The following is a 69,624-nucleotide window of genomic DNA, read 5'->3' on the forward strand; positions in this document are numbered from 1 at the left end:
TAGCGAGCTAACTCCCTGCTAACTTCTAACTCCGTTAAATGTCATAAATTCCGTTTTCATGGATGCCTGGATGTTAAACTCAATTGTTACACCTGGTAGAGCAGAACGCTGATCATTTTATTAAAGATGAAAGACTTTAGACAGTTTTTCAACTCTCAGTAATGCCATAGTGATCGTTTGATATATGGACCTGCAGCGGAGTTTAGACCCAGACACGGCTAGTGACGTCAGACTGAACAACCGGATAATCCTATAATTTATAATCCTTATCTTTATAATCTCTTCTGCTATTTGCACATTCTTTACTGTAAATTCCTAAGTTAATTTGTAAATTTTTGTAGTAAACTGTAAATTGTAAATATTGTAAAACTTTTCTGTCATTTAATGGTCGGGCATTGTACAGCTACAAGCATTTCACCCCCATGTCATACTGTGTATGGTTTTGTGTGTGTGTGACAAATAAAATTTGAATTTGAATTTGAACAACCATGTTCTCAATGAACCCAAAAAACTCATTAATATCCAAGCTGAATGTTTGTGGAAGTAGTTTTTAGTTTTAGCTATTTTAGGGGGATATCTGTGTGTGCAGGTGACTATTACTGTGCATAATTATTAGGCAACTTAACAAAAAACAAATATATACCCATTTCAATTATTTATTTTTACCAGTGACACCAATATAACATCTCCACATTCACAAATATACATTTCTGACATTCAAAAACAAAACAAAAACAAATCAGCGACCAATATAGCCACCTTTCTTTGCAAGGACACTCAAAAGCCTGCCATCCATGGATTCTGTCAGTGTTTTGATCGGTTCACCATCAACATTGCGTGCAGCAGCAACCACAGCCTCCCAGACACTGTTCAGACAGGTGTACTGTTTTCCCTCCTTGTAAATCGCACATTTGATGATGGACCACAGGTTCTCAATGGGGTTCAGATCAGGTGAACAAGGTGGCCATGTCATTAGTTTTTCTTCTTTTATACCCTTTCTTGCCAGCCACGCTGTGGAGTACTTGGACGCGTGTGATGGAGCATTGTCCTCCATGAAAATCATGTTTTTCTTGAAGGATGCAGACTTCTTCCTGTACCACTGCTTGAAGAAGGTGTCTTCCAGAAACTGGCAGTAGGACTGGGAGTTGAGCTTGACTCCATCCTCAACCCGAAAAGGCCCCACAAGCTCATCTTTGATGATACCAGCTCAAGCCAGTACTCCACCTTGCTGGCGTCTGAGTCGGACTGGAGCTCTCTGCCCTTTACCAATCCAGCCACGGGCCCATCCATCTGGCCCATCAAGACTCACTCTCATTTCATCAGTCCATAAAACCTTAGAAAAACCAGTCTTGAGATATTTCTTGGCTCAGTCTTGATGTTTCAGCTTGTGTGTCTTGTTCAGTGGTGGTCGTCTTTCAGCCTTTCTTACCTTGGCCATGTCTCTGAGTATTGCACACCTTGTGCTTTTGGGCACTCCAGTGATGTTGCAGCTCTGAAATATGGCCAAACTGGTGGCAAGTGGCATCTTGGAAGCTGCACGCTTGACTTTTCTCAGTTCATGGGCAGTTATTTTGCGCCTTGGTTTTTCCACACGCTTCTTGCGACCCTGTTGACTATTTTGAATGAAATGCTTGATTGTTCGATGATCACGCTTCAGAAGCTTTGCAATTTTGAGACTGCTGCATCCCTCTGCAAGATATCTCACTATTTTTGACTTTTCTGAGCCTGTCAAGTCCTTCTTTTGACCCATTTTGCCAAAGGAAAGGACGTTGCCTAATAATTATGCACACCTGATATAGGGTGTTGATGTCATTAGACCACACCCCTTCTCATTACAGAGATGCACATCACCTAATATGCTTAATTGGTAGTAGGCTTTCGAGCCTATACAGCTTGGAGTAAGACAACATGCATGAAGAGGATGATGTGGACAAAATACTCATTTGCCTAATAATTCTGCACTTCCTGTATAAGGTACTTTTGACACGATGTTTTAGAAAGTATTGTACCTTTGGAGCTCTGATTGTGTTTGAAAAATGTTATTAGAAAGAAATACTTTACATTTACATACTTTACTTAATAAAATGCTTCCCCTATAAATTTTCTGACAAAACTAACTGTACACGGAAAATTTCATTTTCAAATACTTGTATGTGAAACTGTTGGGGGCAATGGGCATGAAAATTGGGCTCTTAAACTTAACATCACTGCTTTAGCCCACTTATTGACTTTTGGTCAGTACATTCCAAAGCTAAAACAAACAATTTATGTTAGTCAGCCTTTTACAGCTGAGGGCTAATAAAAAATAAAATAATGTCAAGAGACATTTTAAATCAACCAGAATAATTTGAATTAACATGCAAGAAAGATTTGTTAAAGGTTTACACTTTAATCTCAGATGAAACCCCAGACTTTTTTCCCTTTAGGCTCACCTAAAGATGCAACCATTTAAGCACAAGGATGGTAAGTGCTAAAGGCTTAGTTTTTCTGTCCTCGAAATCTTCTACAGCCCACAGACAATGAAGACACATTGAATTAAGGGGATGGAATTCTGCACTGTGATGGTAAAAGAAGAAGGCATCATTGATGTGTTGGTTGTCTCGAGGATGCAGTAATCCTGTGTGATCTGAGTGATGTCCCGTGTGCCGTTGCCATGCTGATGGATCTTATTTTTGCCCTCAACATAGACTATCCAGAGGAGCTTAGGTACACATTTGAAGTCATTCAGAAGATTCTTATCAACACTGATTGTTGTAATTCTTAAATTCCAATTTTACTGTTTGCCTTTCCACAGCAAATGCCTTTACGTATTTGTTCATGGTTTAAGAAACGTACTTCTGTGAAAAACAGTATAATGGTGGACTCTGCAAGTGCTCATCTCATGCAAGTTCATAGGGTTTTGTTTGCATATGAGCACACTGAAAGCTATGCTTCAGAAGCATGCACTCATTTTCAAAGCAATTGGTTCTCTGGAATTTATTGAGGTTGTAAATGAAGTCACATACCAGAGTTTGAGGTGTTTTATGGTTTATATTCACACACTGATCTGCAGTACAGTGTTTATGCTGTGAACTTTAATGCAGCAGTTTTTTTAGCTCATGCCATGGTAAAGGTTCTGTTGTCCAGCTGTCCACAGTTCACAAGAATCGTTATTCCTCCCGGAGTATTGGTCAGAATTTAATTAAACATGCACAAAGCCATTACCTAATGAGTAAATAAATGGATGGATTGTGAACCCAAAAAGGAACATTAATGATTTTTCTGATATCTGTTTCTAACATGAGTAAGATGGAGCAATAAATGAAATAATTGTTGAGTCCTTGTAACAAACTTGATGCGTGAAATAATGAGATAAACTTGAATCTGTTTTATTTATTCATTTTTTATAATGTATGAATAACTAAAAATCAATTTAAACACAAATTTAAATGTAAGATTTGCGGTAAACCTAACAGGTTTGCTGAAGTTGATGTTGAAGGCTTAAAGATCTTAAGTTCATACACAAAAAAAACATCTTGGTCCAGTAACCTTTATAGATCAAATAAAACTGATTTACAAGTTCACACTAGACGTTTGGGTAATTAACAGACCTTAATCAACTAAACTAAGTTAAGAGTTTAATCAACAGATTGTTCTAATTAACCTGAAACTGATTCTCAAAGTTAAAAACTGTAAAAGCATTTGAATTAACTAATAAATCTAAGTTAATTAAACTGAGATAAGCGTAAGTGTAAGAGTTATTTTACAGTGTGGAAAAGAGGAGCCAAGAAAAACCATTTCAGGTGACTCCTTCATGAAGCTCATCACGTGAGTTCCAAGAGTGTGTAAAGCCATATTCAAAGTAAAGGCTGGTTATTTGGAAGAATCTAAAATATAAAACAGGTTTTGAGTTATTCAACACTTTTGTTTACTACATAATCCCCATGTGTGTTCATTCATAGTTTTGATGCCTTTGGTGAGAAACTACAATGTAAACAGTCATGAAAATAAAGAAAAAACATTAAATGAGAAGGTGTGTCCAAACATTTGACGGGTAGTGCAAGCACCAGTCCAGCTACTAGTTTCACTTTAATATAGTCAAAAACACAGATTTTTTTTTTAACTCAGAGATGCTGCAGTAAAATACTTTTTCCCTAAACTTTAAGTGTTTGCCAAGTTGGATCATTTCCAAAAAAAGTGTGCCACAGGAACAAACACACAAATTCTGGTGCTTGTTTCCACTTTTGAAACACTGTTTCATTGTTGACTTGATCTTCCCTGTTCCTTTAACAGTCCGGATAAAGTCTCAGCAAGTTTTTCCACACACAGCGGTCACAACTGTACTCTCATTTGTTGCACTGAGTTTCATAGTTTGAGGCTCATGTTTTGTTTGTATTTGAATGCTCATAAAAGGTGTTGACAAACGTTTTGTTTGTCAACACAGAAATATTGAACTTTATGAGGTTAAGATGACATAACACACTCACTTCACTTCCATGATCGCTCCCCAAATGCTCAAGAAATCAAAATAGAACTACCATCTCCAAAGGTTGATTCTGTTCATCTGGACGCAGCGTTTTCAGTGGGAGAAACGTTTCGTCATTCATCCAAGTGACTTCTTCAGTCTCAGCTTACTGCAGGTTTCCCCAATCTTATAAACGCCACATTTGCATAATGACTGAAACCAGCCCACTGAAGGAACAATGGGCTGGGAGGTCACCTGCAGTCAGCTGAGACTGAAGAAGTCACTTGGATGAGTGACGAAACATTTCTCCCACTGAAAACGCTACATGCATCCAGACGTTAAAACTACCATCCACAGAAGCATTTAAAAAAAAAAAAAAAAAAAGTTTTTTTTTTTTTAAATAAATCACACTAAACAATAATTTTTTTGTTTATTTCTTTCAAGTTACAAGGGAAGCACATATATTCATTTTTTGCCTTTTAAAATTTTGGGATATCTTGAACTGTATCATGGAAACAGGGCATAGGAAACTAAAAAAAAAAGTTTTTTAAAAACCAAACCAAAAAAACAAAAAACAAAAAATAAAAATACACATTCAAACAAATTTAGGCATCAAATATATGCGTTCCAGTAAAATACATAACACAACAAGGAATCCAGAGGCTGACAAACAACAAGTGGTTTGTTTTCTGTTGCAAATGAAAACCAACTGTGACATCATGTCATCTTAAGACCAACACCCTCATATATTTGGTTATCGAGCCGAATTAGAGCAATTCTCACCTTTCTTTTTAAAATCACCATATCAAGAAGAAGTCTGACATGCAGTTTTTACCACCTTAATTAAGGTATCACCCTCTTGCAAGACACCACGAAAGAGAAACGGATCTTTTTTCTTTCTTTCTTTCTTTTTGTTTTTAAATTCATTGAATTTTTGACTCAAAAAACGAGAAATGGCTCCTTTTGATGGTGATATGACTCTAATTATGTTTTCTTTCACAGGGAAAAAACAAAACAGCAAACTGATCTGTAATGCAATGAGCACAGGTTGCAAACAAGTGTCAGACTTCAGATCAGGGTGCCATCACAGCTCTGGTAACACCTCCGCCACACGAATGCTGGCAGGCACATAAAGCTTTTCATAAAGCAGGAAAAACGCTGAAAGTGTCCTCTCAAGAAGAAGAAGAAGATTCTGAAGAGTGTTGTGTCCAAATTGAAGTTTAAACTAATCTGAGATTCACCACTTGAGAGTTTGACCATTTGAGGAACTTTTATCTACTCAGCTTCACTCTTTATCCATAACCCAGTTTAAGCTGGGGGGGGCATGACACTACAGCCTGTAAGATTCATTAGATTTTGGTCCCACCATTTTTCGGAAAAACAGGCCACCAAGAGCATAAAAAAGTGAATTGGAAACAGAGCGCTTCTGTCTGGCAGCAGAAATCGCTTTTGATTGAGATGTTTATGTAAGAGGGAAAAAAAAAAGGAGGGGGGGGTGCAGAGGAGCAGGGCTGCAACACGCCTCTAAAGACTTGCAATTCTCCCCGTCTTCATCAGGACAAGAAGTCTTTTTAAACTAGTGTGTAAGTATTAAACCATACATTATGATAGGATTCACCAACCGCGAAAAACTAACTATCCCTACGCAAGTCAAACACCTATTATAGTTCAACACAAGCAATAGGCAAAGTTAAGAAGTCCGACGATTCACCGAGAAAACCCGGATAACGCGTGACTCACAGAGGCGTCCCCTTCGTGTCTATAGCGATACAGCTCCACAAAGCCCTACACAAACTTTAACTGTGTCATGCCACAATATACAAAGATACTCAGAGAATGACAAACGCTTTCCTAAAACGGAGAGGAAGAGGAGGAGGAAGAGGAGAAGGAGACGGGTGCTGAACAAAAGAAGTGGCGGGATTATTGAACCTCCTCTTCTGGTTTCTCCTGAGCATCAGAGGGGGAGCCGGGGCGCCAAAACAACACAGATTATCAATGGATTACATTCATGCATGCACACACACGCATACACACATCTAGACACACGCACATGCTGTGGTGTTTTGTGTGGCTCATGGTTGATGTGCCGCTTGCTTGTTAAGTGTGTGACGTGCCTGCAGGTTACACAGTCGGCACGGGTCTGTACACATGACCGCACGCTTGTGGCCTTCTGCTCCTTCAAAGTGATGCTTTTAATGGCAACTCCTCATCGTGGCAGTGTCAAAAACAAACAAAACAAAAACAGGATTCCTCTCTCCTTAGAAGCAGAGACTGCTCTGAATCATGGATGTCCTCCTGGCAGTCTTCTGTCAGCGTGGAAAAAATGCCTCATGAAAAGAAAAAAAAAAGAAAAACTTGAGCGTTTTAGAACGAAAGGTGGCGAGGTGAGGCCTGTGGTACACAGTCTAGTTTTGTGCTGATGGCTCTCCTCCTCTGCCGGCCTCACAGCTCAGTTTCGGTGGTCGGAGCAATGTATAAACGTCGGCTCGAGCCACAAAAGATCAACCCGGTCTAAACTGGGGCTTGGGACGAAGGAGGAGGAGGAGGAGAAGAAGAACAGGAGGAGGAAGATGAAGGAGGAAGGAAGGGCAGGTGGCAATGACTTCCTAAGTAAGAGTGAATATTCTGCAATATCATACTGCAAATCCTCGTGTAGCAATAAAAATCCTTGTGTTGCTGTAAAAAAATTGTCTTGTTTAAATATGAATATAGTACTGAGTTTCTGCTCTTTTTAGGAAATGACAGTCTGCTGTGAGGTGAAGGCGGCTCCACCTTCACTACAACTCCATATCCTGAGCCTCGTCCTCCGAAAAGTCTGACATGGAGCTCTCAGAAGATGAGTCGCCTCCTCCTTCCTCCTGCTCCTTTAGCGCCTCCTCCGTGGCGTACTTCTGGATGTACTCTGAAAGAGACGCACAAGTCGAGCAGACTTGATGATGACAAACGTGGCACAAACCCATTCCGTGCACATTTTCAAGCTAAGCATTGATAAAATATGATTTTAAATACAAAATTTTGGAAAATCTGGTGCAGGTTGACGTACAAATCTGACATTTTGGGTATAAAATTCGTAGTTTGATGTTACAGCGCTGTATGAACATTTGTGTTTTCAATCATGTGTGCGCAAACTACCTTTGATTTTGTGTTTATAATCCTCTGGCCGGTGCAGGTACATGGCGGCTGCATCCCCATTCAGAGGATCGATGGGGTTGGGGTAGGCGAGCAGCTGAGGGAGGAACGACTCAAAGATGTTGGTGAGGTCTGGTGGATGTGAGGTGAAAAATTACAGTCAGTCCAGAAAATAACAAAGCTGCAGAGAAACGCCAACAACATGCACGAGCACTCCTCACTAGTGCTCGTCTATGCTTCTGTGTTTAACCTCCCTGGAAATGCAACTACACGTCACATCAGTGCAGTGCAACTATTCTGATTGGCCTGTTCAAGACCACTGACTCCCAGGAGCAAAAGATAACATAAAAAATGCTTTGGACCAAGTATAAAACAAGAGGAAATTACTACAAGGTAATTAGCACATGTAGAGTATTAAATGCTGATAATTACATACTTACATAAGTTGGGCTGTACGTGCTACAAAGAATCACAGGAAATCTAAAGCAGACTTTATTTGAAGCAGTCCGTCCATTATGTGTGCACCTATAAAAACGCCCACTAGGGGTCTCCCTTGCAAAGAAAAGTTCACTTCACAGAGCTGTTTTGTTTCCTCTCTGGTTATAAGCAACCTTCACTTCAAAGTGTGAGTGGATGATGACGAAGGAACTGCTCAGCCTTTAATGACCTTTATAGCAGCATTCAGCTCACTGTACATACAGCACTGCACAGGGTGAGGCGTTTTTCTCATTTACTAATCTACTAAACCAACCACATATAAGTTATATGGATATTAAATTACAGTGTTTCCTACAAAAAAGTCTTTACCTAGAATATTTTGCAATTTATTTTTTCATTTGTCCAAAGTGGCCACTACTGGACAATACACTGGCTCTTATTTTGAAAGTTCAGTTGCTGTTAACCAGGTAGTTCTGGAGCTTCCCGTGTAACATTTCCCTGTAGGCAGACTGGTCAGGTTGTTGTTACAGCACTGAATGTAAACCAGCTCTTTCTCCGTTTCCACTTGATCGGACAAACTCCAACTGCAGGCAGTGACGGCAGCCTCTGTTCTGCTCTGTAGAAGTGCTGTGAGTTCTCCAACCAGAACCTGCCACAGGTGGAGAACCTCAGGCTTTTTACTCCAAGGATTCAGAGCAGAACAGGAGCTACTGTCACCAGCTTGTGCAATTTAAAGAAAAGGTCAAAAGGTCACATCACAGCACCCTATATTACAACTCTATCATCATCATCAGGAAGTATTTTTAGAGCAGCCAAGGAAACTTTAGGACAGACTGAAGATGTAACACCAATTACTGGCTAATTTAATATCTTATTATGTCATTGTGATAGCCTCTTTCACGCCGTCAGGCTAAAACTACACTCAGATACATAATTAAGCAAGCACTGTTCTCAGTGAGAACATCCATTAAATATACATGCTGAAAGCCAGTATAATCAGTATTAAGGAGGCACAAAGACGTCACTGTAATGCTACAATGATAATGCTTCAACTGGGGCTACTGACTGTAACCTTCCATTTGTGTAGATGTTGAGTCAGTTACAGCTTAAGATTATTATCTATGTGGAGTTGTCGTCACAGTGGTGTTACAGCACCCACGGAAAACACTCAAACGCATATAGAGGTGTTTTCACACATACAGCACTTCTAGAAAACAAACACAGCTGTGGATCACAAGCAGACTGAAAAACAGAAATGTACCTTGTGTCCATGAATGAAACAGTTGACCTAAACTTTGAGTTTATTTACACTCTCACATAAAAGACAACTCCACTCCAGCTGAGTGTGTGTAAAGACCTCTTAGTCTCGAGACCTGACCCATCTACTGGTGCTCAATGCATGACCTCAATAGCAGCAGCGGTTATCACTGAAGTGTAAGCCGATTAAACCGAGACGCTCTGCCTGAAACCGCGCTGCAGAGGTGCAGCACAGGCCGCTCGGTCATTGTTTTTATTGGCACCAGTCAGAGTATGTGTGTACCTACCATAGAGAGCTGTCCACGTCTGGTTAATGACATCTAAACATACAGTTCCTGACCTAAAAATAAAAAAAAGACAAAACAGTGAATAAACTACACACAAATCGTTAGATAGAACCAATGATTTTATGTAGGAGTGTTTGTGTGCTGAAACAATTTCCTATCACATAACCGTCAGGCCGTGCATTTAATCTTCCCCATATTCACCGGATAAATGATCATTGATGTTTGAATCTGTCCTACTTACGCTTCATCAATGTTGGGATGAAAGATTTTGTTCATGAATCCTGAAAGAAAAAGAAAAAAAATGCAGATTTTTTCCCCACGTTTTTAAGTTGTCTACTGTTTTTTTTTTTTTTACAGTGTAAGGTGAGTTCAAATGTTTTATACCTATTGAAGGTGATTTGAAGGGGTACTTATCAGGCAGGTCCACCCGGACCTTCCACACGCCTCCTTCATACGGCGCTAAAATAAAAACATATTAATTATCCACATGTCACATGAAGCTTTTAATATATGTTTAATATAAGTGAAATGACAAAAAGCTGGTTAACGCTGGGTCTTACTTCCAGGTGGTCCGTGAAACTTGACCACAAACTCATTGAGTCCACTAAGGATGGTAACCTCGTGCTTGCTCTCGATGCTGACGTCGGGTTAAGGAAAATGCTACAAACAAAAACAAACAAACAAAAAACAACAGCGAACAAGCTGGAAAAGTCACACATGATCACATATGGTTGTTTTCTGTTTATTTTTCCCAGCTGGGCTGCTGTGTCTGCCTCTTTCCATGTGAATTTGTCTGGGCAGAGGTCACGCGTGGGTTCAATAACATTAGCCGTAATAATGAGATCAATAATGCAGCGGCCTCTGTCAGACAAGCAGCCTGCTTCTAAAGTGAAAACAGGCTCACGGTGAGACAGGATGGAAAGATACTAGCAAGGGCAGAAAGTTTTCTACTGCACACATCCTTTCAGCGCAGAGAAAGGCACAAACACGAACCTGTGACACGTTCTGCTTAGTTAATAATCACAGCATGTGGTGAGAGCGAGAGACTGAGTCAGCTGTCTTGACAGCGGTGCAGAAAGGTGGAGTGGGTTTAATCTCAGTGACTGTGTGAATGTGACACAATGACGGAAAAACAGAAAGGAAGAAACCACAAAAGTAACAGTTGCGCCCTGTTTCATCACCTCATCGTAAATCCTCCTGTCCTCACCATTCCAACAATCTGAACAAGGCAATGTTCACATGCTAATTTAGTTACATTTCTCAAGCACAAATAGAGCTACACGGCCTGAATGCATAATAGCCAGAAGCAAAGAGACTAAACATCCAGCAGAGCAGACGGTGGTTTAGAAAAAAAAAACGGGAAAAAAAAAAAAAAACCACTGACCAAGACAGGGAAGCTCTAAATGTGATCCGAGGGAACAGCTCCTATAAATAAAACCTGTTGTAGATGTACGCTTGTGCAGCAAAGCAGAGCAACTCTTGTGCTTTTTTAGCCCCTACAGGGTTATCCATAGAAACCTCACCAAGATTTATTACACAAGGCAATTCCTATATTTGGACAGAAGCTTGCAGAGCACCTTATCAGCTCCTTTTGACACAAAGATATGAAGGATTTATTTATTCTTTTAATTGTTTTCTTCATCACACCAAGCACATCTTTCCCACCTTCACTGGCACAATTAAACCTGACACCAGCCATACAGAATCACCTCACCTACAGCACATGTGGAAGTACATTTCGAATGATATAATCTGTCACAGTGATTCAGTCTTACATATTCGATTTAAAGACACAGCGTGAAACTATGAAAGGCATCTACTGTTACACGCTGCTGCTGCGGCGCTCTCTGTTTGGGAACTGGTGAAACGAGATCCACAGCAGCAACACCTGATGGGTCCCAACATGTTTTTCCTCAGTGACTCCTATTATCCAATACTGAATTTCTCATCTCACTCAGCTAATAAAACACAGGAATCTTATTTTGTACCAACCCCCCCCCCCCCCGCCGCCTCTTTTTATAGATGTGACTCTTTGGCACAATTCAGTGTCTGTGGTTAAAATTTACCAGGCTGCAATCCACATACAAAATACCTCATTCTTACTTCCTAATACCAGGTTACATTGGTGTTATGAAACATTAAACCCACTGTACACCTTATATGTGGCTCCTGCTAAGTTAAAAAAAACTTCACTGTTATCAGGAAAATATTAAAATAACGATAGTATGAATGTGGCAAAGCTTCAAGGAACGAAAGGAAGTGCTGACTTAATTAAAATTAATCAAGGCATTGACATTAATAAGAACTTATTCGATCCTCTAAATATGTACGTTGAAAACTTTTTGGACCACAAGGAAAAAATGAAGCATATAAAATGGTTTTGTTTATCCATTAGACAAAAACCACATGTAATACACACTTCTGCTAAATAAAGTAACAAAGACTTATTGCCTTAACTATCTGTGGATCAGTTGAGCTTACATGCACAGGTCATCCCTCAAAAGGCATTGTTGACCCATAAAACAAAAAAACCTTGTTAAATTTCAACTTTATGGCGACCTCATTTCTTTAAATGGAAAAGTAGATGTTTTCGGTTTGTTTGGTTTTTTAATGAACGCTGTTCAATACTGAGTCATGTACTTCCCGAGGTGTGTGTCTGTGGAGGTGATAGATGAGTGTGAGTGAGTGCAGCCCTGTCCCTGCTCCCAGCCCCCACCCCCCTTTGCCCCCCCAACACACACAGAGCATGCTTGTTGATCCTCGATCAGCTGTGTGAAAGAAGCCCCGCCCTCTACCATGTTCCGGATGGTAACAAGGTGGCCAATGAGAGCGCAGCATGTAGCTGCAGGACAAAAACAAAACAATTGAGCCTCACGCTGTCAGAAAAACCTTTCAAGCAGAAACTTCAGCAGGTCACTGCAAGCAATTACTAAACCACACAAGCATTTATACGAATATAAGAAACGCAGGTATAAGTCGATAAATGAAAACTGCGGAGGGGGGAGAGGGGGAGTAATTATGTAAAAATAAAGATCACGATCACTTTGGTTTGTATTCCTTTTTTTCCCCCCTCATTCAGACTGAAATTAAACTAGTTTTGCTTCACATCCTGCTGGAGAATCTGTGCCAAATACGCCATCCGTGACTACTGTGTGTACCATTTGTGATTTGTTTGTCTTCAGTTAGAAGGATTGTTTTCATTTGGACAACAAATTAAATAAATAAATAATAAATAAGCAAAAATTATTAAAGTATTGTTTTATGTTCTCTGATGTTAAAGAGCGAAAGGTCGTTAGCTGTCGGCTCTGCATTTTTCAAAGATCGTCTCCACATCGACCTTAATTGTTCTTTCTTTGGTGATAGCATGCTACACAGCTAGCTTCCTCGGCGTCAACGCTACCATATCACAAATAAAGGAACGTGTCCTTCCACATATTTGTTTCCAAAACGTACAAAACCCTTCGCCATGACTTCCCAGTGTGCTGTCAGTCCTGTGGGAATCACATTTTAGAAGCCAGTGGGCTAACTATAGACGCTATCAGGCTAACGCTAACAGTGTCCAAAGCTAACACAAGAGTTAGCAGCCAGCGTTGTATTGCGACAGTTTCCGCTGCTAATTCTCTATCGATACAAACAGGACGATAATGCTAACGTAGCAGCGAGCTAACGCTTCACAACAGGCGGTGGAGTTCACTCAAAAAACGTTAAATAAGCGTCCTGTTCGCCATTCTGCTAACCGAGCTAACGTCCAGACTCGGTGGAGACACAGAGCTGTCTGTTAACGTTAAAGTCTTCATACTTTTTTTCAGAATCTCTCAATCTCACACAGCTGCCAGCCACCTCATATATATTATATATATACACACACACACACACACACACACTTACAGAGCACCCATCGAGAGCAAATTATGTAATTAAGCACTACCACAAAGCTAACAGCTGATCATTAAGATAAAAGAAAAAAAAACACCAGCTTGTGTTTATATACTGTAAAGGATACAGTTTCACCACGTCGGTATCCATTCGCCTCTTTCCCGGACTTGGAGACGACATTTTTGTATTCCTTTCAGAAGTGAGCTAAAAATACTGCGGCTACTCAGCTACCTCAACCTCTCAGCTTGAAAATACCAAGAGAAGCTCCCCGGTCTCTATCAGCAGCCTTTCCACAATGTCCATACACGATATCCCAGCTGCAACATCGCCCACTTTTTTCCTCTCCCTCTATCAGCGGCTCCTTGCCTGACCAGCTTGTGTCCTGTCCTGAAGACTCTCTGCCAGTGACATCAACCTCCAGCGACTAGAGCGAGCAGAGGAGGGGCTGAGCTATAGAAATACAGCCGAAGGACAGGGCCATACTGTCAGCATTCCGCCTCTCAACCACTTTAACTTACTGCGGTGGAGCATTTCTGCAAAGACAGGAGATCAGGAGGAGATAAGGTTTAAGGAGAGACATTAACTTCTGGGTCATTTTAACGAGTCTGCTCGCATAAAACTCAAAAAGAAAGTGCGTGCTGTTCTATCGTGTGTAGATCTATGTTAAAATCTCATTATTGAGGGGCTGCAATAAGTACATTAGGCCGAAGTTGTTTGTTTCTTGAAGCGCTGAATGAATCATTTAAAGGAGTAGATATAGGTTAATTCAAGGTGCTTATTGCACACACATTGCTATGACATCCAGCAGGTTTTAAACAGTTAGTAAGAAGTCAGCTAATGACTGACGCAATCCAACACAGCCGTCCTGTAATGCACCTTGGTGTTTAATGGATTTTCTATTTGTTTTGAAATCAATATTCCTTTATTGATATGTACAGTTAAATGGATTGCAGACTTCTAACAAGAAGACAAATACACAAACTACAAAAGAGGCTCAAGAACACGAAACACTAATGATTTATTAATAAGAAAAAGACTTACAATATAACAGGTAAAGAAGCCAAATCCGATTTGTAATGCAGTCTTCCTCAGAGCCGTGCTTGTGTTAGTATTGTTCTTCCTTTGCTCAGGTTTTTACCCTTTTCCAGCATTCTCTTCACTAAAATCCATCCAGCGTTTCCAGGGAAGTGAAGTAAGGCAAGAGGTAGACTTGTTTTAGGCTTGACGGTTGTCCTAAAAGCTATGAAAAAGTATTTTCTCCATTCTAGATTTCTTAGTTTTTTTTGTTGCATTGTTGTATTGTATTTTTTGTTGTATTTCATCAAACAAAATCTAACATCAGACACAGATAACCCCCATAAATACAAAATTTAGTTTTTCAAATGATGATTTTATTTATTAAGGGGGGAAAAGTGATCAAACCTACCTGGCTTCTGAAAAAAAATTGCTCTCCCTCTGTTCAATCATGGCTTAACTGTGATTAAAACTTTTATTCAGAAAAGCTGATTTTACTTTCTGACTTCACATGATCTAAAGAAAAATTTGAAAAACAAATTGACTATCTATGAGTCTGGAAAGAGTTACAAACACATTTCTAAGGCTTTGGGACTCCAGTGAACCACAGAAAGAGTCATTATCCACGTATGGAGTGACTGGCTTACCAAAATTACTCCAGGAGCCATCGACGACTCATCCAACAGATCAAAAAAATAACCCAGAACAACATCTAAGGTTGGTAAAGATAAATGTCCATGATTCAACAATAAGAAAGAGACTGGGCGTGCATGAGAGAGCACAGAGGCAAAAACCACTGCTGACCAAAAAAAGAACACAAAGGCTCATCACACATCCTGAAAATATCCCCAAGACTTTTGGGAAAATAATCTGCGGACTGTGACAAAAGTTGAACTTTTTGGAGGGTTTAAGTCCTGTTATATTTGGTGTAAAACTAACACAGCATTTCATAAAAAGGTCATCACATCATTAGTCAAAAATGTTGGTGGTAATGTGATGTTCCGGGGCTGCTTTGCTGCTTCGGGATGACTAGCTGTTGGAATCATGATTTCTGCTCTCCACCAGAAAAGTTTATGCCCTGAAGGTCAAGGACATTTGGGTTATGTAGCAGGACAACCACCAGAAACACACCACCAACTGCACCTCTGAATGGCTGCAAAAACACAAAAACAAACAAACAAACAAAAAGGTTTTGGAGTAGTTTCAGCAAAGTCTGGTTTTAAGTCTGATTGAGATGCCTTAGCATGACCTTAAACAGGATGTTTATGCTGAAAAACCTAATGTACCCGGATTAAAACAATTAGGCAAAGAAGATTGGGACAAAATCCCTCCACGATCATGTGAAAGACCCATTGGCAGTTATCACAAAAACTCCTCTGCCAAGGATGGTACAAACAGTTATTAGGTTTAGGTGGCACTTTTCTTGCATTAAACTGTCTGCTCTTGGACTAAACTTGCACAGTTGACTGTCTGCAAATTCAGCCCATCTTTAGATTTATTCAGTCTCTTACTAGACTCATAAGCACCCACAACTACTTTTGCCATATTTCACCTCACAAAATATGGCAGCACCATTTGTTTTTGTTTCAGAATCTGACTTTATTCTGTTGCACTCTCACGAACGTTCATTGCACATGAAACCTTTCAAGCAGTGCTAAACAAAGATCAGCTTGTCCATAATTTCTTGTTTTAAAGATTGGCATGTACGACATTTTGTGCGAAGGCCAGCACACTCGCTGTAAACACAGATGGTCAAAGGTGAGGTTTAAAAAGGTGCAGACATCTAGCGCAGACATAAAAGAGATAAAAATGTGTCTTTATGCACCAGTGAGACGTATTTGCACAGCGACATCTGCACTCAGAAATCTATCCATAGATGCCTTTGAATATCAAGTTGATCACTGATTCATTCTGGTTTTGTATTAACTCATTGTTTCCATTATTGGTAACACCTCACCACAAATGTGTTGTGCCAGCTGTGCTTTAATATAGTGATGTGAGAAAGGTTGCTAAGGTTTAATATATTTTTTAAAAAGTAATCTCCTCCATACCAGGTTATAAGGTTATTTAAATGCAACCTCAACTGAACAACAGCACATCCTCCTAAAATCATTTATTTCCTCTGTAGTGGACTTTTGGTTTTGGTTTATATGTTTTGACTTATTTCAGCTACCCTACCAAAGGTTAAACTGAAAGATAATTTTATCCCTCTCTAGGATCTCCAGGATATGACACATTATTTGTTTAACAAAACTTTATTTAGGCTTGTTTTCCAGCAAGAAAACCAGAGGTTGCTGTCGTTGAGCTGACCACGAACTCCTCTGGATACCACAGCAGCAGCAAATCTGCAACAGAATGACTGAAAAAGAAAAGGCAGGCTTTGGCAGGAGCTTCAGGGAGCTGTGCACAAATGAAAGAAGCTGTAAAGAAGAGTGGGCGAAAATTCTTCCACAACGATGCAAGGGTCTGATAAAGACACGCAGACGTCATGTTTTCTGATGTGCTTATAAATCTTTCATCTAAGTTAGACTATACTTTCATTGTTACTATATTTTTATATTTCTTAGCATCTGCATACAGAACTACAGATCATTGAAGTCTGTTGTATATCATGTGAAACAGAGAAGTAAGCCATTGAAATCATGCTCTGATAGAAGCTTATTAAACTTCATCTATGATTGATACATATGACATATTCATGTGTAACACAATAAAGCAGCACTTTGTCTAGCCTGACTTATTCAGAAGACTAGCAGACACTCTGACAACATCATCCAGTTGGATAGTTCAGTTATCTTTAATCTTTACATGGAGGAACATAGAAATGTCATCAATGTGGTGCATCTTCCAGTAAGTCTAATCAGTTTTCAAGCTGGTTGATCTCACGTCCTGACCTCTGTAAGTCAATAAGTAGATCACAGCAAGCAACAAAAAGCTGCCGACTCATCTCCTGTTTGATCTCATTAACACAGCAGTGGCTCATTGTTCAGGAATTTCTTACTGTCTGTGACATTTCACAGACTCCCTTCATTGTCTACCTGCCGCCAGTCTGTTCAAGGGTTATTTGGACAGTCTGTGTTACATTATGAGACCAACAGTGGCTGAGAATCTTTCTGCCTCTAGGTGAGCTCTGAATGTACTCTTTGGGATAATATTTTAGCTTCAGATGAGAAAAAACGTGTCTGTAAACGAGTGAACATTGTAAAACACCAGCAGAAGGATTGTTTGATTAATTGTTGCATTGGGAGTAGCTGTCCCATAAAAAGAGATCAGGTGTAAAAACCTTTGTCTCAAAAGGTTCTTGCATTTTAACAGGGTTTGGGCACGCCTGCTGTATTTGCGCTTGTACCTTAAACAAAAGAGGGTGTTGATCTTTTCCAGATCATTACTCACTGTGAGAATTAGCAATTATTACAATTCTAAGTCTGTTTATTTACACATGGTCCATGTAAACAAGCTACAGTTGTTATGTGACGGCTGTGTGCAGGCAGGAAAAGGACCCAAAGTGCAGACTCCGGAGACAGAAAGTAACTCAAAACAGCTTTAATGCTGAACTCAAAAGGGTAACAAAACTAAGAATACAGAATACACCTACACAGCCAGCACACACAGCAAGATAAGGGTAGATAAGCATAGATCACAACAAATGAAAAACTGAAACACAGGGCTTAAATACATAGAGGGAGCAATCAGGGAATGGACAACAGGAGGGAAACACAGCTGGGGCAAATCAGAACTGACGAGACAAGGAAGCGTAAACTGAACACACTGAGATAAGACAGAGACCTTCAAAGTAAAACAGGAAACACATAATACAGACTGAACAAAAGACACAGACTCACATGCAGACACTACAACAGAGGGAACAGAGACGTGGGACCAGGGCAGACACAGACACTGACTGGACACGGGGATATAGCGGACAGGGGAGACAGCAACTAAGGATTACACAGAGACAAACCATAAGACATGACTCTAACAAAAACCCAAAGACTAGAAATGATAAATAATATAATAAACTCAAAAACCCTGGGTCAACGACCCAGGCATCCTAACAACAGTGGCTAGTCATGCGTTTGTTTTGCTCCTTCTGCAACTCCCAGTGAGCTTCAAATCCAGATTATAACATGTCTGCATTGCAGCTCCCAAAGATGTGGGCGAAAGGTTGACTCATGGTACAGCTGATCAAAAGGAGTTACTCCAACCACGTGTTTGGCTCAAATATCCCTTATTTAAGTTGTGTGTTAATTATCCTTTGTAGCTTGGAAGACATAAACAAAGTTTGTCACTTTTTAATTTCTTAATACACTTAGATCCATGTGTTGACAAACAAATAATGCAATCAATATATGATTGACATGAAGAATTTCAGCTTTTATTCAAGGCCTTTAACAAAAGCATTGAAGTAACTGTTTAGGTGTTGCATCTGTTTTAGCTCCTTATATTGATACATTATTTTTTAAATTCATGAATAGAAACACAGTGGGTTTACAGGAAAGTGAAAACTGATTCAAATTGTTGGACTGATAAAACTAAAATTGACTTGATGGAAAGAGAAAAGTATGGAGAAGGAGGGAAATAGCTCATGATCTGAAACAACCACAGAATCTGTTAGTGATGGAGACAGTAAGACAGTGTTTATTGATAACATGACTGCTGATAAATGTAGCGGGATTGTGAAGTGTACAGGGCTACGCTTTCTGCTCAGATTCAGCCAAATGCTGCAAAACCGATCAGACCAAGCTTCACGGTGCAAATGGATAATGACCTAGAGTATGCTGCAAAAGCAAAGCAAGAGTTTCTTCGAGATATAAACGTTCTTCAATCTCAAAGTCAGTCACATGATCTCAACTCAATGGAGCGTGCTTTTCAGTTACTGAAAGACCCACAGACAACAGGATTTGAAGGTGGCTGCTGTAAAGGCCTATCAGAGCATCCCAAAGGACGACTTTTTGCGATGTCCAAAAATGATTTCCGACACAGGAGTTTCATCTAACTAAAAACTGTATTTCTAAAATCCAAAATATGTTAGTTTCTCCAATGACGTATGAACCTCTGAATATCTGGGGATTTACATAAAAAAATTACACTACTGTGAAAAAAAGTCTGTATTTCACTTGATAGTCGTTTATTAATCCCTCAAGTTTAAAATCACAGTTGTTTTTAATGGCTAGTATGTGCATTAAGTATATAATATAAGGTAAACATGCAAATCTACAAACATCAAATCAAATCACTTTTATTGTCACATCACATGTGCAGGTACATTGGTACAGCACATGTGAGTGAAATTCTTGTGTGCGAGCTTCACAAGCAACAGAGTTGTGCAAAATACAATAATGTAAACAAGCAAAATACAAGAATGGCTACATCTGAAACTAATAAATATATGTACAATATATAATAGTATATGCATTTCTGGATGTGTATACTAAATATTTTTCTACGTGTGTGTGTGTGTGTGTGTGTGTGTGTACACATATTTTACAAATTAAATAGAGTAAACAATAAATAAAATATATAAAAATATACAGAGTTGAGACATGTGCAAAACAGTGGCATTACTGTACAGTATGGAGTGCATAATGTTAAAGTTCCAGTAGTGAAGCTGAGGTGTCTATGACGTGTTCAGCAGTCTGATGGCCTGGTGGAAGAAGCTGTATCTCTGACATATACATGTCATTATCCATATATCTCTGATAATAATAATAATAATGGATACTTTATTGATCCCCATGGGGAAATTACTTGTTTTTCTCTGCATTTGACCCATTCACTCAGTGAAGCAGTGGGCAGCCCACTAAGCAGGCGCCCGGGGAGCAGTGTGTAGGGACGGTACCTTGCTCAGGGGTACCTCAGGGTAGCCGTTAAGTGGATTCGAACCGCCGACCTTCCGATCATGGGGCGACCATGATAAGCCATATTCATTCAAAACAAAGGGTATTGACGTTCACGTCAGTTGTTACCGACTCTTTTATTTATTTGTTATTGCTAGATTATTGCGGCGAGGCCCTTTAACAAAACTATAAACATTTCCATGTGACTCTTGAACGCCACTTGAGCGTCCTATTCTCCTCTGATTGGTTAGTTCAGACCACGTGGCTATGACGTCTCGGACAGCAGCAGCTGTGGACAGTTGGAGGAGTTAGCATATTTCTTTATTTTGCTCTGAAGCCAGAGCTGGTGGTTTCATGTCGCGCCGTTTGTTTGTACTGAGGCGGATTCCTGTCCGGGTCTGGGTGTGAGCCTCTTCGGTCGGCGTGTCCCAGGTTAATCATGTCTTCGCCTGAGCACGGTGAAACTTTCAGTCAGCTCAATAAGTTTGAGAAACTGTCGTGGAGGCCCTCCATCCGCGACTCAGGTTTGTAAACACAGGCGACTGCTCTGCAGCTGGATCCAATCAGCAAGCCTTCCTGAGAAGTTAATGTAAATACTTGGTAATGCTGCTCAGAGCTCGCTGCCTCTTTGGGCAGAGCTGGCTGCTCATTTGCATTAGCTGGGCTTTGTCTGTGAGCTAGCCATACTAGCTTTGTGTGCATTCTGCATCGCTACAGCAGCTACACAGGCCAAATGTTGCTAACGTTGCTACGGAAGCCAGCAGAAATCAGCCACTGAATATTTCAGTGTTATTGTTGCTTATGTTCCCATTTAAATGGAAATGAAAGACAAAGGCACAGCAATGGTTTTCATATTCTGTAAGCTCTCCCATACATGAAGTGGATTCTCGGTTACACAAAGCATACTTAAGAATAGAAAATGAGAGCGGTTACACCTGTAATCCTGATTTCTCTGAGTGTAGCAGTGCACAGAGTATCTTGATTCACCGAGGAAGTACAATAGCTGTGGCTTAAAAACAAAATAAAAAAAAACTATGGGAGTATACGATGACTGTATTCATATACTTCTACGGTTTTTACTGGGATCGTCCCAGAAACATCAGCCTCGGTTTGCTGGAAGTGTGACGCTTGGCTGAATATACGTGACTGTGGTTGTTCAACATTTGTAAAGCCTGCAGTGTGGTTGAAGTAAAATAAACAGGTGTGACGGCGGTGGAGCTATCAAATGATCGTCCAGGAGCTCCAGAAAATCTTTTCCATGACAGAAGGATCGTGGACAACACCAGCTGCTCACAGCAATCTGTGAGATCCTGTAATTGGTCTGTAGTGAAAAGGGGAAAGAAATGTCCCTTTGGAAGTTAAAATGAAACGGTAGATGCTAATTAGTTCAACCCCTGACAAGAACATGAGAGAATTGGTTTATGAATCTGTCTTTTTCTCTGTATATCTTGCAGCCACTAAGAAGCGAGCACGGTGGTTTCAGGCCCGGCGCATCTTCTCCCCTTCCTGCCCAAACCTGCGGATCCCCAACAGGTTTCTGAGAGAAGGTACTAAACCTGCACAGACACCACACTGGACGGTCTAAACTCATAAACAGTAGAATTCAAAGTGCAGGAGCTGCAGTTAATGTCCTGTAAAGCAAAGCTAGAAGTGTTATATTGCTCCTAATAGAACTATTCAGAGGGGAGAAAGAAGTCTGCGTGATGATTTACATGGTGGTGTGTGGCGATGAGACTGATGGTGTCTGTCTACAACTCCTCCTCCCCCCACAGGACACTGCATTCCTCCTGCCCGCAGTGGACACCGCTGTGTAGCAGACAGCACCAACCTGTATGTGTTTGGAGGCTACAACCCAGACTTTGATGAGGCAGGCGGCTCAGAGAACGAAGACTACCCTCTGTTCAGGGAGCTCTGGCGGTATCATTTTGCCACAGCATCCTGGCAGCAGGTCCACACAGAGGGGTACATGCCCACGGAGCTGGCTTCTATGTCAGGTAAGGACTGATGCTGCTTTTATTTTTATTCCCTTGGTATAAGGGACAAGCTGGAGGTGGCGGCTGGGGAGAGGGAGGTCTGGGCCTCTTTGCTTAGGCTGCTGCCCCTGCGACCCGGATGAAGCGGATGAAGATGGATGGATGGATGGTATTCAAATGATGTGATGTGGTTCTGCTGGATTGATGAAAATATTTTTTGACTTATTCCAGTATTTTTATCAGCATATTCTAAAGGCTGTATGCACACCCCTGCCTTCATTTATGCAATACACACTGAGCACATGTGGTTAGTCTAGCTGTTATTGAAAAGCAGCTCTAAATTCACCCCTGCACACTTTTTTTTTTTTTTTCTTGAACTCACACAAATAAATTAGGACGCATCACATTTGAGGCTAGAAGCTGGCCTGCATTTCTCAGCAAGTTGTGAGACTTTTGGTTGCAATTTACAGCTCAGTTAATTTAGGTGTGAATTCTGGCATTTTATAGCAATGTCTTTTTTTTAGCAATAAAAATAAAATATTCTGCTCTAAATGATATTTCTCAAGTTCATACTTTTATCTGATAACTAAAGTTTTATCGTTGTTTAGTCAACAAACAGATGCAAAGTCCTGCAAAAACTCAACTCTTTGGTTTGTAATTCATTATTTGTGTAGTCACAGTTGACTGTTGTGTAGACTTTAGGGGGACCTTTTGGCATAAATGTATTCAGATTTATTTTTAGAATTAGTCCATATAAGAGGGAGGTCCACCTCCACACTACATTGTGTTGTCATGTTTCCACAGCATAGGCAGAAGTGTGCAGTGAAGGCCATTTAGTTGGTTGAAATCTGTAGCCTCACCACTAGGTGGCACTAGCAGAGAAAGCAAAGCTAGCAGAGGTGTCTCTTCTGGGATAAAAAAAAAACCAAAAAACTACAGTATTCAGAGGACAGAAGTCTGCATGATGATTCACTGTGTTGCATCAAGATGAGACTGCCTGAGAACCACTGAGCCTGGTTTGTGTGCGCCAGTGTGTCTCACTAACGGACGTGAGCCAAAAATGACCTGACGGCGGCTGCCGTGCCCTGCACTTTAATGTCTTTCTGGTTTTGTGTCAGTGATTTCCAATGTTTATGCATTTTCTCTCTCGGTGTGTTGGTGTGTGTGTTGGTGTGTGTGTTGCTTCTATTGGTAAATAAACTGTAGTGTAGTCTCAGGATTTATGAAGGTTATGTATTAAATAAGGAAATGACCCGTTTTGCAAGTATCTTTGTGACTTGGCTTTTTTGTACCTACATTATAATCAGTCCTTTGTATCGACTTTAATGTTTTTATACAACTGCTATGTTATTTGTCTCTCGCCCTCCTGGCAAGATCACTCTTAAAAAATATACATTTTTAATATCATAGAAACGTTTTGGCTGGATACATAAAAGATATATAAAAGTCACTTTGCCAAAAACTGATTGCAGCTTCTTCGTGACAGGAATATTCTTTTCTGGCTCAACATGACTTTACATCATTCATGCGAGATGAGATCTAGAAAACACTTTGACTCAGATTTCCTATAGGTTTTATAACAGAAGACTCCTGTACAAAACATTCAGGGTTTTGTTGTTTCTTTTTATTCCCAAACTTCACTCCTAATCAACAAAACTGAGTTTGATGCTGTTATCTTTCCCCAGCTGTCCTACATGGGAACAACCTGCTTGTGTTCGGTGGCACCGGGATTCCATTCGGTGAAAACAACGGCAACGACGTCCACGTTTGCAACGTTCAGTACAAACGATGGAACCTGCTCAGCTGCAGAGGGAAGAAGCCCAACAAGATCTATGGACAGGTAACTGTTTTTGTGTATGAGGTCCTTTTGAATGTTCTGTCCCATCCCATCTGTTACAACCATTTATCCTCCTTTTCCAGGCCATGGTCATCATAAATGGCTACCTTTATGTGTTTGGAGGGACGACGGGCTACCTTTACAGCACCGACCTGCACAGGCTGGACCTGACCACCAGGGAGTGGACCCACATCAAACCCAATAACGCGCCCTCAGACCTACCTGAGGAGAGGTCAGTCACCTTAGGTCATTCATACACAGCTAAAAGCAGCAGGCACACTTTGTTAAACACACAGTGAATTCTCTACATGTGGCTCCAGATTTTCTGAAAATGAATCAATAATTTTGCAGATATAGACATGAGCTAGCTCATGACGGGCAGAGAATATATATTTTTGGAGGCGGGACTTCCTGGACATCATATCCACTAGACAAGGTGAGAGTAACTGGCACTTAAACACCATTGCATGCAAACTTGTTGTCGTCCTGTCTTTAAATTAAGGTTATTTGTGTTCATCAGATTCATGCTTATAATTTGGAGACAAACTACTGGGAGGATATCATGACAAAACCCCAAGAAAAAATAGGTTTGACTCATGTTCAACTTTTATTTACAGCGGTAAAGCGTTTTGACTGCCACAAGTCAAATTCATTTCATTTTCTTCTCACAGGATATCCTGCCGCCCGTCGATGTCACAGCTGTGTACAGGTCAAAGAGGGTGAGTGTTTCACACGACATCATCAAACGGGCTTTCTCTGAAATGTTTCTGCTTCATGCCTCTTTTTATGTGCAGAGGTTTTTATATGTGGGGGTTATAACGGAGAGCGCATCCTGTCAGACCTCTGGAAGCTCAACCTGCAGACTTTTCAGTGGACAAAGCTTCCTGCGATCATGCCGGAGCCGGCTTACTTTCACTGTGCTGCGGTCACTCCGGTCAGTACCATCGCACACTGAGAGAACAAAAACTAAATCGTCATAGAGTAGACTCAGATTTCATTCTCTGGTGTTCCTTTTCCTTTAGGCCGGCTGCATGTACGTCCACGGCGGAGTCGTCAACATGTCTGGGAATCGAAGGACTGGCTCTCTGTATAAAGTGTGGCTGGTGGTTCCCAGCCTGCTGGAAATGACCTGGGAGAAACTGCTGAAAACTTTCCCTCACTTATCCCAGCTGTCCACCCTCCAGCTGCTCAGCCTGGGACTGACGCACACGTTAATCCAGCGGCTCAAATAAAGACTGAATGCAGCGGTATGTGATGGCGTAGCACGGACTCTAAGATGTCTGACGATTTAGGGTGAAAGGACAAAGTAAGCCTGATGATGTCAGATAGTTATGAAAATACTTTGATTGCCTTTTTACATTAGTCTGATGTAAATGTGTGGGTTGTTTTAAAAAAGTGCAATTTTTTTTTTTTTTTAAGTTTCCCAGTGTGTCATATGTGCACGCATCCATCAGAAACTGTGTAGAAAATAGAAATTACTGTATGCTGTTTGTTTTTCACTTCTGCCTTCTTCAGGTTTTTCTTCGTTTTTTGGTCGTGGAAACTTGTGGAGCCTGAGAGATATTTTATAAACTCCAAAGACCACTTGTTAAAAGGCCAAATGAATGTTGGTACAGTAGTGAAGTTTTAGCTTTTATTTAGAGGCAAAGACTTTTTTGTCTGTTCTTTCTTTTCCCAATCCTGAAGTGGAACAGGTTGTGCAGCACTACCCTCAATCAGTCCTGCTGTTCCCTCTTCAAACCCAGCAGAGGCACCAGTTTGTAGGCCCTGACATTTAAATAGAAAGTTTCGAGATTCTCAGTAAAAAGCAGACTTGTATTTCTGATTGCTTTTCACAGTTTAAGTAACACATTTCAGCCTCAAAGACTCACTGATTAGGGTGCTGATTTGGAGCTGCGATTAAAACTCGACCGTTCAAATTGAAAAATGTTCCTCTTGCCGGTCACAATTAGGCCTTCTGATCAGATGAAAACATGTGACACGGCATCACTGTGAAATATCTTATGCCTCTTCAATTTTTATTCCTCTTTTTTTTGGGGGGGGGGAGGGGAAAAAATGAAAAACCTGCTTTGAACGCCCGTAGCTCCAGAGTATCTATTTATTTAGTGCCTTTTGAATTTCAAAAAGTGGGGTGTACAAATTGGTCTGCAAGAGTCAAGTTTATTTCACTCAGTGTGTAGCCCTTGTTTTTTTTTGTTTTTTTTTGTTTTGTTATTTGCCCACTAGGTTTTAGTCGGTGCTCTTCACAAGCTATGTATGCTTAACTAGTCTGTTATTTTAAACCCACGAAGCCATTTTTACTATTTAAATCACTGTGCTGCTGTTTTTATTCTATTAGAAATCTTTGAACTGCACCCTACTTGTAGCTGTACTTCCCCAGAAACCCCAACCCAACATTTCTGTCACGTTCAGTTTTTTCCACTTTAAAGCCAAGAATCCATTTCAACTTTTTGTACTGCAACATGCATTGTTGATATTATTATTATTATTATTATTATTATTATTATTATTATTATTATTATTATTATTATTATTATTATTACTACTACTACATTGTTGTTGTTTTTTAGAGATGCTGTGCTTTGGTACTTGGCAAGGAACATTAACAAACTAGTAACAAGGTGTGGAAGGTGTACTCAGGATGTGAAATACTGTGATCAGTCTGATGAGCCGTGCAGACACTCATCATTGAAACATCAGCAGGTTCAGTGTGAAACCAGATCTAGGCACACCAGCAGCTTTGTTTTTTGTTTTAGTTACTGTGGACTGTAAATCTTTGATACTGTTGTGGTTCTCCTAGTTGCTTTCATGCAATTTATTATTATTATTTTATTTTTTAAAAACACATTTTGCCTTGCATTGAGCATTTGAATTCACGTTAACTGCAACTGTGCTGGTTCGATTTCGAGCTGCGTTAATCTGACGGCTATTCTACTACGATCCCTTTTGTACACTGCGCCACACCTCAGTTCCTTTAATCATGTCATGGCCTTATTCATTTCTATTTTGAAGCATTCTGCTTCACTGCGTGCTCAAACTTAGTAACGACGTTGCTTCAGATTGACATGTTCAATATTTGCATCATTTTTTTGATGTTAATGAAAGCTCAATGATCTGTTGCATGTCGGTATGGTGTGCATGTCACTTTAAACTCTTGGGAGAAAAGTTGAATGTCTTTATAAAAGGCAAATATGGCTGCAATATGTTTTGTAATTTCTGTGTACAAACAATTAAAAACGCAGGCAGCTGGTTTTTCAAAACATTGTATTGACTGACTTTTTTTTTTTTTTTTTTTTTTCCCCCCCATAGCCTGTTCATAGAGAACAAATCTTTGCTGGCACAGCCTGCCATGCCTGGTTTCCAGTTAGTCTTTTGAAAAATTCAGTACACGAGCGTTCAGGTCTAAGGTGTTGCGTATCAGTGTGTACCTTAAAACATCATCTGAAACATTACAATTGGGTAATACAACCTAAAATGAACAAACGGCAGAATAATACAGTCATTTATTTAACAAAAACAAATAAAAAAAAAAAAAAAATGTAGAAGCAGTTTGTTGAAAAGCTAGGTACCATCTTACTGCCTCTATAAGAGGCTAAGTACAAGCCAGATGCTGCTAATCAAATGTACTTGATGGTGGGAAGGAAGAACTCCTTTTGGTAAGTCTGTTTTATTTATAAGCATATTTTAAAAACAACACAGGTTGACTAAAGTGCTGTACAATAGAACTCAGTCACAATTAAATGCTAGGGATTAATGTGTGGTAAGACCCCCTAGGGGTCTCCAAGGGATGGTGGTTTGACAGCCACGGGACTTGGGACACGTGCAGTCATTGAGTCGACCATGAACTCTGAATATTAAAGTATTTTAGAGTCGAATACAAGGCCATCTAACTGATGAGTCGTGGCCAAATTGGGTAATGCAACACAATGATCTGAAGCACAGCAGCAAATTGAAGTATAGCAATGACATTTCAAACTCCAGACTTGCATCCAACTGAAATCCTGTCCCGGGACTGAGAGCTGTGCATGAAAAAACGGGGTGTGTGGTAGTTGTTCACACACTGCTTCTGTTTTGGCGTAGCTTTGGTTAAATAATGACACTGTGTAATATCTCATGCTGTTGTCGTTCATCTGAGGCTGTGTTTGAATCATAAAATCTGTTAAGCACTGTGTGATGTAAAAGAGGGTAAACTTTCTAACATAATTCACACGACTCATTTAAAAATGTCACATCACACACACAATTTTACTGCAGTTAAAATATACAGACTTCATCACAATTGTTGCTTTAAAGTATGATCAGTGCAGAAACTCCTGTTGTACAGTAAAAATAGTTGATCTCTCATTGCTGTTAATTATGTCAGTTTATAAAATATACTTTTTTTTTTTTTTTAACAGCACTAGTCACAAAAGTACCATCCTGAGCTTACAATTTTTAGTTTTGTCTCAAGTATGATTACAATAAAAGAAATAAAATAGATTAAAAAAATGAAAGGTTCCATTTGGGATTTCCCCCATCGACATTTATGCATAATTTGACGAGATAAGAAACTGCCAAAAAAAAAAATCGGCAATTTGTGCAAAAAATCCCCATCCAACGTTCAACAGCCGGCTGGAGATGGAGCAAAGTAGTACTGAGCCAGGAGGATGAGGTAGACGACCACCAGAGCTGTACCTGGGAGAAAAAAAACACCAAACCACACTGGATCAAAACACCCTAAAATAAGATTCAGGTCTTTCAGCTGCCATTAGTATCAGATCCCAGATATGCCTAAGGAGTAAACAAGAGCAACTAGAGAGCAAAACTCCTTCCAAAGGGCAAGGGCTATATCCATGATGTTTTTATTACAATATGCTAATGTCAGCCTGTTGTTCCGTTATTGTAGGGATTTTGTAGGGAGTCGTATCGAATTTCATATGACTTGATGTGGTTACTTTAAATTTTTTTGGCAATGATCAACTTTCAAGGTCAAAAGCTTAGCCAACTAGGGTACTCCTGTCCCCCAAGGCCTAGTATATTGTTTTGAAGTTTTAAGACCATCCATAAAAAAACTGGGCAGTATAAAGTTTTTATTTTTACATTTTACACATTTTTACATGCTCCCGCCCTTCAGGGGAAAAACAGCTCACTCTGGTTTTTTTGTTTTTGGTTAAAGTTTTAGATTTCAAAACACCCATTAGTAATGCAAAAATACAGTGCATGGACCCCTTTTATAGTCTTATGTGATGTATTTCACAAAGGGGGAGCACATTGTAAAAATTCTGTTTCTTAAATGCACATACAGTGGGATGCAAAAGTTTGGGCAACCTCATTAACAGTCTTTATTTTCCTGTATAAATCGTTGGTTGTTACAATAAAAAATGTCAGTTAAATATATCATGTAGGAGACACACACAGTGATATTTGAGAAGTGAAATGAAGTTTATTGGATTTGCAGAAAGTGTGCAATAATTGTTTAAACAAAATCCGGCAGGTGCATAAATTTGGCCACTGTTGTCATTTTATTGATTCCAAAACCTTTAGAACTAATTATTGGAACTCAAATTGGCTTGGTAAGCTCAGTGTCCCCTGACCTACATACAAAGGTGAATCTAATAATGAGAAACAGTATTTAAGGGGGTCAATTGTAAGTTTCCCTCCTCTTTTAATTTTCTCTGAAGAGTAGCAACATGGGGTCTCAAAACAACTCTGAAATGACCTGAAGACAAAGATTGTTCACCATCATGGTTTAGGGGAAGGATACAGAAAGATGTCTCAGAGATTTAAGCCGTCTGTTTCACAGTTAGGAACATATTGAGAAAATGGAAGACCACAGGCTCAGTTGAAGTTAAGGCTCGAAGTGGCAGACCAAGAAAAATCTCGGATAGACCGAAGCGACGAATGGTGAGAACAGTCAGAGTCAACCCACAGACCAGCACCAAAGAGCTACAACATCATCTTGCAGCAGATGGAGTCACTGTGCATCGTTCAACTATTCGGCGCACTTTACACAAGGAGATACTGTATGCGAGAGTGATGCAGAAGAAGCCGTTTCTCTGCCCACAGCACAAACAGAGCCGCTTGAGGTATGCTAAAGCACATTTGGACAAGCCAGCTTCATTCTGGAATAAGGTGCTGTGGACTGATGAAACTAAAATTGAGTTATTTGTGCATAACAAGGGGCGTTATGCATGGAGGAACATGGATTCCACTCAGTATCAGCAGATTCTGGAGAGCAATGTCCAGGAATCAGTGACAAAGCTGAAGCTGCGCCGGGGCTGGATCTTTCAACAAGACAACGACCTGAAACACTCCTCAAAATCCACTAAGGCATTCATGCAGAGGAACAAGTACAACGTTCTGTAGTAGCCATCTCAGTCCCCAGACCTGAATATTATTGAAAATCTGTGGTGTGAGTTAAAGAGAGCTGTCCATGCTCGGAAACCATCAAACCTGAATGAACTAGAGATGTTTTGTAAAGAGGAATGGTCCGAAATACCTTCAACCACAATCCAGACTCTCATTGGAATCTACAGGAAGCGTTTAGAGGCTGTAATTTCTCCAAAAGGAGGATCTACTAAATATTGATTTCATTTCTTTTTTTGTGGTGCCCAAATTTATGCGCCTGCCTGATTTGAACAATTATTGCACACAATCCAATAAACCTCATTTCACTTCTGAAATATCACTGTGTGTGTCTCCTATATGTTATATTTAACTGACATTTTTTATTGTAACAACCAAAGATTTATACAGGAAAATAATGACTATTAACAAGGTTGCCTAAACTTTTGCATCCCACTGTATATGATACAAGAGCCAGCTATCCACAATTTCAGCTCCAAAATCTTTTAAACTTACTAACTTTAACTTACCCTGAAAATAATCACACTTGCCATCCATGAAGATGTAGTTGACCAAGATCACACTGAAGATGCTGGCCCACAGGTGCTGGTCACTGAAAATCAACACAAATCCCACATCCTGGGAAAGGCAGAGATAGATTGTGTCTATTATAAAACACTGTAAAGCAGCAGAATGACTTGTATTTATATATGAATAAATGAAGGATTAAAATGAAGGCTTACATAGAAAGCATTAAATAGGACCAGTATTGGTATTTGTAGCATGCAGACCTGCACAGCGATACAGCTTCCCACCTCGAGGCTGGAATAAAAAAAGAAAAGTAGATACAAATGATGCTCTTCAAACTGTTCCTGTAGCTTATTGATGAGACGGGATGTACCTGAGACTGATGTTGTTCTGGAGTGCAAACTGGATCCCGTTAACAATCTCGGGGATCTCAGGAACCATAGCCAGAACGGTCACCCCGATGAAATACTGCCGGGAGAGAAGAAAACATTAAAGCTATAACATACAAACAGCCTGAGCGTGCTCAGATCCGTGTACTTACCTGAGAGATGTTTGGTTGGCTTAGTATGGGCTGAATGTGCTCGGTGGCAAGATCGGCACAAGCAGACGTGAGCACCGTAGCCAAGATGAGGATGACCAGAGACCTCCAGCGTGACCAGTGGACCACCGTCCCGTGGTGGCCACTCACTGGTGAGATTATAGTATTGTAAGTAAGCATCAAACACAGCTCACTTTTCTCTAAAATAGCAAAATGTAACATGAAATTTTTGGCTGACCTGTTAAGTGTGACTCGTTAGAGTGATTCATACCCTGTACTTCTCCTACGTGGATGTTGTAAATGTGGGAGTGCGTCTTCAGAGTGAAGAGCAGACCGATGATGTAGGCAACGGGCAGGAGGGCACACACGGTGTACACCAAAGGCCTAAAAACAAACATTGCACAATTAATGAGCAGCAAGTGCAGCAAAATGATGATGAATGAGGCCTTAATGTGTGGTTTTTAGACACAGTTTCTACAGCTTCAGATTGAATTACTCCTCTCCAGGAAGATTTGTTTCATTAGACTGGTGCAGCAGTTAGCTTTGCTACCTCACAGTGGAAGGGTCCATGGTTTGAATCTCCTGGTGGGGTCAGGACTGTCTGTGTGGAGATTGCGTGTTCTCCTCGCGTCCTGCAGAGGTGAACTGTTTATTCTAATTTGACTTTAGGTTTAGATGGGAGCCTGAACGGTTTTGCGGTTTAGGTCCCTTGACAGAGTGGGCACATATCCATGGTGAACCCTGCCTCTAATCTTGGATCTGCTGGGATAGAGGTCAAGAAAATGGATGGCTAGGAAAAGAGAAAAGCCCTAAAAGTAATTTAGGGAATATTTAGATTTAGCAACATCAGATAGTCACTTTCAAATTACAATGTCAAAGTAATTCCCAATTATATCCATCTATACTTTTAACTGCTGGAGCCAATCCCAGTAACATTGGGAAAGAGAGACAGACACCGTCCACACCTTTGCCAATTCAGAATAACCACTCGGACTAACATGCATGTCTTTGAACTGTGAGACACAGACACAGGGATGATGCTCAGAAGCCCCGCAGCTGGCCAGCAGGTCCGAACCAGGAGCTTTCTTGTTGTGATGTAACGGTGCTCACCACTGCACCACCCAACAATGATCACTTTAATAAAAAGTTACGTTGGTACGTTAAATTGGAGAATCCGCTTAGAACACCTCACCGGCCACTTTGATAGGTACACCCGTTTAATTGCTTATTAATTCAAATATGTAATTAGCAACACTATGGTTGTTCCCATGGTCCAATGAGTCTCAATTTCTGCAACAACATTCGGGTGTTTCAGCTGCTAACCTTTCTTTACATCGCTTCCATTTTCCCTGCGCTCAAAGCAGACGTCATTGCTTTAGTCCAATCATTTTGCTGCTCGCCTTCTCCAGCCTGCATCCTTTTTTGTCATTCTGTTTTTTTGGGTCTCATTCCTACAGGCCACTTCCTCACCATATCCAGCTCAATATCTAAGCCTTCATCTTCATCTTCACCTATCCTCCAGGTGTCCTCTCATAATTCCTCACTGCTGGGCTTTGTTCTGCTATGATGGGACATCGGAGTCTAATTGCCAAATGGCTTAAATTAATTCTGTATCTCAAAAATCTTTTTCAGTTCTTACAAATGATTTCTCCCTATTGAACTGAAGGAAAAAGGGGGTCCAAGCAAGTTCTTGAAAATTAACTGTGCAGTTCTAAAACAAATTTTTATTAGTAGATAAATTTGAAAAATAACTTACTGGACATGGTTGTGAAACAGTGTACCATTGCTCTGTTGAAAACAACAACAACAACAATAAAAACATTGTACATGTGCAGTACAGTGCATACGGACAGGGTGTCCTCCTGGCTAATGATACCTACCAGGTCATAGTGGCAGTTGTGGCAGACAAACGGCCCGCTGCTGTTGCTTGTGCTGTTTGCCCCGGTAGAGTTGGTACAGGAGTCACACACCAAGTTCCCATAAGCCTTAGAGAAGAGCGTGGGTGCGAACACACCTGCCAATAACATTCAGAGGAGGGAAGTGAGTGTTTAACACTGTTTGTAATGTTTTTAAACTATAAGATGTTTCTGGGGAGAATAAAAACAAACTGTTCGTGCTGCTTTCAGCTGACTTGATTCATGAAGACAATCCTCTTAGACTTAGCTTGTATTCGGTGTTTTAAGGGCACCAGTTCGATGGTATTTGCATTTGATTATTTAATATCCAGAGATTATAATGGCCGACATCTGCTGCGGGTGTTACTTACTAACAAAAACAATGAAATAAAACTATCGCAGGCATAAACATTTGTTTTCTGATTGTGGCACATACATGCTATTCACATATTTTCATGTGGCAGTCTGAACTGCTTCTGCAGCCTTCTGCGTGTGCTGATTTTCAAATACGTGCCTCCTATAGAGATGAAAAGCAGCGCGCAGCTCACTCCGGCAGAACGGCTGTTGAACCTTTGCTCACTGTGACGGAGACCTCCAATTATCATGCAAATGCCCTGAAAAGCAAACAAAACATGACGTCTCACTCATACATGCTTATTTAACACATTTCTCAAACCTACGCCTTGAAAATATATATAAAGTATACTGGTGCTGGCACTAACTGTGTTACTTAAAAACTGACGTACTAGCATTTTTTCTTTTTTTGTACAGGTAGACTTTCCAACATATTAGCCATTCATGTTGTTGTGCACAGCAGTGCAGTGCCAAAAGGCTGTAGGTAAGTCTTACCTACTAACTAACCAACTAACAAACCTAAGCTAAGCAAGCTAAACAAGATGAAGCTTGACTCACAGGAATAAAGAGGATACATCCAAGCAGTGTCCCAGTCAGCGCAGCCTTAACAACCTCCTCCAGACAGGTGTTAGCTTTCTGGTGACCTCTGAGCAGGGCTGTGATGTAAAAGGTCAGCTCTGTGATGGAACCAAAGGTGGCGTTGACCACAGCGCCCACAGCAAAGTTACTCTGAGCTGAAATGCTGCAAATGCAAAAACGAAATATAAAAATCAGAGACTCTGTTCTGCTTCTCGAGGTGTTAATGGTTAATGAAAAATACTTACCTGGCAATTCCCATGCCAATGTAATATGACAGAGGTATGATGGAGCCAATTGCTATGGTGAATTTGACATCGGAGCTGGCGTACTTGTTTTCTCTGTCAATATATCCAGTTACCAGGGCAACTATCACTAGAGGGAGGAGGTCTGAGACAGGAGTCAAGGATAATAACAGGTCTTTATATCACAGAAGGAAACACACACATTTTATGTGTAAAAGGATACTGGCAGCAAACACATTAATCCCATCAATCGTGTACTTGTAGTAGTACCAGTTGGCAGCGTGGTAGCAACACAGTAGCGCTCTGGTCTCATAGCCCTGATGCTAAAAGTGAAGAAAACCAAAGAAAATGGTGCATTAGGAACTCCCCAGGACTATGCAGTGACCAATAAACACTACGTGTCACCTGTACCTTCCTCTGTGAGCCAGCAGAGATAGACACATCCTCAGGAGGCAGCAGGAGGATGACGCCCAGAGTTCGTGCGTTCATCTTGAAAACTGGAATGGTGAAGACCAGGATCCAGGAGATGAAGCACGCCAGAGAGTGAACGACCACCAGAGGAGGATATCCCAGCAGCAGCCACACATAGGTGGCAAAACGACGCTGTACAACAAGAAGGGCACATTGTATAACGATATGTTACACTTGCAGCAAAAAATCTGCTAAACATGCAATGTATTCAGTGCTAGGTCAGTTTTACTTCTATAACCCAGTACTGCAAATTACAGCAAGCAACACCCTCTGCACTAAATGCCAAAGTCTTACTTGTGAATTTCCGGTATCTATATATATGTTTTTAAGTGTGAACATTTACCCAGTAAGGAGTGCGCAGAGGTCGGTCTGGCATCTCTGGGACTGGCACCTCTGTGGGTGATGGCAGCAGAAATGGTGAGTTATCTTCTTCCGCCTCCATACTGCATTCACAGTCTGGTGCGCGCTCACAGCATCGCCTCAGTGTATTTCCCATCTGGAGGAACACAACCAAAAAGATGTCTTTTACAATCATGCTTCATGCTTCAGGTCTATTCAGTGGTTTTATTAAGGTACAACTTAACAACATGCACACATTTAAGGTATTCCTGCAGCAAAGATTCTACAATGTACTTAAAACAGTGGTGTCCAAACCCAGGCCTCAAGGGCCGGTGTCCTGCAGGTTTTAGATGTGTCCTTGAGCCATCACTGCTGATTTCAATGGCTATTATCTCCTCAACATGTCTTGAAGTTCTCCAGAGGCCTGGTAATAAACTAATCATTTGATTCAGGTGTGTTGACCCAGGGTAAGATCTAAAACCTGCAGGACACTGGCCCTCGAGGCCTGGAGTTGGCCAAGCCTGACTTAAAACATGCTGTAAATGAAAGAGTCAGTGGAAACATGGCATAAAATTACTGCCTACTGACCAATTAACTGCAATTAAAATGTTATTTTTCCATGCTGTGCATTAAATCACCAGATTAACAATTAAGCATCATCTCTTGTTCTTTTTTTTCAGTTTTACTATTAGATATTCTACGTTGTTCATAGTTTTTTAGTCACCATTTGATAATATTTCAAAATAGATGTCATAGGGATCATTTTCTGTGGAGGAGAGAAGAGTCAAATGACCCTTAAAACACCCTCTTTTTGATTGGTCAGATGCTGCCAACACCCTTTTATGTGAATGCGCAGGAGAAAGCCTGGGTTAACGTAACAAACTGATGACCAGCTTCATGTGACTGTTTATCCTGATTTCCAATTTTAGGGTAAGTAAATCCAGATAACAGAAAGATACCCTGGGAATGCTGAATGAATTCGTAGTATAGGGCCCAGGTTATGTGTTCGGCATACGCTACCATGCTGATTTAAGCAGGTAATATATAAAGACAGTTTCATGACACAGAAAACTTTGACTTTAAGCTCGTTGAGCCATTAATCTCACTTCACAGTACACCTCTCTGTGTATGGGGAACAAATACAGATGCTGTGACACAGACTAAGAGAAGGAGAGAGAGGGGGGATTAAGGAATAACGAACAGGAGGATAACAAGCACAATCCCATACAAGTGAAGATTATCAGGAAAATTAAGGGGACTGTCGAGAAAAGTGGGACAGAGAGAGATTGAAGTTTCCTGGTTTACCTCTCATTACATCTGAGAGAGGGTGAAAAGGGTTAAAATCCAGTCTTTTCACAATCTTCACTTTCATTTTTGGAGTGATAATTGAAACTCTTATTTTGCTAATAGTAACTTTATTCTTAATCAAAGGGATAAATCAAAGTATAAGTCTGAGAGATATGTAGTTTGAGCTGTGAAAACGTCTAGACCAGGAGTAAAACTAATCCATAAACAACAGAAAACAAACCTTCAAACAGGAAGTACCAAAACAAAAACTAAACACGGAGACAAAGATACAAAGAAGCAATGGAGGACAGGGACATAAAACAGAATAACAAGTCAGAGGAAGGAGGCGTTAGGGACACACTGAGGGAACTCACTGAGGGTGTTCAAAGTCGCCCTTGCACCCTGAACGTGTCGCCATAACAAGTTGTTGCAAATGCACTGTTGCAGACTTGTGACATCATTCAGAAAAACACGACTTCTGCTTTAATGACCACGAGTCAATGAAGAAACTACCGGATTTACTGTGAATCAGTCTGATGCCGGCTAAATGAAAAGAACCACAGACAACAGCAGGAATATTAACTCAACCCAAACAGCACCTCATGGATTGGGTTGCCAAACGGCCACAGGAAGTAGCAGCACAGCTTCCAGCACAGTTTACCTGAAGACAGAAACAGAGTGAAGAACAAAGGGAATTGCAGATGATCAATTATTATCATTATCTATTACCTCACCTACCATACGGTACCCCAGTAACAGTGATGAACATCAGTGTGCCAACCAGGAAATATGCCAGAGAAACCCACCAACCAAACAGGAGCACGTAGGCTAGGTTTCCACATGTGATGAAATGACCTGACAGCAGAAGGACACAGAGAATGAAAGAAGTGTTTCAGCAGAAATATCTTTACGCTTTTAGGATTTATGAATATAATTTAACTTAAATTTCATTAATTAATGCAAAAAAGAACAGAATAAATAGACAGATTTCACTTCCAGATTATTATTATCAGACACTTTTTTATTAACAATGTTACTAAAGCCTCAAAATATAATAACAAAAAATTCTATTGTCATCAGATTTAGTTCAGGTAAGGATTTGTAAGTCTTATCAGTTTCTTCATTGTTGTTACATGTAATGTGTTCAAAAGAACTTGACAGCCAGTTTTATCTTCTACAACTAATTCATATCAAAGATGGTTTCAAAGGTTTTTTTAAAGTAACATTCATAAAAGATTTTCTCAACTAAAAACTAAAACGAGGCACAAAAAATGTGTGTAAATTGGTTAAATGGTAACAACTGTCTTACTCCCTCTGACTCACTCCTCACTTTTTCCAAGGAGAATGATGCTATTTTACAATATTAAATCTGACTTGAATCTTTGATCAAATGTCATGATCCTGGGTCATTTGACCCAGCATTTTGAGGTTTCTTGTGTTTTTCTCATTTTGTATTATGTTTAAGTCCACTTTGTTAAGGGTTTATTCTATAGTACCTTGGTTATTCTGTTTAGCTTTCGTTTATTAGATTCCCACCTGTGCTTTTGCCCTCTGTGTCTCCCTCTGTGTCTTTGTGTGGTTGCTTGTGCCTTGTTTCCCCTCCTTGTGTTTTATTCCATCATGTTTATTCTATGTTTCCCCAGCTCGTTATGTCTCCTCTCTCTACCTCATGTTTCTTCGCTCCCTCTCCTCCACTCTTGCGTCATGTTCCTTCGATTCGTATTTTATTGTGAAGGTCCCATGTTTTCTTGTCTAGTTGTGTTCCCCGTGCGTTCTCACTTCCCTCGTTTTCCTTCTGTGTATTTATGTCAGCGTCTCCCTCAGTTCTGTGTCGTGATCTCCCTCATAGTTGCGTGTGTTTCACTGTGTTCCTAGTTATGTTCCCGGTATAGTTTTCTATCACTTTTTTAAATTCTCTGCAATAAAGCTGCATTTTGAGTTCACGTTTCGCCTCAATTGAGTCTGCGTTTGGGTCCTCTCCTGCCTGCACACAGCCGATTTATGACATCAAACTTTCAAATCTATCACTATTATTATTTCTCTTATTCTAAACCGAGACGTAGGGACAAGAAAACATTTTAGTTTTTAAATACATTTTTTAAATACATTTACCCTTTCATTACAGTAATTTAGCTGTAGTGTTTCTCAGCAATTATCTTTGTGCTCAACTTCAATGAACATGACAAATAATGCACGAGATTTAACAGACTGATATCATGCATCAACACAAACTTTACATAAAACAAAAACATTAACAAAACATACCTGGACCTGAATGCGGTTTTATGACATTCAGCTCAGAGTATAGTTCTTTCACAACATCTGACCGGCCTTCAAACGGCCGCTCCGTCACGTGGCTCTTCCACTTTCTAAACCCAAACTGATAAAAACGCACACACAGACAGCAATTACTCCAGTGTCCTCAACTCGGCTCACTTTCTTTTCCTGTGCAAAACTCTTCCAGTTTCTTACTCTGTAATTGTTGACCAGTTTGTTGGCTTCCACTTCATTCTCGGCTCTGATGGTTTTCTTATTTTGGCTTTCCTCCCAGCTGTCTTCGCATGCATGATGGCTCGGACCTACAATGAGAAAATAACCAAGAAATGGCTGCAAATATCTCTTAACAGAAGAGCTGAATATGGATATAAAGACTGGTAAACTACACTCACATGCACATGCACATGCAGCAGTGCATTTTGTTGCAGAATATAAGGAGTGTTGTGAAGATGAAGTGGAGGAGTCTGCGTGCTGAGCGCCACACAGTCGATCATGGGCCTGTTCATTACTGTAACCTAACAGAGGATCATGCTCGCTTGAAGAATCTGTAACACCAAAGAAACAAAAACTGAAAGATGTCAAAGACAGCATTCATACACCAAGTGCCATCCTTAAAAAGACCCAGACTGGAACTTAGCATGAGCTGTTTTTGCCAGGTGTCCATGGGCCTGAAAAGGACATCCCATAATATATGGTAATAGGCAGCATTTTGTGTTCAATCAGGTTTTAATCAAATATATTGTTGTGGCACAGCAGTGAATTTACAATGACTTTTAGAATAATCAGACAATTTAATTTCAATTGTATTTTTATAGCACGGAATCACAACAATTTGGAATTTGGAAGTGAGCAATCTGGGAAAAAAGCAATTTCAGCAACTCATGGTATTTCAGATTTTCACCCACAACCATCTCCAGATTTATAGAGAATGGTCTGAAAAAAACATCCACTGCCCAGAGATCACAGGAGAATGCAGAAAGGCAACATTATCTCAAAGAACCACTCGTTACATCTGAGCTAAGCAGAATTACAATTTGTAATTCTTGCGAACATTCAGGTACAGTTAGAATTTGGAGTAAATAACATGAAAACTATGGATCCATCCTGCTGTGTATTAATGGTTCAGTACAAACTCAGGACCCCTCAGCACCCATCACTGATGGCTGTTTCAAGCAGAATAACGCAGCATGTCACGAACAGTTAAGCTGTGCCAAACTATTCCAACACTCGCTCCTATGAACTGATAAGACAAATAAAGACATCACATGGAAACTGTTTCAAAAATCACTAATCACCGTAACCCCAACTCTGTAAAAGACTTCAGCAAGAAAATCATCACATGAAGAAAAATCAAAATAGCATGACTCTCAATCGATTCTCCAAAGTAAATGGCCTGTATTTATATAGCGCTTTACTAGTCCCTAAGGACCCCAAAGCGCTTTACATATCCAGTCATCCACCCATTCACACACACATTCACACACTGGTTAAAACAGTAATCAGAGAAGGCCAGTTTTTAAGTATCTTGCTCCCCACTTGCACATATTGCATCTGGGTCAAAAAGTATGATGTGCATATAGAATCAGATACACTGTGTCACAGTGGACGCCAGGTTTTGAGGTTTTTGTGGTTTCATGATTTCTTTTTGCTTTTTAAAAGGGATTTATGTTTGAGCTCTTTAGTCTTTTAATGATTAGACTTTATGTGCCCCTTGTTCTTATGAGCTGTTGGTTATTCTACACCTTGAGTCCTTTGCTTAGCTTTTGTTGGCAATAGGTTACTTGCCTTTTGTGTTCCCCATTCTGTTCTTTCACTCCTGTCTCCATGTGTTTGTCTTTTTTCTCAGTGTTAGTTACTTCTTGTTTTATTTTGATGGTCTCTTGCCTCATATGCTTTGTATTTAGTTCTACTTCCCTTGTCTCGTCCTCCAGGACCACAGAGTACAGGAGGATTGGAAGACAATTCTTTGCAAGATATCCCCTCATCTGTTGCTTTAAATATTGGCCTTGGTGATTCTGGTGAATTCAAATGAAATATCATGTGACTGTCATCATTTTCCTACTAACTGAACCATTAAGTGACCCCCTCATGCCATACAAACAGGGGCTTTGTAAACCTGTCAGTGTAGATGAGGAGATTCTGATTTGCCTTCCCTCTATGTCCCTTCAAAAGCTGCACACAAAACACCTCATCTCTTAAATTTTTCATTATTATTAGTATTCAATGACATGATGAGACGTGTACATAGATCTCCTGAGGGGCATAAAAGGCTTTCTATCTATCTTAACTTGACCTGATTAAAGTAGCTAGATTTGTTACAGTGAAACCAGACTTGTGACAGCAATTAAAGCAAGGAAAGCGCCTGCAGCCATTCAGAAAGATACAGAAGATTGATGAATGAATGGATACATAACAAACCAGATGCATCAAAGGCAATGTGGGCACATCGGTCCTGACTTCCCTTTTTCAACAGCTCAAATTGGCTCACACACTTTTAGGTAGTCTTGTTTTGTTATCCTGGTTCTGCTTTTTTGTTGGCTTCCTTAAGTGTGTCTGCAAATACAGCAGCTGCAGTGTTATATGATGGTGTTAGTGACTGTGCACACACACAGCATCACCTCGATACACTATCGTGATTTTGTTCTTTAGTGTGCATGAGTATTTGAGAACACTGAGAATGCCTTTTAAGAAAGAAATCACCCTTGTTCCTGTGAAATCAAATACAAGTAACTAAAAATGCTGTTATCTTTAAGTAACAGAGAAGCTTGAGTAAGAATGGAAGAATTCTTTAAATATGCAGTAATGAATTAATATCTTTTCTATTTCTTTGTTTAAGCCTCTATGACGTGAAAACTGGACATTGGCTGTTGTAATATTTGGCTTTCAGGAACGTTTGTCAGGTACATATAAAGACACTGGACAGGAGGGCACTATTTATGACATTTATAGGTCTATATTAATCTAAAAATTAACTGAAATATATGTTAATTAGTTGAGCGCTATCATTGATTAGTTGAGAGCACAACCGTGCAATAACTCCATAATGAGCTCCTGTAAATATCAGTGTAAACAAAGCCTACGCAGACAGAAATAAAGCGGAGACAGTTAAAATGGGGAGTGTAATAACGGTGCTGTTAGCGACACATAACAAATAAAGTTATAAGACGCTAAATAATGAGCTCGTGCCGCTCACCTTGCGCGTGTTCAGCCGGCCTCCTCCTCCGGCTGGTCGTGTCCGGGCTCCCCGTGGACGACAGAGACATCTCCGCCGGTAAAAACACTTCACCGTTTGCTGAGTGTGTTACCGGAGCCTGACCGGATCATCTCCTCGGATGCTGCTGTCGCTGTCGCGTGGACTCACTTGATTTAATGAGTGTTATGGAGCGTGGAATTATGGGAAATGTAGGCCTCTGGCGTCTTAAAGGGAAAAGCCACAATAAAACGCAACAACTGTTCACTTCAGCTCAGCCGAGCCTTTGTTAACTGAAAAATAAAAATACAAAGTCGTCTGACTAAATAAATAAATATTTTTTAATATACGTATATTTGTTTTTATTTCAGCTATTTAACTTTACAATAATTACATTTTGTTATTAAAAAGGCTAAGTGTGAGTGGTATGGAGTCTTTTACCCTTCTTGAACTGTTGCTGGTACTGAAGGTGTTGCCAGTTTAGTTAATTCATTTGAAAGGACTCCCGGTGTCCGGTGCAAGTCGTGAAACAAACACTTCTTATTAATTATATAATGATGCTGGCATATTAGTGAATTAAACATTGTATTTCATAAATATCGCATGGTTTGTGTGGTATACAACGAGACTATTTTAGGTTTGTGAATCTTGGTAAAATACAGAATTCGGTGTAAATAGAAAACGAGATAAATGACAGCACTGAACTTACTAAATGTTATGAAATGCATCAGAACCCAGGTCGTTAATACCAAGGACCAACAAACAGCTGTTTCTCTTTCTGTTTTTATCGCTCTTTTTCACTAAAAAGGTCACATCCTTCAGCTTAGTTTCACTCAATATATTTCTCTTGGTTATTCATGCTCCACATCCAGTGGGCATACAAACGACCGCGGTTGCTATATCTGAAAAACAAAATAATAATAAACTGGGCCAATTTAGTTGTATATATGTGTTAAAGAGTGTAGATTTTCTAAACAACAAAACTGCACAGTTATGTGGTGCGTTTGACTTGAAAATGACTGTAGGCCAGCAGAAACACAGCAAATAGCTCCACGATATGGTCACATGTAGCTATGACATGAAGCGGTTTGTCCTGTTTTTAGGTTTTAGCAGAGGTTTCGTACTATAAGCACCAAACACACTTTTAAAATGGTTACATTCTAAATCCAGACAGGAGGTTCTTTGCAAAGTCAGTGCCTTATTATCAGCTTCTTTCTTGCTACCATAAATATATCTAAATAAATTTTAAATAAATTAATTTAGAACTGTAGCACAGAAACTCCCTCACTATACTGCACACTGTCCCAGAATAGTTTAAGGATCAGACAGCTCCAGAAACCATCTGAGCTGTCCAGACTTTAGTTTTTTGGAGTTAGGAAAAAAAAAAACCTACACAATTTTTCAATGAAAATCACTCCACATATATGGCTGTTGTAGTTGTTTTGATATTTATTATAGATGTCCATTATAGAGGTGACTGCAATTGCCAATTCACATTTAGTCTTCATATAATTTATTGAACGGCCCCTCAAATTAATAATGATCCTCTATAATTATCCACTTGTGCTTTTATACATTTCAGAAATAAATGCTTAAATGAATGTCTCAGTATTATCTGATATATTTAATATGCGTCCTTTAACATTCTTGTCAAAGTGATGTTTAAGTTGGAGGTCCTGAAATAGAAATCCTGACGAGCTAGTTTGTATCTATCAGGCAATTTTTTAAATGTGTCCCCAACAGACACAGTGCTGTCAGTCCTCGTCTCCTCCACTGGATAAACCTGTTATCATTTGCAGCAGGTTTAACTAGTGTTATAACTTAATCAGAGGAATCATGAATTTGAATTTTGGCCACATGGCCGCAACTGATAAACAAGCTTTACATTGTAGTGTAAAGTTAGAGACCTTTGCATTTCAGAAGGAAATGGTCGCACTCAGGCAGACTCAGAGTAAAGCAGTGCACACTGATTTGACTGGTGAATGAGAGAGAAAATTTGCTTAAACTCACCAGCGTGTAAAACTAGAGACTGATGATTGAAAACTCTTGCACATTTTATGTGAGCTAGGCTTAATCTGGGTCAACATTATCTCCTTTTTCTCCTCTAATGGAGGCTGGTCCAGTATGGTGAAGAAGATAAGAAAGAAAGTACTGGGAAATACTGCTCCTTTACATTTAAAAACTGGCTCTCATTTCATCTACCACTTCTAGGTCATTTCACTGTTACTAAGTATGAAAACAAACTATTCAACCTCAGCTGCTGTGTTCAAGTCAAACATAGTTTTCATCTGTAAAGATTGCTTACTGTGAAAAAAATATTTAGCATCTTAAGAAATTTTTTTTTTTTGGGGGGGGGGGGGGAATAGTTTTTAACTAATCTTTTGCATTCAAAATAAGAATCTATTATTTGACTAATCTTATGTGTAGTTTGGCATTACATTTGGCTTAGCTTAAGATTCTGTGCATATATCCACTGTGTTGGCCTGTCTTCACATGTCGATGTTGTGTAAATGTTCAACTGTTAGAGGAGTAAGATAAACAGCTGACAAGGTCAAATGTGAGATGTCCGGATTATTGCGTTCTGGCAAAATGAACATTTGCTGGCAAATAAAACTTGAGGCCACGCAGACCCTAAAAAGGTCTCTGTGACCCAGAGTTGGACCTGTAAATAAACTCTTTAATCTCAAACTGTGACCAGCACACTGATCTTTTATTGTAGTTTCATCTCCTTTCCCACCAATACAACTTCTTATCAAGTTTCTCAAAATTATATTACACATAACCAAAAAAAAATGAAGAGTAGGAGGCTGATACAACATAGGAAGGGGCTTTTGAGATCTCATGCCTACATGTAAATGTAGCAGCAAATATAAATCATTCACTTTAGAGCTCTTTGGGTAAAACTGGGATCAAACCATGGCAAAGTCCTTGTTTTCTATAGATAAGAACCTTGTTTAACAAACACACTCCAGTGGATGTACTGGGGGCAACTCAGGGTTCAGTATCTTGTCCAAGGATGCTTCAACATGCAGAATGAGGAAGTTTGGGGCACAAACCACAGACTTTCCGATTGGTAGACGACCCAGTCTGTCTTATGAGCCACATTCACCCAGTTAAGAAGTACATATGGAGAAGGTGTGAAACAGCTAATGATCCAAAGCATACCACATAACCTGTAAAACATACTGGAGTCAGTGTGATGGCACTGGGACACTAGTGTTTGTTGATGATATGGCAAAGGGCAGAAGCAGCCAAATGAATTCTAAAGTTTTCAAAGATAGTGTCTGCCCAAATCCAGCTAAACACAGTCAAACTGATTGGGGGCTTTTCATAATACAGATGGACAATGACCCAAAACATACAGCCAAAGCAACCCAGGAGTTTATTAAAGCAATGAAGTGAAATATTCTTGAATGACACACTCAGTCACCTGATCTCAACCCAAGTGATCACGCATTTCACGTGTTGAAGATGAAACTTCAGACAGGAAGGCCTGCAAACAAACAGCAACTGAAAGCTGCTGCAGTAAAGGCCTGGCAGAGCATTAAAAAGATGGAAAACCAGCATCTGGTGATGTCCATGAGTTCAAGAATTCAGGTTGTCATTGCCTGAAACCAGAAATAAACATTTTATTTTCAGTTATTTCATTTGTCCAAATAGTTTTGAGTCCCAGAAATGACGGGATTGTGTTAAAAATGCTTTAGTTCCTCAAATTTTTATGCAGTCTTTTTTGTTCAACCCAGCGAATTAAAGCTGAAAGTCTACCATTTGACTGCATCTGAGTTGTTAAATTTAAAATTCATTGCGTTAATGTACAGAACCAAAATTAGAAAAAAAGTAGCCTCTCTCCAAATATTTATGGACTTAACTGTCACTGCGAAATCAGGCTGCACTGACATGCTATCAGTTTGGATCCATGCAGTGTTAGTTTTAAAAACATTTGGTGACAGATACAATTTGAGGCTATGAAGACCTTTAAAAGGTTTGTGTGACCCAGATTTTGGATTTGTCAACAGATATTTAAATGTTTCTGACTGTCGAAAGTTGCTAAGCTCTGATTGGTGGTTTTTTTGCCCGAGGAGGTGGGTTTATAAGAAAAAAAAAAACTTTAGGGTTGGTAGCAAATAAATGGTACAGCTGACTGAAACTGTGCACTTTGGAAGTGTCCAGATCAGACAGCTGAGAAACCATGGCAAAGTTCTGGAGTGCCAAATTTTTCATGGCACTAGCTTGGCTAGGCTCTTTAGCTGGGACAGAGGTGGAGGCTCAATACGTTCCACCATTCGCGCCTCCTCCGTGGCAGAAACCCCAGGACCCTCAAGTTCCACTGTACCGTCCTCCTCCGTGGCAGAAACCCCAGGACCCCAAAGTTCCACCATTTCCGCCTCCTCCTCTTCCAAAGCCCCAGAACCCTCAGATCCCTCCACCATACCGCCCTCCTCCACCGCAAGATCCTCAACAGCCTCGACCTCCTCCTCCACCTCCGCCATACAATCCTCCTCCATGGCAGAAACCCCAGGACCCCCAAGTTCCACCATTTCCGCCTCCTCCTCTTCCAAAGCCCCAGAACCCTCAGATCCCTCCACCATACCGACCTCCTCCACCGCAAGATCCTCAACAGCCTCGACCTCCTCCTCCACCTCCGCCATATCAGCCTCCTCCATGGCAGAAACCCCAGAACCCTCAAGTTCCACCATTCCAGCCTCCTCCTCTTCCAAAGCCCCAGAACCCTCAGATCCCTCCAATATACCGACCTCCTCCACCGCAAGATCCTCAACAGCCTCGACCTCCTCCTCCACCGCCATATCAGCCTCCTCCGTGGCAGAATCCCAAGAAACAACCTCCGCCTCCACCTCCACCGCACATCCCTCCTATACCACAAAATCCCCAGCAACCTCGACCACCTCCAGGGCAAGCCATACCTTTTCCTCAAGTATCCGATGATTACTTTCCCCAAAAACCAAAAGTCCCACAGAATCAAAAGTTGCCTCCGACGCTGCCACCTGCTCAGAGCTGTGATGTGGAAAGAAGTGTGAGAGTCCCATGCGGAACTACTGGTATTTCAGGTGCTCAGTGTGAATCCATAAAATGCTGTTTTGATGGCAATCAGTGCTACTTTGGAAAGGCAGGTGAGGTTTCTTTGGTTTGTTTTATCTAATAAATGGCTTATATTAATTGATCCAAAGCTGTTGTCAACAAAACCTTGAAGTCTGATTACACTAAAAATATTCAAGTAAAAGTGGTGTTCTTAATCTTTATGTTGTTTACAGTTTGTCAGCAACATCAAATCCTTTATCTGCCAACTTTTTTTTTTATCACCAGTGACTGTCCAGTGCACTCGGGATGCCCAATTCATTGTTGTTGTCGCCAAAGATGTTACTCTACCCCACCTTGACCTCCAGACAACCTCGCTGGCAACAGGTGGTCCTGGCTGTTCATATGTTGACTCCAATTCAGCCTTTGCCATATATCAGTTTCCTGTTACTACCTGTGGCACTACCTTTATGGTAAAACAGTGTATTCTCCTACTTTTCCACCAGTCAGGCAGGGTATATTTGTAAATATTGTTATCTTACCAACCACGTTTAACCTTTTGCAGGAGGAGCCTGGTGTAATAATCTATGAGAACAGAATGACTTCCTCATATCAGGTGGGGGTTGGGCCTCGTGGATCTATTACCCGAGACAGTCACTTTCAGTAAGTAAACATTTTAGAGTGTCCTGACATTAAATTAAAGTTTTGGACTGTGTAGCATGATATCACTTTCTTTTTCAGCTTCATCTTCCAGTGTAGGTACATCGGCACCGATGTTGAAACTGTGATTGTAGAAATCCTACCGTTACAAAATCCCCCTCTGCCAGTTTCTGCTATGGGACCCATTAATGTAGTCTTGAGGTTGGCCAATGGACGATGCCTTACAAAGGGTTGTAATGAATGTAAGTGTATTCCAACTTAAAAGAGTCCATTCGTTTGCAAGATAATGTAAAATCTTGTAATAATAATTGACGTGTCTGCTCTCACAGTGGATGTGGCCTATACTTCGTTCTATACGGAAGCAGACTACCCTGTGACCAAAGTCCTGAGGGACCCTGTGTACGTGGAGGTTCAGCTTCTCAAAAAGACAGATCCGATGCTTGTCTTGACTCTTGGTCGCTGTTGGGTAACCACAAGCCCTTTCCCTCACTCCTTCCCCCAGTGGGACATTCTGATAGACGGGTAAATAAGATACCAGTGTGCTCAGTCCTGTTTGTGACAACATGTAGAATTTTAATCAAAATGTATTTAATGCTAGATTTTTGAAGAAAATAATTTTATTAATATTTGGGAATGAAATAAAGACATGGTTTTGATAAATCATCCAATAATCTAATAAGCTGAAAGGTTCGTCTGTAGTGGACACACAGTATATTATTTATAATCGATCTTACCCGTAGCTGGTATTGCTGAAGACAAAAAAACTGTTGGCTAGTGTTCTCTTAAATAAAATTGTTCTCCATGCACTCCATCCAGATGTCCATACCGGGATGATAATTACTTGTCCTCACTGGTACCAGTGAGTGCTAACTCTGGCCTGGACTTCCCCAGTCATTACCGGCGTTTCGTTTTCAAAATGTTCACCTTTGTGGGTTCCTCAGTAAAGGACCAGAAGGGAATGGACCCACTGCATGAAAAGGTAATTAGTACATCAGTTTGAGCAGTGTTTCTGCACTAACTAAATATTTTTCCCTTTTAACCAACACGCTTATCCTTATTCCTTCAGCTGTACATTCACTGTAGCACAGCCGTGTGTGTTAGCGGACAGTTTGTCAGCTGTGAGCCAGCATGCCACAGGACAAGTAAGATATAAATTCATAGTCTCTAAGATTCAAATGCAAAATGACCTTCAATCTGATCATGTTTCTATTTCCATGTGTAGAGAGAGATGTCGAGGCTGAAGACCAAAAGACGAATGAACCAAAGACTGTGGTTTCCTCTGGGCCACTGATCATGACTTCTCCCGAGCAGTTGACAGCTTGACCTCAAGAACTTTGCTGAGAACAACAAGTTAAAAAAAAATCTGCAACATGAAACGGTTATTAGTAGTATGAAGTGGAAATTAGATTATAATGTAGGAGAAAAGAATTCAAGTGTGCTGTAGGAAGAAATATGTCTAATGATGTCATTGAGATTTATATTAAAGAAGTATTGGCTCCAACATGATGCAAATTAGTTTGTTTTTTGCTTGTACTATACCTTTTTTACCAGTGACATTCCTAAAAAGGAGAACCAATTTCTGTAGTACCCAAGTCATGCCTTTATAATGAATCCTACATAAAATACAAAAAGTCATCTTTCCCCAACCACATCCCTTTATTTTAAGAAAATTTTTAGAAAAGATTAACAGATAACAGACACCTTCCCAAAATGATTTTGGGAAGGTGTCTGTTATCAAACAAACAAAAACAAAAAAACAAGATATTAGATATTGGTTCACAGCAAATCTGTAAGCAGGTATATGGACTCAGAATGCAGAACTAAACTCACAATCACAGCATTATAACTGGTAAACAGGTGACAAAAACCAAAAGCTAAACAACAGATCCTGAGACATGACAGATTGGGGAGACACAGGGACGATGAGATGAACGTGGCAACATGGAGGCAGAACACATAGAGACCAGACGGACAGGACTGGGGAGATCAAAAGTAAACAGAAATTAAATAAATTTGCAACGTAATTTATGTTCCAAATTATAAACTAAGGTGAAAATTGTGCAGAAAGTTTAAAATCTTCAGAAAGATTAGCGTAATACACACTCACCAGTCACTTTGTGAGGTATACCTGTTTAACTACTCGCTAATGAAAAAATCGAATCAGCCAATGGCATGACAGCCACTCAATGCATTTAGGCAGGTGCAAGTGGTCAAGGTGGTCTGCTCAAGTTCAAACTGATCATCACAATGGAGAAGACAGATTATTTAAGAAACTTCGAATGTGGCATAGTTGATGGTTCTAAACACGCTCGTCAGAGTATTTCAGAAACTGCTGACTTACTTGGACACAAATATCTCTCAGGTTTACAGAAAATGGTTGGAAAAATCCAGTGACTACATGGAAAAATTATGAAGAGAGAGATTTGATGTCGGCTGTAACATTCAGATGCCAGTAGGATAAGATAATAAGGTGAGAGATTCTAAGGTGCTCAATCCAGTAAAGCACCTTTTGGATGTGGTTGAATGGGAGACTGTCACACATGTATGTGCAGCTGACAAATCAGCAGTAACTCCGTCATGTTATCATGTTAATACGGACCAAAATCCCGGAGTAATTTTCAGCACCTCATTGGATTTACCTTATGAAACAGCAGTTCTGATGACAACAGTGGGTCCAACCCAATACTAGCAAAGTATAGTTACTGAAGTGTATGTTATAAACTGAAAAATAAATAATAAAAATTGTGCCTTTTCAGTGTGCTTAAAAAAAAAAAAAAACCACACGAACAAATACTGGTAGAAGAAAAATAAAATAAATGTTAAAGCCCTCTATTTAAAGTAACATTAGTAGACTACAACAAAAACATGAAGGAATAAGGCTGCTTTAAACTGTGACATGAATTTTACAAAATATATTGATGAATGTTCAGAGATGCTGGTGCAGTTCTGAATTTAAATCACAAATGTATTAATAGTGTAACGCTAGTAAATGCAATAATTTGGTCTTACATATATTAAATCTTATTTAGTAACAGAGGAAACAGAAAACAAATGACTTTCAGATATTTTATTACAAAAACAAATTCTAAGTATATATTTGCCATGTTTGAAAAGGCTTCTAACAATCTGTAACACTGATCATACAAAAGCTGTGGAACCTCAGTTCTCCATGATACAAAGCCTGAAAGCTACTTAACTGGAGCTCAAAGGTATGCACTTTCACAGGTTTTCAGCTTAAAATGTACACTTGAAACTGAGAATGTAATTCCAAGAAATCCAGCTGTCAGAGTTTTACCACACAGCAGTAAACAAAGTAACAAACAAAAAACAAACAAAGCACTGATGAAAACTTTACTGGACTGCAGACAGTGTGTGGAAAAATGTTTAAATAACAGAAGTAGTGAATGTATGAAACAGGAAAAGGTTTCATTGCAATTAACAAGCTCTGAATTTTAGACTGTAATGCTGTATTTATTATAATAAATCAGGATCGGTATGACAGCACAAAACATTTCACTAAGCTGAAAAATACAGAAAAAAAAGACAGTCAAAAACCCACCAATGAAATATCAACAACCAGCAATGACTTTTACAGGTCTGATATATCTTTGATTAGACATACCTTCTGATTTGTGAACAACTGAGTAAATGAAAGGACATGAAGGAAACCTAAGAATTTCCACATAAAGTAACAGTGTTTGCCAGTTAACAGTAAAATATGAATAAACACATCATCACAGATCGCTGATTGTCTTGCAAGTAAATTTGACTTCATAAGTGCTGGTTTTCCTCCCGTACAAAAGTTACTAATGGAAGCAGTGTAGCGGACCATCACTGAACATCATACGAACATTTTATTGGCACAGCCGAAAGTTCTGGTGTTTGCATTTAACAGCAGCAGTGGAGTGTTTATTATGCCGCTCTATACAAAAAAAGCCATTTAATTTTATGGATGTAGGTTTTACCAACAAACACACACATGAAACTAAACAAAACAAAACCAACAGCAAAACGTGCACACTGAACTTCTGAGTCCCACGTTGCTCTTTTCCTGCTCAACAGTGCTGAATCAGGTGAAACGCCGTGCCAGCGTTACCACTCAGCTGAGCGTCTCTGCATCAGTCAGACTTGTCCTTCTTTTTGCCTCCCCCTATAGGAACTTTGCTGGCTACTGCGGAGCCGACAGCAGTTACTCCTCCAGCAACAGCACACACTCCCCCTTTAACCAGTCCTACTCCCATCACAGGCACGGCGACTACGGAGGTGACAGCAGTTTTGGTGAGGTCCAGACCCTTTCCTCCTATCCAGGTCACACCGCCTACTGTTGCTCCCAAAGCTCCCTTGGTGGCACCGTATAAGCCCCCCGCCAATCTGCCGAACATGCCCGGCTGAGCCACTGGATGGTCCTTGTTGTCTGATTAGAAACATCAAAAATATCATCTTACATTTTTTTTTTTTTTTTTTAAATCCTCTGAGCCATCCTGAACTATATTATACAAAATAACACTTCACCCACAGCAACAATTCTTGCTTCACATATAAATCTAAATTATTTGTGACATAATTGCACTAGGGCTGCCACAAACGATTATTTTGATAGTCGACTAGTCACTGATTAGTCGACTAATCAGATCATGCATCCATTGGACGTAAAACGTACAGCTTATTGCACCAGCATGCATTTGCTCTTATATAACTATCATTAGTTTACAGCTTTAAGTGTTTAAGATATGTGCTAACTAAAAATAAAGACAAGATGATAGTTTATTACATTTTAATTAAATTTGCAGATTGTTCGGTGAAGTTTAATAAACTCAGCAGTCTGCTCCTTGCTATCTAAAATATAACTGGACACCGGAGTATATTCTCGAGCATCTCACACTTCTGATAATCAGCTGTCTGCTTGACGTTTATTCAGCTGTGTAAAAACTATAACTTTAATCTCAGCCAAACCAATTTACTCAGGAACAAATAAAATACTGATAAAAGCCAAACAATAAGATTTTTAACTTATCTAAGTGACTTCCATATATTTAACCTGAGTAGCGAAAGACTGCTAACTAAAAATAAAGACAAGATAGTTTATTAAATTTTTATGAAATTTGCAGATTGTTTCGGTGAAGTTTAATAAACTCCTTGCTATCTAAAATATAACAGGACACCGGAGTATATTCTCGAGTGTCTCACACTTCTGATAACCAGCTGTCTGCTTGACGTTTATTCAGCTGTGTAAAAACTATAACTTTAATCTCAGGAACAAATAAAATACTAAAAAAGCCAAACAATAACATTTTTAAGTTATCTAAGTGACTTATGTATGTTTAACCTGAGTAGTGAGCCTGTAACCCCGGCTAGCTATCGAGCTAGTGGGTAACAGATGTCTCCGAAAACGTCGGAGCGCTTTTGAAAATATGTGGTGTCTTGATGAACTGAGCAGATATTTGAGGTTTACACAGCTACATCCTCGCTTGAAAATATGTTAAACGTTTATTTTGTGACCCAGAAAGAATAATAAGAGTAATATTAAAACTAAGTAGCTGCCGCCATTGTTGGAAACTGAGCTGGGCTGCGCTATGAATTCTGGGACACAGCTTCTTCTTCTTCGGGGTTTAACGGCAGCTGGCATCCTTGTACATGCAGTGCTTCTGTTTCAGTCCGTTATTACACTCTTAAATCCTACTACTTATTCCTGCGTCTTTTGTGATCTTACAAAGCTTCAAATGACATCAGTCGTTGACGATTTTGATAGTCGACGTAATCGTGACTAGTCGACTAATCGTGGCAGCCCTAAATTGCACCAGATGGCTGAGGAAGGAGTTTCGTCCTCTTAAAAGGGAGTTTTTCCTTCCCACTGTTGTCAAGTGTCTGCTCAGAGGAGGTCATTTGATTGCTGGGTTTTTTTCCTGTATTACTGTAGATTCCTCTGCCTAAAAATATAAAGTGCCTTGAGGTGACTGCTCGTGATTTGGTGAGAGATATATATATATATATATATATATATATATATATATATATATATATATATATATATATATATATATATATATATATATATATATAAAAATAAAATTAAAACTATCATGTTTATTAATGATTAATTTTTGTATTTTTGTTTATTTAAATATATAATCATTTAATCAAGATGTCCCAGAGCTCAGGCTGAAACCTTCAAATTACAATCTAATCAACAGCCATAATGATATTGTAACTGGTGGTTGGGCCTCAGGAGATAAAGCAGGTTATCCAGTTCCTCCAGTCCATATGCTGATGTGGCCCTGGGCAAGAAACTGAGCCCCAAATTGCCCCAATGCATCTGCTGGAGTCTCTGTGCATGTGCTTGTGCATGTCTTTGCGTGCGTGCGTGCGCTTGCACGTGTGTGACTGTTACAAAAGCTCTTGAAGGCATGTGACAAAAAATGCAGTATAAGTGTGTGTGTGTGTCTTTCAGTGAAAAGTGCCTTGAGTGCTCAGTTAAGAGTATAACAGTACCATTCTACCCCAAGTACCAGTCCTACTTGGGGTAAAAATTGCAATAAAATTTCTGATGAAATTTTAAAAAAGAAAAGAAAAAGGTGAACATTTTACTGACGCTTACATCCAGCAGAATTTATAAGTATAAGTAAATAAAAGGCATTTTCCATTCTTCTTTTCCAACGAGCTATTATAGTTAATGACACACTTCCTAATTTAAAATGTAAATCTACTGAAACAAGTTGGCACAAGCAGCAGCAGCAGCACTATAGCAGTGACACGACATTGTATTCAGTGACAGAGCAGAAGACAAATTTTAGCCCAAAATTAGCCTAGGTTGTGCTTTTCACTGGAAATTCAAAGCAAATAGCTAATAATAACAAACAAATACTAAAGTAATGTAACCTTATAACTCTTTAGGACCTGCACAAATATGTCACATGATAAAAAAATAAATGAAAACTGAAGTATTTTCTATACGTGGGATGAACCAGCTGTTTCAAAACCTGCTATTTCACCATGTAACAACATCAGTAATTTCCATCTACTGATTGCTTTTCCTGTCATATGAAGTGCAACTAGCAAGGCTCAGTGGAGTCATATGTTGACATTTGGGTCACACATCCACAGGTGTTAGCATCTCCTCTTTCATAATCTGGCTGAACTCAACGGTGTGTTTTTGCCTCAAGTGGTGAAAGAAGTTTGTTGTTGCCAGCTTTAGCAGAAACTGCTTTCTTGCATATTTTGCAAAGTACTGTGATATTTTAGAGGCGGTTGGAGTACCTCCCTTCCTAGGTACTAAATTGTCACTGGAGGCTAAAAGGAAGCTCTTGCTCTCACGCATCCCTGGCTAGTCTCTTTGCGAGTACCAAGAAACATAGAAAATATATCGTAACATGATATTTTTATCTATTTTAAAAATTTGTACCACTGTTATTGCCGACAATATCAATGATATCGCACAGCCCTACCTGTGTTTCTGTAAAAGTAACCGCTGTTCAAGATTTATTAGATAAAAGTCCAATACAAAGAGTTGGACTTTGGCAGAGTAATGGTGACGCACCAACAAGAGTATAAATGTAGACAACACTGTTGCCCAGTACAGCAATGCTATTATAGAAAACATGTTGGCGGTGTGGAACAGCCATTACAACTTTCCCCCTTCATACGGGATATTTAATTATAACATTTCCCAGTTTTGACAAACTGTAGCAAAAGGACATGAGGATTTCAAACAGAGCAGTTAAAATCTCTTTGTTGTATACAGGCTACCCTGTGAACACCCGCTAATCAAATTTTAATAAAATTACAGTGCCCTTAATAGCTGATTCCTGGAGAAACAGCTAATCACTGTGGTAAAAACGGTCCTAATTACATATAATTTCCCCCACGTGTACATCTTTAACCAAACAGTGTGCTACTATGCTAAGCTTAAAAGACGTGTTAGCATACGTCAAAGGAGGTGTCCCGCTATACTTACCTGCAGCTGCTGGCTCGTCTTCATGGCATGCAGGCATGTCCGAAGGCGCCTGCTCTGCCTGACTCATCTCTCTGGGAAAATAAGTGACACAATTACCAACATGTCACACAGCAACGCAGATATGAAGTGTACTGAACTACAGCTAAACAGAGACTGCCTTAACTTGAAAATCCCACTGAAACTATTGAAAGTTATCTTGTTACTGACTGAAGTGTTTCCGTGCATGTTGAAGCACGTTTAGCTGTAATGCTGAATGTGATAAGTTGCTGTATTTTCAGTTTATGTCCTTAACATTATGAACAACAAAGTACATAGTGCAAAACTGCTCCACCACAAACACGTTGGTGTAAGTTTTGACGTCTGTGACAATGTTTTGAGCTTACTGAAAGCCTTTCTTCCAAATAAAATATGTATGTATGTAAGACAGCCTACAAAGACAGCTTTAACTTACAACGTCAGTGTAAATAACTGGCTGCTGGATGCACAATGTGTACAGAAAATAAAGGAGCTTGCTTTGGGCGTGCTCCGTATCCTTAAAACAAGGCGGACCTGTTCAGGTGTTTCTCACAGAGCAGGTTAAAAAAAAAAGCACAAAGAGATAAAATATGAACTGTGTACACCTTCACTCCAAATCACTCCAATTCTATTGTTGAATTCGTTAGTTAATTTGTGCACAACTATTTAAAGCATTTTCATGTCTGCACAAGCCTATTTCAGAACAGACGTTGGCCAAAACAACAAACATAATAAATAAAGAGCCATTTCAAAAACAGACCATTAAGAACTTATAAAAACCTGCTCAAAAGACATCTTCTTTAAATGGGTTGTAAACATAACGACGGATAACGGTTGAAAGCTGTCGTGGAAACAACTCTGTATAGGGTTCAAACAGATCGAGCTCTACGTGCAAAATGCGACAGTAACTTCCAGTCAGTACTCGAAGAGTACGCTAACTTGTATTACTAACCTTTATAACCGTCATAGTTGTGTGACTTATACGCGGAGCCTGAACGTCACGCGCTGATTAATGTTATTTTGTAGAATCTTCTAGCTCAAACGTCACATCTCTCCCCAGGGAAACGCCACTTTCAGCAGCTTTCTCCCGCTAATAGTCGACAGTGCGTCGTCATTTCTAAACTAGCCGTCCCGTATAAAGTAAGGGTCTGCGGTGTTTTCGCTCGGGAGTTGTTTTAAGGAAATATGGCTGAGGTGTTTTCCTTTTCCTTTTTTTCTTTTCAAAAGTGACGCTCGTGCTTCTGCTGAAGTTTTCATGGCTGACTGTCATCAAACAAACTGAATCCCAAACAGCTAACCCAACACTTACCTTGCGCGAGCGTACAGCTAGCAAAGAGAGCGACCCACTTTTGGGGAAGGCTGTGTTCTTTAAAAAAAATGACCACAGTTATTTCTAAAAGGACCAAAATCCTCAACAATGAAGCTGCTGATGGCGAAGCGAGCTTGTGTTGTCTGTCTGACTCTTTTTTTTGGAGGAGGAGGACCTCAGTCTCCACCCATAAAAAAACAGACTTACGCACTGTTTGCAGATGGATCCCCAGCTGCTTCTCCGTGTGAGAAAAACACACGGCTCACAAATACTGGATCTAAAATTAGACTGTTCCTGTTTATAATTTTAGTCCACTTTTTGACATGTTTCCGAAATTAATTAGCATAATTTCATAATGCAGTGAGGCCCTTACGTTTAAGAACCTAAACAGTGTTTTCCGATTATATCTAAACGGTTAGGAAGTGTACAGGGGGTTGTTTTCACATTTAAAAAATGTTTTTATTTTGGATATGATTGGGAACACCGTATTTCGAAATATACATTTATATGTAGTAGAAACAATGGGTTTAAATAATACGCAGCCTCAAAACACAACCAGACTTTGGTGGGATGGGACACGGACATAAATACCTCGAGACCGCCTCCTCCCTTCGAGGCGGAAGTGACGTACATGTTTAGGTTTACCAGAGATCGTCTGTCTTAAATAGATGGTCACGTCTCACCTGAAAACAAATGCAACCTCTGTGCGTAAAGGCATAAGATAAGATAAGATAAGATAAGATAAGATAAGATAAGATAAGATAAGATAACCTTTATTAGTCCCACACGTGGGAAATTTGTTAAAGGTGAAAGGTGGTATGAAATATGATAATAAGCTATTAATTTTAGAAATATACACATTAAAAACTTAGTATCAACCGAACTGAAGTGAATAAGGGTATAGGTCCTGTATTTTAAATCTTGTCACAGAGTTTGTGAAAGTTATCCAAACATTTATCACAACATTAAGATAAGAGTAGTCCAGGGGTAGGCAACTCCAGGCCTCGTGTGCCCTGCAGATTTTAGACATCACCCCGTTTCAACACACCTGAATCAAATGGTCATTCCCAGGCCTCTGGAGAATGTCAAGACATTTTGGGGAGGTAATTTAGCCATTTAAATCAGCTGTGTTGGATCAAGGACACATCTAAAACCTGCAGGACTCGAGGCCTGGAGTTGCCTACCCCTGGAGTAGTCTAATCCACACTTGGTCAAAAGTACACATACAGGCTTGCATATTCATAGACCTTCACTAATACTTGGTTAAATCTCCTTTAGCAAGTTGCACCTTGACCAGATGCTTTTGGTAGCCATCAAAAAGCTTTGGTTACAGCTTCCGTTGGATATTTGTTCACTCTTCATTTCACGCTTGGTAGTTAATTGAAATTTGTTGGTTTGATACATGGACCTAACTTTCAGGTGTAGTCTGCACATTTTCAATAGAGTTATGGTTTGGAAAGGTTTGGAAAGATGTTTATAGCAGCTTAATGTTTGCCTGCATTTTCCACTCCAAAACCAGTTTTGATGTGTCTTTGTGATCATTGTCCATTTGAAACACCCAATTTTGTCCAAGTTTCAACTATCAAGCTGTTGATTTGAGGTAAACTTGAAGAATTTAAAGGGAGTTCTCCTTTATTATTCTGTCCATTTTCTGTAATGTACCAGTACCCCTGGTAGCAAAATAGCTGCAAACAACATGCTACCACCACTATGCTTGACAGCTGGTACAGACTTTGCAGATTTAAAAGCCTCACCTTTACTCCACTAAACATTCCTCTTGTCATTGTGGCCAAAGAGCTCAGATTTTTCCTTGTCTGACCATAAAACTTTTCTTCAGAGGACAGCTGGACAGCATGGACAGCTGTAAATTTCAGTCAAGCTTGAAGATGTTGATTCTAGAGCAGGGGATTGTTTCTTGACTGACACAATCTTGTTCCATAGTGATGCAAAAATTCACTTAATTGTGGGCAGAGGACATTGATGTTTCAGCAGTTTCCAGGTCATGGCAGGTTTGAGCCTCGGTGGCTGCTGGGTTGTTCCTAAACTTTTCCTGTCGTCTGAGGGTAACAGTTTGGCTCTTTTCCAGACATTACAAACAGATGACAGATCTGAATATCTTGTCCTGGCCTTGTCTTGCCAGAGCAAGATGTTTAAATTGTTGATCTTGAATTAATGATCTTGTAATCTGTTTAGAAATGGCTCCAAGAGACTTTCCCAACTTGTATAAATCTATAATTCTCCTTCTTAGATCTTAATTGAGTTCCTTGGACTTTCCCATTTTTCTGCGTATCGATCAATCCAATGAGTGCTGTCAAACACAGCCTTTCTATGTTGGCAAAGAGAAACTACTGTTATAGTCAATCATGATAGTTTTTATATTTACAAAATGTTTAGTTTTGGTTCATTTTTTAAATTAATTTCTTTTTTTTTATTTCTTTTAACTATTACAGTACTATAATATGGGGGTTTAATCAGGGCCAATTTTTTTTTTTTTTTGCTTGTGTCTTTACTGGTCTTGTCACATGTTTGTGAGCACAGGCTAAATAAAGGAAACATCTCTCTGTATGATATCAGCAAATCAAGCTACAGCCTCCAAAAAGATTACAAACACCTCTTTGAACATCCAAAATGTATCGCTGGGTGACTTTTAGACCTACTATTAATTTGAATAGGACTTTACCGGAAACGTGGTGTCACGTGACTCCTGTTTAGTTTCCCGCCTGTATTCGTACACAGTAATTTAGTACCCGGAAACGGCAGCAGAGTGACATCTCGCTCTGTAAAAACTTCCCGTTCAGGCTGCGTGCAACCTCACTGTATGGCTTTGAGAAGAAGGAGACACCCTTAATACAGTTTAAACAGCTGTTTGTTTGGCTGCCGCAGCTGGAGGGCTACGCTTTAACATTTTACGGGAAGCTCGAAAGTTTTTGTTTATTTTTTTGGATGTAAAACATCACGAGTGGCTCAACAAAAGTCTGCAGTGTGTCGTCGTCGTCTGCTCGTCATTCAGAACCTCTGCCGTCTGGAAAGACACAGGTAGCTAATGACATGCAAATGAAATGAAAGCCCTCTTATAACCTTTCAGTGGCATTACTGTTAGTGCTACCACTGCACTTCCATCTTTTAATATCAATTCCCATGGTTTCCTGCAGAATGAAGCGAAATGACGTCAAATTGATTTTAGGGAAAGCTTCTTTTTTTTTCCTTTTTTTTTTTTACTAAATGGATCCACATACAGTTTCATGAAACGAGTCCATGGGCCCTTCAAGTGAATTAAAACCCCACATTTTCAGTGTGATCTGACGTAGTTTGCACTTATGCTAAGTCGAAGAAAGGGCTGATTTTCCTCTCTGAGAAAGTGGTAGGCCTATCTAGATGTCTGCTTCCAAAATGTGGAAAGTTTCACGCTAACATGTCTCCCCCATCATTTTAGTGACAGTGTAAAGATTTTCTGAGCTACAAGCATTCAAAATACATCGGGGTTTGTCCAGAAAAAGCAAATCAACACCTGTGACAGAGAAACCGAAATAAGCATTGGCACCCTGGATGTTATATGTGCTTTTATTACAGCTCAACTGTTGTTCGTGTAAATCAGGCCTCCCTTTCACACCTTTAGTTGGTCCAAAATGCTGCTGTTCACCTTCTTAACAGAAAGCATAAGATGCAACTTATTCCTCTGATCTGGCCTCTCTTCAGTAGCTTCCCCTGCATCTTAGGATTGATTTTAAGATTTATTTTTTGCGTTGAACCCACCATATATTGCTTATCTCTTAACACCTTATGTGCCTCCAATCAGAATCAGAAAGGGTTTTATTGCCAAATGTTGAGCAGGTTTACAACATTAGGAAATTGCTGCGGTGCTTCAGTGCAAACATACTGTCATAAATTACGCTAAAATAGACATGAAAATGAAAATAAGAATAAGAATTAAAAGTGCTACGTAGATAGATATATACATGAGTGCAGGTGGTGATCAGTGCCAAACATGGAATGATGCAGTGAACACAGCGTAGGGTCATGTGTTAGTGGTGGGAACAGTCATACGGTTATTGTTCATGAGTCCAACAGCAGAGGGGAAGAAACTGTTCTTGTGGCGAGAGGTTCTGGTGCGAATGGACCGGAGCCTCCTGCCTGAGGGGAGCAGGTCAAACAGACTGTCCAGGGTGTGAAGGGTCAGCTGTGATCAGAGTGCACGCCCCAGTGTCCTGGAGGTGTACAGGTCCTGCAGAGATGGGAGTCTGCAGCCAATCACCTTCTCAGCAGAGCGCACAACACACTGCAGTCTCTGTTTGTCCCTGATAGTGGCTCCAGCGTACCACACGGTGATGGAGGAGGTGAGGATGGACTCGATGATTGCGGTGTAGAACTGCATCATCGTCCGTGTTGGTAGGTTGAATTTCTTCAGCTGCCTCAGGAAGTACATCCTCTGCTGGGCTTTCTTGATGACGGAGGTGATGGTGGGCTCCCACTTCAGGTCCTGGGTGATGGTGGTACCCAGGAAGCGGAATGAGTCCACAGAGGTGATGGGGGTGTCAGTCAGGATGATGGGGGGGGGGGCTGTGTGCTTCCTGAAGTCCACAATAATCTCCACTGTCTTCTGGGCATTCAGCACCAGGTTGTTGTGGTTGCACCAGGACACCAGACGTTCAACCTCCCTCCTGTAGGCAGACTCATCCCCGTCCGAGATGAGTCCAATAACGGTGGTGTCATCTGCAAACTTGATTTGCAAGGGCCCTAAGATCTGCTAACCAGCTATAAACACTAGCCTTAAGAACAGGGAGGGGAAGTCTAACTTTCTCAGCTATAGTCCCTAAATTGTTGAATAAGTTGCCCCCCACCTCATGTTAAACTGGCTCCCACCTTTAGTATGCCTTCAAACTCATGTTTATTCTTTGACTTTAAAGTCTGCGTGAAAGCTTAGATATTTAAGCTGATGTATTGTCTCTTGCATTTTTGTGTTAATTACTGATAAGTGTGGGCATGTGTGCGTGGTGCATCTTTCTTTATTGTGTAACTATCTGCTTCATGTGCAACACTGGTCAACTTTGTTATTTTAAATATGTTTCATAAACAAATTTGGACTAGAATTTTTCTGTTAAACGTTTAAAAACATATTTCTGGGTCAATTTTCAAGGATCATATCATTTTTGACACCAGGCTCATCTTATACATCCATTTCCTGTGTTTCAAAAGTAAATATCTAATATAGTCATTTTAACACTTACAAGTATTTGGGCTTTGAAATAAAAAAATAAAAAAACACAGAAGGGTGTCTGGATCAGTGGATCCTTTGCATTCATGGACTAGGACAGGCTTCAGCTGTGTTGGATTAACGACACATCTAAAACCTACAGGGACACCGGCCCTCGAGGCCTGGAGTTGCCCACCCCTGGACTAGGAGAACTTCCTCAGAATCTGAAGTTGTTGGATCATTGTGATATCACCAAACTATTCTATAAAACACACAAACATCAGTGTTTTCATAGCCATGAGTTAAAAATGTGACTGCCAGAAATGATTTTGACACAGAACAGATTCATGTATATCTAAATGTAGGGGAAAGTGATGCTCATATGACCCTTGACTGTTTACCCAAAGTGCTTTGTTTTTTTGTTTGTTTTCTCCAGTGAAATATTTAAAAAAAAAAAAAACCAAAAAAAAAAAACCCCAGTAATGTTTGCACTTGGTGCAGGTGTTAGTCTGCACCCTAAAATTGTTTAAATGTATAAAACCACAGCAGATCCAAACTAGCCCACTGGTACAAACTATATCAGTTTGTACTGATGTAGCTTGGAGAATACAGAGGTTTGTAGTCAATACAATGCACTTACCACAGTGTAGCTGAAATTATCCCTATGTTGTTGGTGCCATATGTGTCCGCCTTTACTTGGGGGTCTAACATTTATCCACAATCACGGTTTCTTCATTCATTTTTATGGTTGGGCTTCTCTGTTATGGCAAGAATCTTGGTAATTTTTGTCACTGTTTTTGCATTGTTTTGTTTTTAATAATTAACTGAAGCCAAATTTCTAACTGAGATAGAAATTTGGTGCTTGCACAGTCCTAGTTTGTGGTTAGTTTGTTGTTTACTAAAATGTTATGTGTAATGCTTGAGAAGTGCCAGCAGGTGACAGTGTACCCTCACTGTGTGTAACACAGCACTAACAGAGCCTCCACCATGTTTTACAGATGACTGTAGACACACAGTTGTACCTCTCTCTTTAGGTTCTTCAAACATATTGACGACAATTTTAATCAGAAATTTCAAATTTACATTAATTAAGACCTGTTGCCACTGATTTTCAGTGCAGTTCTTGTGTAATTTGGCTACCTCAGCGTTTTCTCCCTGTTTCCCTTCCTTAAGAATAGATTCTAGACAGCTATCCTTTCTGAGAATATTTCTGTGAGACTTCAGTGAACAGTAGATGAATCAACTAAGGTGAGAGGTGTACATCTCAGGTCCTGTGTAAAGTCTGCTGGATTTTTCTTTTTCCCTATTTCTTAAAGACACAGCTTTCAGATGCTGTGTAACTGTTGTAGATCATGTTTATTCTAGCCACTTCTTCTCTGGTTCTTCACTTATCCGGTTTCCTGTTGTGACTCACCTTGTTGGAAAAAAAATAAATAAATAAAATTATGTCTGTCAAATTGTGTTGTCTTTGGCATTTTCATAGATTCACCTTCAAGTGACCACACGTTGTTTTTCAAACATTTTTGGACATATTTCAAATTATTGAAATTATTATTTTTTTCTCATATGGAGTGAAAATAATGTAGAATTAAACTGTTTAATTAGAAAGTGTTTCTTATTACTAAGCTTCACTATTGTGAAAATAATGTCATTTGAATTTTAAAGTGATGCAGTGACTTTAAAGAGAATGTAGGTTGTTCGGTACAAGCTATAAGCTTGTATTGATAGCTCATTGGTTCTTAATTTAAGGCGAGTGCGTCTTCAGAGGAGCAGCAAGGCAAGAGTCATTATTCAGCCATCGACCTGCTGGGCAAATTTAGCTCTCCACCGCCCACCTTCCTCTCTACATGCAAACAATATAGCAGCACAAATTAGGACTTGCTGCTTTGTGTCAATTGAGAGTCCAACAAAGATGCTACATAGAGTGATATGTCATTAGTGAGCAGGTGGGGTGGGAGGACATATAGCTGCTGCCTCTCCAATTAAGTAATGAAGTGGTTTCTATGGAGACCAGGCTGCTGTGTCTGCTTGGGGAGGGGGCAGAGTTCAGAGTCGGCAGTTGTCAACTCTGCTGCAAGTGGAGGGTTAAATGCCGGGGCTGCAGGGGGAAGCCCCTCATTAAACATACCTAAATTTAATCAAAGGGACACCTGAGCCTTTCTTTGAAGTTTCAGTTGCACCGCTCACAGAAAATGGATAAACTGCAGCACCATTACGATGATGTAATCATAAAAACATACCTAAGCAGCTTTAACATTATTGCACTGTGAATGTCAAAACTAAACACGAAACTAACACTCTTAATCCTGTTCCTTATGGAAATGTTTGCTGTTTTTTATTTTTAAAATATAAATTACTCTACTATTCCTTTGATTTATCTCTATTTGTGTTCCTTTTTAACACAGTATTTAGGTAGAACTTGTTTACCTACTGATCAGTAAATATCGTGGGGATGCTGTTGCCTTTGTTCCCTTTATACAAACTTCTTGGTTGGCATTTGGCCTTTGCTCTCAGTCTCTTATATGTTAAAAGGATTATCAATCAGCCTAACTTTCTTTTAGGGGGGTTTCGTGGTGATCAGTGAGGTGTCCTCAAACCTAATTAGATGACTGTAACCCTCATATGAGCAGCTACAGGCCTGGTGGTCTGGTAGTGGGACTCTCTGGGCTCAGATTTTCAACTAGGGAGAGTGAGAACAAGCAGAGTGAAAGGCCAAGCAAAGAGAAGGGGGCACTCAAATTCGTTTTAAGCCTTTTGTCATTTATTCAGGGATTTATTTGTCATTAAAGAGTGATAACGGCATCTGTGGAACGTTTAGACTTTTTGCTAGATTTGGGGGGGGGGAATTAAAATCAACATTTAAGTCAAAGTCAGCGTGATGGTGGTGGTGGTGATGTCATAAAAAATGACTTTGTGGACCTTTTGTGGCAGAGTTGTTTCTGAAGTTTAGAGGTCAGAGTCATTTGCTCAACTTAAGATTCACTACAGCAGTTTGTGCAGCATCTCCAGATGTGATTCTGCTACAAGAGTTAATATCATGTTGTTGAGTTGAGTGCTGCAACACAACACGGTCTGTGCGAGATCTTAATAATTGGGCTGGTGATATATTGCCTGTACTCAGCAGTGTCTTTTTGAGAGGGGGCCAGACAAAGCCAAGACCCTCGGCCTCCTGCTGTTTTTAATAGTTCTTTAGGTAATGTGGGAGCTTCAGTCTTTTATGGAGGGAAAGAATGTGTCTAAAATATAAAGCAGGTTGATGAATGTGAACTTTAACATGTTCTTTATCACTAATGCATTATTTTAAGAGGGGGAAAAAGTTGCATTTTTTTTTCTCAATTTTTATTGTTTATTTTTTGCTTCAAGCCTTTAAATGTTAAAGTAGTTTTAGCAAAGTAGTGTCCTGCAGAGGTGTCTCTTCTCCTCTCACCTCTGGAGGGTGATAAAGAGCTTCTGGAGGAGGGTGCATCGTATCTCCCTGCTGCTCCCATTGCTTTCTGAAATGGACTTGTTTTATGGGTTGTACATCTTTTGTTTTCTTGTTCACAACCTCTCTGTGGTCATTCCTCGTGGAAGTTCTTTGAAGGCCTAGAATAGCTTTGAGGAGAAGCCCCCTCCTCCCTTCTGTCCTCTTCTTCTCCTCTGCTACCTTTTATTGAATCCTGCTTCTGTATCATTTATCTCTGAACACCCCCTCACCCCTGTCTGCCCATTTGTGGGGGCTGTTAGGGGGCATCCTCTTTTCTCTCCCAGCTGGGTTTGTTGACACACAGTCAACCTACGCTTCTCTTTCACCTCTGCTCCCCCTCTTTTTAACTCTCACCCCCCACCTCGCAGCTCCTCTCTCTGCTTCGACTGAACAGTAAAGCTGCCACAGCTGTGGGTTGTATTGGCATAGCTGCTGGGGGGGTAAATATATTGCAGTCATTACCTTTTGTTCAAGAGTTGACAGTTTTAAAACATTTCAGCTTCTCAGTGTGTAGAGGAACTGAAGAGAAAAGGATGCCCCGATGATTTGAGTGTAACAGCTTTTTAAATATGGGAGGAGAAGGAAGGAAAATCAGAGAATACACATTCATAACTAATTAGCAGAAAAAGATGTGAATTGAAAGGAAAACGTGCATTGGAAAAAAAAAACAAGCTTATGAATTGCCTCTTTAAAAAAAAAAGTCCATTGTGCTATCAGTACACAGACAAATCTCATACAAATAAGACAGAGGGAAGAAATTTGAATTACAGCTCATGAACAGTCACTGAAGTTTAATTTGTGTATTGTTTTCGCCAACAGGTGTTGGAATGAACAGGTCCAGGTCCAGCTGGGATAAAAAGACCTCCCAAGCTTCAGTCACCAGGATAACCCGCAGCTCTCAGGCCAGGCACACCAACCACATAGAGCCCCCGGACTCCGGGCCGAGCCTGTATGGAAAACAAAGGAGGAAGCAAACTGATTCGGCATTGGCTCAGAACCTCAGTCAGATGAGTGTGAGTGGACAGGATGCTTTGTTTACAGGGTAAGGACATGTAACAGTGATCCTGTATAAAGAAAACCACTTAACATCACACAAGTCCAGTACAGCAGTGTATTAATTAATAGGAAAATGTTCAGTGTCTTGGAGAACTTTTGGCTCTCTCAAGCCATTTTTCCACAGGAACATCAGGAAACATCAAGACAATGGCCCTCATTTACTAATATATACATAGAAATGTCACTATGCTATGAGCACTAAATAAAAATAATCAGGTTTTAAAAACATAATATGATCAAGAAATTGGAGTGCAAGTGTTGGCCTTAATATGCTTTAAAACTGAGGCATGATCATCATCATTATGTACAGAAGTGTTCATATCAAGTATTTTTGTCTAGCAGTGAAATGGTTGCCTATGAACTAATTATTATTTTTAAAAGTATGCTTCAGCCCACGCCCACCAAAATGTCTTGAGTCTTGGTTTCTTTACACTCAGTTTTAAATCCTTTTGTTTGATTCTGTGGGTTTTACTGTTGGTTAACATTTGGGAAACGTGACAGAGATGAAATTATGAATATTTTGTCATTTAAAGATGTGTTAACTAGAGCAGGGCGATATGGCCAAAAATATTTATCACGATATATATTTGAAAATTTGCGATAACGATATAACTGACGATATAATTGATGCGAGACAAAATACAACTCCACAACATTACTAGCGCAAAAAGACAACCTTCCATTTATTTTCACTTAAACAAGAAGCTGGTTTTTATGTACATTAAAGCTTTATAAAAATGTAACAGTGCAAATGCAAATTCCTTGCTGAAAGTTTAACCAAAAGGCATTTCCAGTAGAAATGGGCTGACATATCCTGAGCATAACCATGTATAATATCCACTGAAGTTAAAAAGAGGTGCTTTGCAACATTAAACTGCAGTGTGCAGTACGCATTTTTCGGACCATGAGGTGCACAGGATTATAAGGCACATTACGCGAAACAAAGCAGTCAGATAAATCAAACTTTATTAAACTCATTCTTCTTGCTTCCTCCACTTCTCTACCATTGATTCATTAATGTTGAATTCTCTGGCAGCTGCTCTATTCCCATGTTGTTGCAGTATATTAATGACTAACCTCGTATTGTGGATGGATTATCTCAGTTGTTCTCGTGACTGAAGTTTGGGGCATTTACAGCATCCTGCCATGCGATTGCATTTGTCTCTAACCATGAAGAACCTTCACGTTAACTTTTATAAGTGGAAAAGTGTTAGTGTTCGTCCTCCAGCTTCACTGTTTATGTTATGCTAACATAGCTGTGTCGCTAGCGATAACGTAGCACATCATTATATACCAGCTAGCCCAACTTCAGTAACCCTACAAACGTCACTGCTGTTTAGTTTCCTGTCTTCATGTATGTTGGAAGTGATAGCAGAGCTGTACGTTAGATTTTTTTCAGAAATCTCTCAGTCAGAACATGCAATATCATGCTTAGGCAACTAGCGAAACTAGCGAGCTTACTTCCGCTAGCTTCCTGCTAACTTCTAACTCCGTTAGTTTTGTTTTCATGGATGCCTGGAAGTTAAACTTCATAGTTACACCTGGTAAAGCAGCAATGCTGATCGTTTTATTAAAGATGAAAGAATTTAGACAGTTTAACTCTCAGTGATGCTGCAGTGTTTGCTTGACCTGAAAGTACGGAGTTTAGGACCCAGATTACTCCCAGATTTAAGAGCATCTTAGTCCGACAAATACGACAATAACGACGGCCGCTTGCATGTTCTGCAAAAAATGTGCTTTGTTGTGTATCTGACGGACAAACACCAAACCAGTTCCACATCACTGAAGTTGCACCATTTTTACAAACCAATTCTGGTTCATCTGTTTCACTCAACAATCGGCCATGTGCGTATGAAAACAAAGGCACTGCGCGTGCGCGTTTTACTCATATTCTATCGCGATATTTCATTTTCCTATCGTCGCCTAACATTATACCGGTATTACCGTGAACGTTATAATATGACCCAGCCCTAGTGTTAACATTCTGAGGCGTGCTGGCCTTCTCAGACAGGTATAATTGTAATAAAATATTGATGGATGCTGGATTTGTGCTGAAGATCACAGATCTGTTTGAGATTCCTTTTGGTTGAGGTGCCTGTGGTCTTTGAGTAGAACATGCAGGATGTAGGACCATTCACTAGCTGTGAAGTCACTGCATTACTATTACATACTGCTCTATTATTTGAGCCACCAGGTGAAAGATTTAACAGCCAGTGTTTGCATCACATGCACTTACTGAAGTTCAGCACTGTTTTATGAAACAAAAATGACACACGGACTTCATGAGGAGTTTAGGACTCACAGTGCTGAAGAGAGTCCTGCAACAATGAGCGGAAACATAATGAATTTGGGGCAGATTACACCTCCTTGGCGGTATGGCCTGACTGATAACTGTCTAAAGTAATGTTGGTGTGGTCCATGTGACACGAGACTATAAAAAGAAATAATGAAAGCTGCAAAGTAAAGCACACACTGTCTTTTTCTCCAGTAAAGGAAAGGTTCCCAAAGCCAGCAGTGATTCTGTGCCGGCACCTCAGCCCTCTGCACCAAGATCTGATCAGACTGCTCCATCTTCGCCCGCTGTTAAGTCATCATCCCAGGGAGGCCTGGCATCTGTGGCTCGGCTGGTGAAGCTCGGCCGCTGTAAGAACGTAGTGGTGGTGGCTGGAGCAGGAATCAGCACAGCAAGTGGGATCCCAGATTTTAGGTTGGTGTCTAAAACCTCACCAATCTGCAGATTTTCACTGTGAAAGCTGTGTAGCAGCTCAACCTTCTTGTCCATAAGAAGAAATCCACCACTGGCTCACTTTTATCTGCATTACTTGA

At 40.0% G+C, this 69,624-nt stretch overlaps 7 protein-coding genes and 1 long non-coding RNA gene across 12 annotated transcripts in view; 3 read left to right on the forward strand and 5 right to left on the reverse strand.

The window, feature by feature from the left end:
- Window positions 1-5,905: 5,905 nt before the first annotated feature.
- Window positions 5,906-13,840, reverse strand: LOC113026944 (ubiquitin-conjugating enzyme E2 H-like). Its single transcript, XM_026176265.2, has 7 exons — window positions 13,559-13,840; window positions 10,116-10,192; window positions 9,940-10,014; window positions 9,797-9,836; window positions 9,556-9,608; window positions 7,577-7,705; window positions 5,906-7,346 (listed from the first exon to the last, which is right to left on the reverse strand). The coding sequence occupies exons 1-7, from the start codon at window positions 13,609-13,611 to the stop codon at window positions 7,222-7,224; spliced, it is 552 nt and encodes a 183-aa protein (XP_026032050.1). The 5' UTR covers window positions 13,612-13,840; the 3' UTR covers window positions 5,906-7,221.
- A 6,700-nt stretch (window positions 13,841-20,540) lies between these two features.
- On the forward strand, window positions 20,541-27,352 carry LOC113026945 (kelch domain-containing protein 10-like). Its single transcript, XM_026176266.2, has 10 exons — window positions 20,541-20,806; window positions 21,737-21,829; window positions 22,055-22,276; window positions 23,941-24,095; window positions 24,176-24,324; window positions 24,444-24,528; window positions 24,613-24,679; window positions 24,764-24,811; window positions 24,887-25,026; window positions 25,115-27,352. Exons 1-10 carry the CDS (start codon window positions 20,722-20,724, stop codon window positions 25,322-25,324), a joined length of 1,254 nt encoding a protein of 417 aa, XP_026032051.1. The 5' UTR covers window positions 20,541-20,721; the 3' UTR covers window positions 25,325-27,352.
- Window positions 27,353-28,318: 966 nt separating this feature from the next.
- Window positions 28,319-42,306, reverse strand: LOC113026947 (uncharacterized). 2 transcript variants are annotated; one of them, XM_026176268.2, is made up of 20 exons: window positions 42,120-42,306; window positions 39,319-39,471; window positions 39,122-39,228; window positions 38,915-39,029; window positions 37,388-37,504; window positions 37,249-37,310; window positions 35,367-35,519; window positions 34,964-35,155; window positions 34,776-34,875; window positions 34,556-34,697; window positions 34,290-34,473; window positions 33,892-33,991; window positions 33,363-33,496; window positions 33,239-33,270; window positions 31,754-31,866; window positions 31,486-31,631; window positions 31,318-31,412; window positions 31,160-31,238; window positions 30,947-31,055; window positions 28,319-28,766 (listed from the first exon to the last, which is right to left on the reverse strand). In XM_026176268.2, the coding sequence occupies exons 1-20, from the start codon at window positions 42,187-42,189 to the stop codon at window positions 28,693-28,695; spliced, it is 2,277 nt and encodes a 758-aa protein (XP_026032053.2). In that variant the 5' UTR covers window positions 42,190-42,306; the 3' UTR covers window positions 28,319-28,692. The 2 variants fall into 2 exon arrangements, with proteins under 2 accessions (XP_026032053.2, XP_026032052.2); XM_026176267.2 differs by having other exon boundaries at window positions 31,721-31,866; window positions 42,120-42,304.
- Window positions 42,307-46,260: 3,954 nt separating this feature from the next.
- Window positions 46,261-49,308, forward strand: LOC113026948 (zona pellucida sperm-binding protein 4-like). The gene is made up of 8 exons (XM_026176270.2): window positions 46,261-47,245; window positions 47,439-47,623; window positions 47,716-47,813; window positions 47,892-48,052; window positions 48,140-48,332; window positions 48,627-48,789; window positions 48,877-48,952; window positions 49,033-49,308. Exons 1-8 carry the CDS (start codon window positions 46,306-46,308, stop codon window positions 49,131-49,133), a joined length of 1,917 nt encoding a protein of 638 aa, XP_026032055.2. The 5' UTR covers window positions 46,261-46,305; the 3' UTR covers window positions 49,134-49,308.
- A 78-nt stretch (window positions 49,309-49,386) lies between these two features.
- LOC145430186 (uncharacterized) lies at window positions 49,387-49,686 on the reverse strand. The gene is made up of 2 exons (XR_013910635.1): window positions 49,551-49,686; window positions 49,387-49,511 (listed from the first exon to the last, which is right to left on the reverse strand). It is a non-coding gene; the product is annotated as an uncharacterized LOC145430186 (long non-coding RNA).
- Window positions 49,687-50,862: 1,176 nt separating this feature from the next.
- tmem263 (transmembrane protein 263) lies at window positions 50,863-57,350 on the reverse strand. Of its 4 annotated transcripts, none has more exons than XM_026176274.2 (3): window positions 57,293-57,350; window positions 55,762-55,832; window positions 50,863-52,224 (listed from the first exon to the last, which is right to left on the reverse strand). In XM_026176274.2, the coding sequence occupies exons 2-3, from the start codon at window positions 55,826-55,828 to the stop codon at window positions 51,929-51,931; spliced, it is 363 nt and encodes a 120-aa protein (XP_026032059.1). In that variant the 5' UTR covers window positions 55,829-55,832; window positions 57,293-57,350; the 3' UTR covers window positions 50,863-51,928. The 4 variants fall into 4 exon arrangements, with proteins under 4 accessions (XP_026032059.1, XP_026032058.1, XP_026032060.1 ...); XM_026176273.2 differs by having other exon boundaries at window positions 57,086-57,321; XM_026176275.2 differs by lacking the exon at window positions 57,293-57,350 and adding an exon at window positions 56,729-56,914.
- A 9,163-nt stretch (window positions 57,351-66,513) lies between these two features.
- ric8b (RIC8 guanine nucleotide exchange factor B) overlaps window positions 66,514-69,624 on the reverse strand; it is a 16,409-nt gene continuing 13,298 nt past the window's right edge. Inside the window, exon 11 of the transcript XR_013910636.1 lies at window positions 66,514-66,689. The gene's annotated coding sequence lies outside the window, so the exon portion shown is untranslated. The remainder of the gene's footprint in view (window positions 66,690-69,624) is intronic.
- Window positions 66,570-69,624, forward strand: part of LOC113026951 (NAD-dependent protein deacetylase sirtuin-3) — a 5,806-nt gene continuing 2,751 nt past the window's right edge. The window contains exons 1-2 of the mRNA XM_026176278.2: window positions 66,570-66,784; window positions 69,287-69,505. Of these exons, the coding sequence (XP_026032063.2) occupies window positions 66,570-66,784; window positions 69,287-69,505 (434 nt within the window). The remainder of the gene's footprint in view (window positions 66,785-69,286; window positions 69,506-69,624) is intronic.

The sequence above is a fragment of the Astatotilapia calliptera genome, chromosome 7, assembly GCF_964374335.1.
Source record: "Astatotilapia calliptera chromosome 7, fAstCal68.1, whole genome shotgun sequence".
In the NCBI taxonomy this organism is placed as follows: domain Eukaryota; kingdom Metazoa; phylum Chordata; class Actinopteri; order Cichliformes; family Cichlidae; genus Astatotilapia; species Astatotilapia calliptera.

Bases quoted from the DNA above. Each gene is read 5' to 3' on its own strand.
- LOC113026947 (XM_026176267.2), bottom strand. From the start codon at position 42,189: ATGTCTCTGTCGTCCACGGGGAGCCCGGACACGACCAGCCGGAGGAGG. The intron at 39,030-39,121 runs GTAAGAAACTGG...CGTTTTTATCAG, and splicing joins AACTGGTCAACAATTACAGA to TTTGGGTTTAGAAAGTGGAA. The intron at 34,474-34,555 runs GTAAGTATTTTT...TTGCATTTGCAG, and splicing joins ATTGGCATGGGAATTGCCAG to CATTTCAGCTCAGAGTAACT.
- LOC113026944 (XM_026176265.2), bottom strand. From the start codon at position 13,611: ATGTCGTCTCCAAGTCCGGGAAAGAGGCGAATGGATACCGACGTGGTG. The intron at 10,193-13,558 runs GTATCCTTTACA...ACCCGACGTCAG, and splicing joins GATACCGACGTGGTGAAACT to CATCGAGAGCAAGCACGAGG. The intron at 7,347-7,576 runs GTAGTTTGCGCA...CGTCTCTTTCAG, and splicing joins TTATAAACACAAAATCAAAG to AGTACATCCAGAAGTACGCC.
- LOC113026948 (XM_026176270.2), top strand. From the start codon at position 46,306: ATGGCAAAGTTCTGGAGTGCCAAATTTTTCATGGCACTAGCTTGGCTA. The intron at 48,053-48,139 runs GTAAGTGTATTC...CTGCTCTCACAG, and splicing joins TACAAAGGGTTGTAATGAAT to TGGATGTGGCCTATACTTCG. The intron at 48,953-49,032 runs GTAAGATATAAA...TTCCATGTGTAG, and splicing joins GCCAGCATGCCACAGGACAA to AGAGAGATGTCGAGGCTGAA.
- LOC113026945 (XM_026176266.2), top strand. From the start codon at position 20,722: ATGTCTTCGCCTGAGCACGGTGAAACTTTCAGTCAGCTCAATAAGTTT. The intron at 24,529-24,612 runs GTGAGAGTAACT...TGTGTTCATCAG, and splicing joins CATCATATCCACTAGACAAG to ATTCATGCTTATAATTTGGA. The intron at 24,812-24,886 runs GTGAGTGTTTCA...TTTTATGTGCAG, and splicing joins CTGTGTACAGGTCAAAGAGG to AGGTTTTTATATGTGGGGGT.
- tmem263 (XM_026176274.2), bottom strand. From the start codon at position 55,828: ATGAGTCAGGCAGAGCAGGCGCCTTCGGACATGCCTGCATGCCATGAA. The intron at 52,225-55,761 runs GTAAGTATAGCG...GTTTCTAATCAG, and splicing joins AGACGAGCCAGCAGCTGCAG to ACAACAAGGACCATCCAGTG.